The 72,089-nt window shown below is 43.6% G+C and overlaps 1 protein-coding gene across 2 annotated transcripts; it reads right to left on the bottom strand.

The window, feature by feature from the left end:
- Positions 1–36,314: 36,314 nt before the first annotated feature.
- Positions 36,315–71,669, bottom strand: LOC146813773 (natural cytotoxicity triggering receptor 3-like). Of its 2 annotated transcripts, XM_085609115.1 has the most exons (4): positions 71,392–71,669; positions 60,379–60,612; positions 41,557–41,907; positions 36,315–37,955 (listed from the first exon to the last, which is right to left on the bottom strand). In XM_085609115.1, exons 2-4 carry the CDS (start codon positions 60,446–60,448, stop codon positions 37,822–37,824), a joined length of 555 nt encoding a protein of 184 aa, XP_085465241.1. In that variant the 5' UTR covers positions 60,449–60,612; positions 71,392–71,669; the 3' UTR covers positions 36,315–37,821. The 2 variants fall into 2 exon arrangements, 1 of the variants encoding a protein (XP_085465241.1); XR_014962439.1 differs by lacking the exon at positions 41,557–41,907 and having other exon boundaries at positions 37,837–37,955; positions 71,392–71,613.
- Positions 71,670–72,089: the final 420 nt, after the last annotated feature.

Here is a 72,089-nt window from a genome sequence, read left to right as displayed (position 1 = left end):
ACAAAATGATATATGTTATCCAGATGCGTAGTCATTCCTGGTAACCTTGCTAAATACTCTGCGGCTCGTCTGATACGTAATGATGCCAGGACCATTTCGTCCTCTTTACCGACCACGGGGTCATATCTACAATTTACAAGGAGTTCCTTAAGCGTACGTTCATTTACGAACTTAGGTGTACGTGAATGTGCTGACTCTTGAAAAACAAGTTTATTTATTCTAGGTGGTGTGAAAGTACTGCTAGCACCTCCCGTGGCCCTATCTGGGGCGTCGGGTGTGAATGGGTTCGTCGAACGTGACACAGCAACTATGGGTGTCGATACCCCTGTAGAGTCGACTGCGGAGACAGATGCGGAAACAGATGTGCTTGCCGACGCTTGTGTCGGAACTTGCTGTTGCACGGGGACAGATACCTGATCCTGACGTTGAACCCCTCCGCCAGACGGTCTATGTGGTGTGGCGTTAGCATACTCGGGAGCTGCATCGTCTAGATATGAGGAAAGAAAAACATCTTCTGCGGTTCTGGGATGCCCCTTTGGATGTACCTTAATTGGAAATAATGGGGGTGGCAAGTCTTTTGGTATCTCCGGAGCAGCCTTAGGTAATCCTTCGGCTAGAAGGGGATACATACCATTCATAAGAGCATTTCTTTGTCTATTCACTTGTTCTGATTTCACTCGGATACCTTCCTCAATTAATAGATTTTCTTGAACTTTATTTGAACTTTCTTTACTCCTCTCTTCTTGTCTACGTGCTTTTTCTGTTCGTCTATGAGATTCTTTACGCCATAACTCGACAGCGTCTTTCTGTGACTGTCTGACCTTTCTTTTCCATAACTCTTCCTCCACTTTCATGATGCACTCTGCATCCCAGGTTCCCGCTATGGGCCACCTTTGACTTTCCGGTAATCCTTTGGTATAATCTACCCATAGATCAAGAAACAATATGGCATCTAAGCCATGCTTATGGTACATGAAATGTCCTGGAGTGTCTCTAGGAGGAATAGGAACTGCTTCTTCAAGCACCCCTTTTCTAGTAGTAATCTGTCTTAACTTCGAGAAGAGCGGCATATTGACAACTGACCTGATACTTACTCTTGAACTTACTTAATACGAGAAACACAATAATGAACAGTGAACAATGAACAATCATTCATACCACAATATGCAAGACATTTTCTGAATACTTTAAACGTTAAACATTAAACATTATAACAATGATCGACAATGATGACAGTCTGCTTAACTAATCACCACGCTGAATTCTTGACAATAACTGAATACTTCGGAATACTTGATATACTGCTAAACAGTACATATACACTGCTAAACAGTGCAGACCGGATTTGTGTACCCAAATCCGTCTTGACCGGCACAACCTATGTGCGCGTCAACACGCCTCCCCGGCGATGGTACTCACCGAGTAGCTCCTTGAAACGGAAGGCCTCAGAGAATGGACAGGACTCGATAACTGCGGACATCGGACCCTCTGGACGTCGGAATTTCGGAAAACCTGGTGGGCCTCTGTATACCTCGGATCTTGCTCTCTCAGCTAGGCTCTGGTCGGGATACTTCGCACTTCTCACCGCCTCGTCTGGGTTGATCGCAGCCTCAGTCGCCCCCGCTTGACCGGAGGGAGCTTACAGGAAATCCTGCTGGTACGCGTTTATGGTCCGTCCAGCTGTGGCAGGAGACCGGGCCTGCAACGCACCGCCGGCGCGTGAGATGAGAAAGTGTCCCTGTTCGGGCGCCATTATGTGGTAAATAAAATAAATATTACCGGACTGAATTTCATACGGAATCTTAAAATAAAGTAAATAGCTCAAAATAACAAGAGGCAGAATCCGTGGTATAAGAGGTTTTCTAATGGGCTTTATTCCATTCAAAATGGCCGACTCGAGTCGCGGCCCTCAGGTTCCGTCACCACGAGGGTTCAGGAAGTGAAGTACAATAATTTATTAACAGACAAGTATTTTTATAATAAGTTCATTACAATGAAACGAATGTAGAAGGCGTAACATTTGATAAGAAAAATGACGTGACAGTGACATAATCGAAACTAGGCGTAATAAGGAATAAAAGAAACATAATTGGTTTGCATTATCAGACATAGGTGGATCTATAAGATAATACTTGGCATAGATGCGCGCGCAGCAGTATGACGTGTAATTGACGTGCAACTAGGGGGTGAAGGGGACTTGACATTTAGCTCTACATGTGGAGACGAGAAGTCTGGGGTCAAGTCAACCTAATCCCAAATCATATCTAACATCCTATGTTTAAAGAACTATGTTATCCACAAGGAAGAGACTCTCGGACAGAATCTATTCTATACTGACTGTGTACGTGTACAAGCGTCTAAGTGTCTATATGAGATGCGAGGGGCAGAAAACTTTCCATGGCAACAGGGCTATGAATCACTTGCAGGAGGACGGAAAGGCTGAGTCCTTTGCTTGTGAGCCAAAGGAAATGTTTACCTAAATCACTGGACAGGAATGCATCGGCTGGAGAGCAAAATAGATAATTCGAAGGTGAAATACAACTTCTTGGCAGACAGGCGAAAACTGGCCGAGGCAGGCACCGTTAGCTGCACAGGGAGTAGGACAAAGTTCATGGATACAGATGCGAGCTCAAGCTGAAGCTGTCAGAGACAGAGAGCAGGGAAAGGCTTGAGGACAGAATCGGGCCTACTTGCCTGAACTGTAAAAATGAAGTATCTTAGCCATATAAAGTCGGTGGCCTTTCATACTTAGGAATCGAATATCCAGCCCATTGATGGCGGATCTGACAGAGAACATGTTGACGGTAGACACACATATGTTTGCGTCTTAGAAACTGGAACTGGAGGGAACATACATGTACTTGTAACATGTATATAGAACCGTTGGGGTCCAAGATAGGGGACATAACTGATCAGGAAAATCCACATTTCCACACTTCGGTGGACCAAACAAACTTATCACGAAGGCCCTAAATTGTAAAACCGAATTTGTCATTTATGTGTTGGAATGTCCATGTAAGTTAAAATATATTGGCAGCACCATCTTACAAGGACACAAACGTATTCTGCAACACATAAGGGCCATCAAAAATCATGATCAGGCATATCCGGTGGCCCGTCATTTCCATGAGCAGCATGACGGAGATCCAAAGGATCTTAAATATTTCCTTTTGGACTCCGTCCCTAAAAACAAACGGGGAGGTAATAGGGAAAAAACCCTTCGCATCCTGGAAATGAACTACATATTAAATCTAGATACCAAGCAACCAAATGGACTCAATAGCTCTGATGAACTCCATGCTAGTCTGTAAAATTAATCAATATGGTCCAACAGCATTGACACTAAATAAGTAACTTAAAATGCTCCTCGGATATATTCCGTGGAACATTTTTTGAATGAAATGACAAAACAATATTGTAAACAAAAGATGAAACAATATTTACAATAAGAGACCCCAGCAGCAAAAATATTTGAAACAATATGAAAGTGACTGACATCTTTTTAACCACTAGACCTGCTGAAAACTCCCTCCCATAGTGAACTGTTTTTAACCACTTTTTTAGATTAATATTAGGCACTTGGCACTTTTGTATCAGCACTTAGTTTTCGGACACTTATGGGTATTTTTTCATAAACACAATAACATCATCTAAGTTGATTTGATTAGTAAGCAAAGACAGTAGACATTAATTAGAACAAAGTCCCAGACCGAGGCGTATAAATTTAACAACGCCCAGGTTCAATAATATCCCTGTGGAATACCAGTAATGGTAACCCATTATATGGTAATGATTAAGAGCAAATCACTTATCAGGTTCAGCCAATACTCAGTAGAAATTTTAATTCAGTGAATAAAATGAGCATTTAAGGCGGATCGAACAAACTAGGATTTATCCGGAGATGTCAAATTTTGATGCATGTTTTTATTTATTTATTTATTTATAATACTAATTTTAGCATGCAGTGTGACGCATTTAATCACCACATACAAACTGGGCTTTTATGGATGTTTTAAGGATGTATTTTAAACATAAAATTGTGTTCTATTTGCATTTTAGTAAATATTTAGGTATTTATTTATTTATTTATTTATTTATATATTTGCAAATTTGCACACACTGCTTTGCACCTCATGTTTATGTTTATGATTAAAACGAAACCTAAAACCTCAATCTAAATAATGTCAAATTGTGATGATAACAAACAAACAATGTAGATTGATGTCTTTTACTAGCTATGAATCGTTGTTAAGGATGATGTTAAAACACAATTGTGTCACATAAAGTTATTGTGAAAAAAACGAATCAAAAAAGAGAAAAAAACCAAACTGAAAAGAAAAAAAGTGTATAGCCTATAAAAAGCTTTCCTATTGGCAAAAGCGCGTCATGTGATCAAGTCCCCAGGGAGGGACGAAACGCGTAATGGCTGCCGCTCCTGTTGTGTAAACTTTGCAAAATAAACTGAGCGGTATTTCAAAAGGATTCTGTGGTCCGTGCTCTTTGTCTCCAGCATCCAGTATCCAGAAGGAAGGAAATATGGTAGAAGAGTATTAAGGTGATATATATATATATATATATGTGTGTGCGTGTGTGTGTATTATGTTTGTTATATTTATTAGTGGTGTTAAAAATGTATTTTTTATCTTTTCATGTATAATTAATGTTTTAAACAGCAGGTTAAATAATTAAATATTTACATTAATATATGTTTCTTTTTGGTTATATTATATATGTTTTATTGCACTGGAAATAATTTGTGATTATTTTATTTATTTGCGGTTGTTGAGGTAGTTAGTTTTTTCTGTTAGAATAGCAACATTTTGGTCAACAATATTTTAGTTCTTGATATTTCAGTTATATTTATTATGATTAGGGCTCCCAGTTTTATGGTATTTATTTTTTTGCCATTTCCATCTGTATTTATCCATATTTATTTTTTGCTAATTTTATCTGAATGTACCCATATTTATTTTGGGTTTTGTGGGAAAATGAAACTGAAATTGGTATATTTCCACATTTATTTATCTGATAAATATGCACTCATGTTTGAATGTCTGGCAGGTTTCAGTGCTGTGAACACCTTCAGAAGAAAATCATTTGACTTATATGAAAATAGGCAAATTTTAGTATCATCCGTGTGCATATCTACTGCTGCTAAAGCCTCTTTACTAAAATGTTTTTCTTTTTTAACTCTCGTATCTATCAATCCACACATCTATTGGCCTGGCAGTCATGGCAGAAAGTATCTAGAATTACTCAAAAAGCAACCCAATTTCCGTTTTTATCCACATTTAAAAATAAATACAGACAAGAAAATTAATGCTTTCTGTCTGTATTTATCTGTAAAAATCAGTAAGAACGGGGAGCCTCAATTATGATTTATAGGGTGGCGATATTTACTTTTTCTCTATTTGTCTTCACAATATTTGGGTATTTTTGATGGTGGTACATTCGTAGTCTGTTGTAAAATGGGTGCCTCCCATTTAATACAGCTGTTGTGATGCAGCTAGGGCAAGAGGCACACGTGTGGGGGCTGCTCCTGTGAGACTTCTGTGCTGTGTGGCCACATAACTGCACACAGGTTTGCTGGTGCAGTGGGGACTTTGCACGGTTAGATATTGATCTGGGATAGACCTTATAATATTAGTGGGAATTCATCGGGAAAGTCAGTATGATCTACTGTTTTGTCTACAGTGACACTTTATTATACATGGGGGAAATCTGCCTTAGAGTGCAGTTTCGCTTCCCTTAGGCCTACAAAGTCCCATGAGGTATGAAACCGGGGTGGAAAAATGTGCACCCAGTTCATATTCGTAGAGCCCCATACCGTACATGTACATCTTATAGGTCATTCTGAATAATCTTATTTCTCTGGCTCAGCTCAGGATCATAGCCCGGGCCTTTTGTCACCTTGCTGGGCCAAGTTAAATACATTTCTACCCAGTGCAGGCTACAAAGACCAACGCAGAAAGATTAATTAACAGCACTCCCCTCAGCTCCTGAGGACGAAGGGGTAGGGATAAAAATCTACACCTGTTATTTTATTACCTGTCTCACTGTACCAGGGCTGGGGATAGTCCAGGCTGACTGAACAAAGGAGAAATTGAAGCAAGCAAATGAGAGGGCTCCTCTTTGAAGTTTTGGTGGGAAAGCCCTGGGAGTGATGTCAGCGAGGGATGGAGCTGTGACCCCAAGAGCAGATGTGACCTGTGACTCATGGATGACATCATCTTAGACTATCCCAGCATGATGTGCAGAAGGGTTGGGACAGGGGGTGGAGAGGTGATGTGGCACCCTAGGATTGGCATAGAGTACCTGGCTTCTAGAACCTTCCACCCCCTTTTAACAACTCTTTCACAAGGGAAAAGAAGGGTGGTTGGTGCTGTTTGTGCTTTTTGATGCTGGACCTTGGGACTGCAACAGCTGTGGATAACTGGAAGGACAAACCGTCTGATGCCAAAAATGAGTAAGGATTCTGCCCCAACTGACCCCAGGACGAGTGGGTCTCTCCAAGTGCCAGTGAGGCTGCTCCCCTTGTGCCCCTTAATGACCAGCTGGGGAAATATCTGGACTTCTGTGCCCAGAGACTAAGACCAGGAAGAAAAATTTGGCGCAGGGAGCCAGTGGATCCAGTGGATCCAGGTCCCTGCAAAGTTCTCCACCATAGAGGTGAGGAGGTCTGCTAAAACTACTCCTGGTGGCTAGAGCTTGCTACCAGGAGTAAAAAGTAAAAAAGAGTTGAGGATCGGCCCACGGTGGCCCGAGTTATGGCCTTTTTAAGGACAGTGAACTTTTACCTTCTTCCGAACGATAGAGCAAGTGGGACTCTGCCTCAATTTCTAAAAATACCCCCATGGAAGGCCAGGGCCATGGGCTGGTTAATAATAATAGGCCGTGGATAGGGCGCCCTCCCCTGAGCTCTCACAGCTCAGGGATCCCAACATCTCGGCCCCCGCAAGCAGAAACAACAGAGAAAGTGCCATCATCCCCTCCACCCCCCAAGTAGCAAACAAGGAGCCAGGGATCCAACCTCTGGGCCCCCTGAAAGAGAATGGAGAAGGGGAGCACTGCTGGGCTCCCCCAGCATGGTGGGTCTGTCCACCACTCCCCGTTGGGGGGGAGTGGGGCAGCCCCCACAGAAGAACACTCCCAGCCGGCAAGAGCTGGTTGGGGATAAGACCTGACGGCTCCTACGGCAACAGAGGAGATGCTGCCCACCCAGGGACCCTGCTGTAACAGCCAGGGGCAGGCTACCGGCTGCCCCCAACAAATTGAGGGAGGTGGGGTGGCTGGGTGGGATGTAAGCGGCTCTCACTGGCACAGCAGAAGAGGCGCTTATCAACTATCCACTGCTCCAGTGGTAGTGCCCATAATGCTCTGGAGGCCCTTACAATTTGCATAACTTTCTTCGCTGTGGCAGCCCCAAATCGGGCAGGTGTGCCACCAACGATTGAAAGAGAGATTTGGACGGAGGCTGCGGGAGTGCAGCAGCTTCCCCCCCCAAAAAAGTTTGAACACTGACCCTATGTTTCTGTGGTCCTCGAAATTTGGACCACTCTTGGACTTCTATCGTTATTCCAGCACTCCCAAAGTTGGAACTTTTGCTCTTCAGCTACAAGTTCAGGACCCTCTAGGGATTAGTTCCATGGATGCATTTTTATGTGGCCTAAAAGTGCATAAAAGGGAGACTAGCCCATTGAGTGCTGTGCCCTCCAGTGACTGTTTTTTATGGTTGTATTTTTATGTGGCCCAAAAGTATATAAAAAGCACCCATGTGCATGCTATGTTTGTGATAAAATACTTTATTATTATAATAATGTTGGGCCCGATTCACAGAACTAATTTACGACAAAATCCTAAACTTGCTACCATTTTGGTATTCACAGAAGGCACTTACTCATTTTGGTATTCACAGAAGGCACTTACTCATTTCGGTATTCACAGAAGTTAGGAGTCCTAAATTTAGGACTCCTAAATGCCTTCTGTGAATACCGAAAGACTTAAAGTTAGGATTTTTCTCAGTTTAGGAGTAGTAAAGTTTGGACTCCTAACTTTAGGACTCCTAAATGCCTTCTGTGAATACCGAAAGTCTTAAAGTTAGGATTTTTCTCAGTTTAGGACTAGTAAAGTGAGGACTCCTAACTTTAGGACTCCTAAATGCCTTCTGTGAATACCGTAAGTCTTAAAGTTAGGATTTTTCTCAGTTTAGGAGTAGTAAAGTTATCCTAACTTTACTACTCTTAAACTGAGAAAAATCCTAACTTATCCTAAGTTTACTACTCCTAAACTGAGAAAACTCCTAACTTTAAGACTTTCGGTATTCACAGAAGGCATTTAGGAGTTCTAAAGTTAGGACTCCTAACTTCTGTGAATACCGAAATGAGTAAGTGCCTTCTGTGAATACCAAAATGAGTAAGTGCCTTCTGTGAATACCAAAATGGTAGTAAGTTTAGAATGTTGTCTTAAGTTAGTTCTGTGAATCGGGCCCGTTGACAACAGGCGCTGCCTGCACTGGTAAGAGTGGTGGGGCGGTGGAGGTCGACGACGCACTAGGTAAAACTTAATAAAAAAATTCATAAAACCATTTACCTTGCATCCAAGGTAAGGGGTTTTGTTTATTTTTTTATTTAATATTTAATTTTACCTATCCTGTCGTCTGCCAACTGCTCCCCGCTCCACCGCTCTTACTTGGGCCAGCCGCACTTGGTTGACTGGTTATTGAGCAAGGTTGATTATGATTTATTGAAATGAATCATTGCCTTGTTTATTGCAATTAGGCACAAAATGATGGTGTTTTTAACATGTAGTTTGTGGTTTTTGTGATATGGTGAACCCTTGATAATGTCAATAGGCCTGTTGTATGTAAAGTGATACCCCCCTCACATTGTGATGTGTTGTCTGGTATTCTTGGGGGGGGGGGCACTGAGACTTTGAGCGTCAAAACACTTTAGGGACAAATGTGATTTCATAAAGTAATCCACTGTATTTTTTACCTGCCTTTTGTACATATTTGTAAATTAATGCATAGTATTTAGTAGTGTCTGTGTAATAAATGCACGTTTCCTTTTCTCAAGAAAAAGCACTGACTGGACAATCATTTATTGAGTGTTATTATCGCGTGCCAGCAAATCTTGATTACTAGCCCCCACCATCTTGGACCTCTGAGTCACCTTTCATGTTTTATCCACCAGTTGGGATAGAATGTCTCATGTTTAAACTTAATGGCAGTGACTGTTCAGTGATTTCCTAAACGCTTCAATATAGATGATTGTCCATGGGCCACAGCTGGAAACTGATTGTAAGCACCATATCAAATTCTGCCACACACTCAAGGGATGCAAAGAGGTTGAGGAAATGCAAGAAGGCTCCCTTCCCATCACTAGTTGTCCGTCGTAGGTCATCAAACATTCCTAAAGGGGTGACACAGTTCTGTTTCTGGCCTAAGATCTGACTTCATTAGAAGTACCTCAACTAGTGAGCATCTAAAAAGATGCTGTGGTACATCACAACTGTATATTGTGTAAGCATAATAGTACTTTGTACAGTACCACCAGTGACGTCTCACAAACTTCACATGCATCTGAACATATGTCTAGCCCAGGGCTGACTTTAGGGCAGTGCGACTGGCCGCACTGGGCGCTGACCTTTGGAGGGGACGCTGACCTCAGGGGAGGCAGGGGAGGCACTGTGTTTAGCAATAATTTATGATTGGAGAGAAATTAGGGGAACCTTTGCGCATTGATAGTGAGAGAATCTGAGGAGGTGGTCATGGGGTGTGGGGGCGCCAAAAGTGATTGTCGCACTGGGCCCCACCAGTGCTAAAGCCAGCCCTGGTCTGGCCAGCTCTCCCTGCCCCCCCAACACTTCAACTGTGATTACTCACATATCCTTTTGCCCCCCACTTCCACTCACATGCGGTGATTACATGTGACTACAACAAAGGCTCCCTGTTGACTCTGTGCTTTGGGCACTTTAGATTTTTAGCACACCTGTCTGCATCTGCAGGCCTCTCTGCCTGTGACTGACACCTAAAGTGAAAGGACAGAAGTACACAGATTGAAAACATATTGAGAAGTCATGAAAAACTTCAGAATTCCAGGATCCTGCTTTCTTATGTTTTCTCTAGAGACAGCGTGACCAAGGATCGAGACGAACTCTCTCCTTTTTGCACTGGTTTTCAAAAATACTTTTTTTAAATCAATATTTTACTATTGTTATAAATGTTCTAATGGGAATTAGATCCAGCAAATAAAATAATTCAAGCAATAAAATCTAATATCTGAAGAAAAATGGTCCTTCCTACTTTCGGATGATTGTAATGACTCCTGTTTTTCGAGAGTGGAAAATAAAGATGGTTCTTTATTTGGAGAAGAGAGTTCATAGGCAGTGCCTCAATTCTCTTTTTATAGCATGATTGTTAAAGGTGAGGCAAACTGTAATATGATCGTTAATTTTATGTTTAAACTATATGAGCGGTAAGAATTAATTTCAAGAGAATTTAGATGCATTATGAAAGTTTTAATTTAACTGCACAGTAAACACACCTTAAAAAGACAAAGTGTAAGAAATAAAAATATCTGCGCGGGAATAATTTCTTGAACAGTGTCCTTAAAAATTAAAAGGAATGAAAATTTCTGAGATTTTACTGAGTCTGTTCTAATGTCAGGATTCCCACATTTTCAAAGATCTTCCTATCATGCTTGTCTTTTTCTGATGAAATAATGGTAAATCTGTCGAAACTAGACCAGAGGCAGGAGTCAAAACTTCCTGGACCAGATCCTTCAATTATTCAGGAGCTGGGTGATGGAGGACCTTACGGGTGTTAGCGACGAGTGCGACAAGTGCATGAATTTGTTCTTGTATTGGTACCCGTTTCAGTGTCCCTTACGCATCATAGATAGGGCTCCCGGTTTTATGCAATTTATTTTTTTGAGATTATCGTCTGTATTTATCCATATTTATATTTTGCTAATTGTATCTGTATTTATCCACATATATTTGAGATTTTATGAAATAAATGAGGCTGAAGCTGGTATATTTCCACATTTAGTCATCCGATAAATAAGCCCTCATGCTTGAATGCCTGCCGGGTTTCAGTGATCGGAACACCTGCAGAAGATACATCAATGCACTTATATGAAAATATGAAAATTTCAGTATCAACCTTGTGCATATCTACTGCTGTTTAAGCCTCTTTGCTAAACTTCCTTTTTTTTTAACCCACTTACCTATTACTCCATACAGCTATTGGCCCAGCAGTCATGGCAAAGAGTATTTAGAATCACTCAAAAAGAAACCCAATTTATGTTTTTATTCGCATTTAAAAATAAATACAGGCAAGGAAATAAAAGGTATGTATCTGTAAAAATCGGTAAAAAGGGAAAATAGGACCCTTAATCATAGATTTTTTTAATTCACTTAGACCCAGTACACATAGTAAGACTTGTTCTGAATCAGCTGGAATGTTAGAACTGTACTTACATAACATGGTGTATATGTTTCTAATACACAGCTTTGCCGGCCTCGCTACCTCTTGTGCTTAGCAGGCAAAGGTATGTTGGCCAATCTTTGAAATGACACATACATTTTGTTGTGTTGCACCACAGAGCACTGCCTCCTGGCATTTCACATAAAGTTTTTTTCCGGTGGTGGGCATAGGTGGGAAGACCAGCCTCTGGCACTGAAGCTTCACTGTTGAACTTCTCACAGCCCGAGAGCCAGGACTCAGGTTTCTCAATCTTGAGGCAGAGTTAGCTGCCCTGCTTTAAGCTCCGCAGTTTGCCCGGGATAGACACTATCACCTCTTGGTCGTCAGACTCGCCGCTGCAGATCGCTGAATCCTTGGCACATAGTCGATAGCACAGACCTCACTGGTTCACCACATCAGTCTTGGGACACACATGAACAGGTTTGGCAGCCCCTACAGAACATCACAGTCAAGTTAGAAGGTTGCAGAGGAACATGAGACATATTTCGGTGCCATCTGATCTTCAAGTGGACTTAAATAAGGGATGAAACACTTCCCTAAATGTGTCTATGTGGTTGAGAGAACTCAGAAGAATGTTGTGGTCTGCTGTGTCAAAAGTCACTGACAAATCCAAGCGGAACAAGACTGCTGGTCTGTCTCCAGCCCGAATATGCTGACAGTGTCACATTAAATACCTCAGTGTCTGGACTTCATTGCTTGCAAAACCCTGAAGACCCTCCTGAAACAAGTCACTCTGAGGAACAATCCTACCACAGAAACAGCGTTGGAAGAAACTTATATATCTAATTTGTTTTTCAAAGGAAGGAACTACTGAATCTTTCCACCCACTCGGGCGAGACTTGTGTCACAAAGCCGGAAAGTATTCATCACCCTGAGATAACCAGAGTATGGACACTTGTGTCTTGTTTACAGGTTCTGTCTGAGTAGGAATTATCTGGGGAACAGAAAGCCTCATGCTTTAAACTTTCTCAACAATGTCAACAATGGCCTACCTCGAAAAGAGCATAATAACCTTCAGCTGCTCAATGCTAGCTCATTTTAAAGAACGAAGCTTATCCTGGAACTAAAGGTATCATCTGGCCGCAACATACATGTGCAGTAAGTCACAGAGATCTTGAGTCGGAACTGCTGCTTGTGTTTCTCCAGGGTTTCCAGATAACTCCTTGTGGGGGTGTTGATTACTTTTTATAGAGCCAGGTATCACTGATAACTCTTTATAAGCATCTGTGATCGCTTGTCTTAGGCACATAGATAACTCTTCATAAGCATCTGTGATGCTTGTCTTAGGCTCATAGATAACTCTTCATAAGCATCTGCGATCGCTTGTCTTAGGCTCATAGATAACACTTCATAAGCAGCTGCGATCGCTTGTCTTAGGCTCATAGATAACTCTTTATAAGCATCTGCGATCGCTTGTCTTAGGCTCATAGATAACTCTTCATAAGCATCTGCGATCACTTGTCTCAGGCTCATAGATAACTCTTTATAAGCATCTGCGATCGCTTGTCTCAGGCTCATAGATAACTCTTCATAAGCATCTGCGATCGCTTGTCTCAGGCTCATAGAGAACTCTTCATAAGCATCTGCGATCGCTTGTCTCAGGCTCATAGATAACTCTTCATAAGCATCTGCGATCACTTGTCTCAGGCTCATAGATAACTCTTCATAAGCATCTGTGGTGCTTGTCTCAGGCTCATAGATAACTCTTCATAAGCATCTGCGATCGCTTGTCTCAGGCTCATAGATAACTCTTTATAAGGATCTGTGATGCTTGTCTTAGGCTTATAGATAACTCTTCATAAGCATCTGTGGTGCTTGTCTCAGGCTCATAGATAACTCTTCATAAGCATCTGTGATGCTTGTCTCAGGCTCATAGATAACTCTTCATAAGCATCTGCGATCACTTGTCTCAGGCTCATAGATAACTCTTCATAAGCGTTTGCGATCGCTTGTCTCAGGCTCATAGATAACTCTTCATAAGCGTCTGCGATCGCTTGTCTCAGGCTCATAGATAACTCTTCATAAGCGTCTGCGATCACTTGTCTCAGGCTCATATAACTCTTCATAAGCGTCTGCGATCGCTTGTCTCAGGCTCATAGATAACTCTTCATAAGCGTCTGCGATCGCTTGTCTCAGGCTCATAGATAACTCTTCATAAGCGTCTGCGATCGCTTGTCTCAGGCTCATAGATAACTCTTCATAAGCGTCTGCGATCGCTTGTCTCAGGCTCATAGATAACTCTTCATAAGCATCTGCGATCGCTTGTCTCAGGCTCATAGATAACTCTTCATAAGCATCTGCGATCGCTTGTCTCAGGCTCATAGATAACTCTTCATAAGCATCTGCGATCGCTTGGCTCAGGCTGATAGATAACTCTTCATAAGCATCTGCGATCGCTTGTCTCAGGCTGATAGATAACTCTTCATAAGCATCTGCGATCGCTTGTCTCAGGGTCATAGATATCTCTTCATAAGCATCTGCGATCGCTTGTGTCAGGCTCATAGATAACTCTTCATAAGCATCTGCGATCGCTTGTCTCAGGCTGATAGATAACTCTTCATAAGCATCTGCGATCGCTTGTCTCAGGCTGATAGATAACTCTTCATAAGCATCTGCGATCGCTTGTCTCAGGCTCATAGATAACTCTTCATAAGCATCTGCGATCGCTTGGCTCAGGGTCATAGATATCTCTTCATAAGCATCTGCGATCGCTTGTGTCAGGCTCATAGATAACTCTTCATAAGCATCTGCGATCGCTTGTCTCAGGCTGATAGATAACTCTTCATAAGCATCTGCGATCGCTTGTCTCAGGCTCATAGATAACTCTTCATAAGCATCTGCGATCGCTTGGCTCAGGCTCATAGATAACTCTTCATAAGCATCTGCGATCGCTTGGCTCAGGCTCATAGATAACTCTTCATAAGCATCTGCGATCGCTTGGCTCAGGCTCATAGATAACTCTTCATAAGCATCTGCGATCGCTTGGCTCAGGGTCATAGATATCTCTTCATAAGCATCTGCGATCGCTTGTGTCAGGCTCATAGATAACTCTTCATAAGCATCTGCGATCGCTTGTCTCAGGCTGATAGATAACTCTTCATAAGCATCTGCGATCGCTTGTCTCAGGCTCATAGATAACTCTTCATAAGCATCTGCGATCGCTTGTCTCAGGCTCATAGATATCTCTTCATAAGCATCTGCGATCGCTTGTGTCAGGCTCATAGATAACTCTTCATAAGCATCTGCGATCGCTTGTCTCAGGCTCATAGATATCTCTTCATAAGCATCTGCGATCGCTTGTGTCAGGCTCATAGATAACTCTTCATAAGCATCTGCGATCGCTTGTCTCAGGCTCATAGATAACTCTTTATAAGGATCCTGAATAACCTCATACGGATCATGGTAAACTTTGCATAGGGACGTTGGTGGAATCTCAATGGATCTCACCGTGCATCATGAATAACTCTCAGTAGGGATCAAGGGGGTTGCTGTCACTACAGGGGCTCCATGGCAACAGGGTCTCTGGGACACACTGCACTCATTTATGGGTGTTTTTCTTATTCTTAAACCAGAGGGTCTCTGCTCGCGTTAGGGCTAATGGTGCCCTTGATAAGACTCTGATAATAATCAGAGCTAACTCTCAATAGGGAATGTGGATAACTTTATGGATGCAAAATCCTATTTAGCTACTAAACTAGGCAGAGCTTAGCAGTGATGCAAATTTGCCCAAATGCCTTGGGTATTGGACGTGCCATCATGATCCAGTGCACCCTTATAATGAGTTCCCAAGCCATAACACCCCCATTCCCGTTCAGAGCTCCTCCCCTGCTGCACCAGGGAAGCTTGGAGGATGATGTCATAGTGCAGAAGAGGGGCGAAGGGGGGGGGGGCAGCAAAGAAGGACTGTAAGGCAAGGGATGCTGGCAGGAGGCATTCTCATTAAGTCAGGGAGGGAAGGGTTGGGTGGAGAAACAATGTGGGAGGTGGGGGAGGAAGACTAAGGATAGGTCCAGGAAGGGGGAATATATACTGGAAAAGATGGAGGAAGATGAAAACGACAAAGTGAAGTCAGATGGAGACGGTGGAGTGTGGAAAAAAACAGAGACTAAGAAACCGACAGAAAAATGAGAATGAGAAATAGGGGGCAGATGAAGGAGACGAGCGAAAGAGCGAATGTATCCGTAGGACATTTTATCGGCTCCTATAATGTTTTTTTGAGCCAAACCCGGCCCCTAGCTCAGCCCTATCCACAGACTTTTCCCAGACAGGCGTCACTTGCTTCCCTGTTTCGATGGCTTTGTGAATCAAGCCCTCACAGGTGCCATAAGACAGACGTGTAGAACTCGACGTGCAAGTACATTAACAGCAGGTGCAAATTACATCTGCTTTGAAGCAAATAACGGAGAATAGCGTCCAGAAACGGCATGCGCGCTTGTTGTGTACTCTTTATTACTAATGCCCCTGACTGCAGGCTGCAGCCCGCCCAGTCCTAATACTTACTGCATACGCGTGCCTGCCTCATACATTCTTGAGTGGTAATGTTTCCTCACTTCGCACACACTATCACCTTAACGTCTACTCTAGCTTCGGCTTTCAGAGAACCCTTAACCAATCTAATACGGCCAAGTCGCCCCCCACCCCCTAGGCCTGCCACAGAAATGAACGCTAATGTCATCTGAGGGAGCCCTTCAAGGTTGCAGGAGGCGCCTTTCAGCCTTTCACTTTAACGAACGGTGACTCCATTTGCTTAACGTCCCTCTCATGTGTCTGGAACTGATACACAGAATTGATCCCCCCTCCCCCCCACCCCTTCTCCTGCGCGGCTAATTAAAGCCTCGCTGTCCCTCAAACCGGGCCCCGCTCTCAAGTGTCCAGTCGGGTCATCCTCACAGCGCGCGGGCGCTGTCTGTCCTAATCCACAGACCCCTCCACCCCCACCTCATTACTGAGAGTGGAAAATGGCTCTGGAAATGTTTCTTTCTACCCTTAATGCGCCTTTTAGTTAATTTGGAGGCGCAGGGAAGGGTGGGTCGGCCTCGCGGCGCGCGGCATCTCCGCGGCCTCTGCATGTCTTGAAAGCTCTCAGCGTCTGTCCTCGGCTCTCACATGCACGAGGACACATTAAGCAAAGGGGGCTCTTGAGGAACAGAAGAGGTCTTTTGTGAGTGTTTTGGGAGTGGGTGCCTGGTAACGAGGCCTGGTGCTTCTAAGCTCTCAAGTGCACTCATGCGATATTGCGTCTTAATGCGTTTCTTCCTGTTCCAAATTTAATGGGACTACTGTTCTCAAAGGGAAGGTTTTTTACAAAATATTTACAAAGGAAAAGTAAGTCCAGTGTTGGTGTTTTCTACGTATAGAAACCATTTCCACATGGATCTGCTTGATTGATTTTGTTCTGCCTCCTCTTAGAGCTGGTCCACAGAAGGCTGCATTGACTGGGGTGTCTGGGTTGCCTCTCATGCAGTGACGTCAATGCGGTGAAATAACTATGTCATGGTTGCATTTAAAGGCACAGGTGGGCAGTGAGGAGGCCTCCCTGGAGCCCCGTTTCAAGTTAGATATTTTGGGGGAGAGGGCTCCAGACTCGAAGATGGGTGTAATGATGGAGGGGGCGGGCAGGTGTCTTCGGGCTGCCCCTATGGGCATTCAGCATACACAAATGAGTGGCAGCAGTGAGGGAAAGGCAAAATCTGAGGTTCAAGATTGATAGCTCCTCAGTCAGAACTAAAGTCCGCGCTGCCTCTCCCTTGTCTACCTAGTCAAAGTCCAGATCGACAGCAGACAACCACAAACCTACACTGGTGGCAGTAATTCAAGCAAGATGTGTCTATGCCTGATCTAAAGTCAAAGACCAGGGAAGGCTGGGCCTCACCCAACAAGTAAAGGGACCTACCCACATCACAACACTTCCTGGACCCTGTTTTCACGACCTTCAACAACATCTGAGTCGAAGAGACTACACTATTCTTCTAGACAGACCATGCCCTCGTAAAGTTCACACCATTCTTCTAGACGGACCATGCCCTCGTAAAGTTCACATTATTCCCCTAGACAGACCATGCCCTCGTCAAGTTCAGCATCCCTGTCCCAGTTCAACGCACAAGCACCACCACCAGACCAGCCAGCCGAAACTGGAGCGCCATTACTGACAAGGACTGGAACGCCGCTCTCAACACTCACTGACCCGAACACAGCAACAACCTCCCTAAATCCCCCTAGAATTTCAGCAATTTGTTCACCTCCTGCAATGACTACCTGCCTCCCCAAACCAGCAATACAACAAGATCTAGACCCCAGGCCAGTTAGCACACAGAAGAACGCAAACTGAGGAAACACCACTGCAAACAATTGGAATTAAAAGAAATAAAGAGCCAGGACAATTGCAGGCAGGAGCAGGGCTTCACGTGGGCCGGGTCTCACTGGTGCTATGCACCAGCACTTCTCTAAAGGGGGCCTCGAAACAGGTCTCTGTCGGGCTCTGTTTTGTGCCCTGGCACAGGCCATCCATTTTTTCCCCGGACTGCAGTTAAAGTAGGCACATCGATGTGCACGTGCTCTAACTTCTCACTAGTGCTTATTTATTTTATACAACTAATAACCATTGACAAAGCCAATAGTCCTGACTTCTTGTAGGTATGATGTTACTTATATCATATCTGGATGCAATGACAGAAACAGCAAAACACAAGTCGGGCGGCACACTATGCTAGATTTTTAGCTTACATGTTTTAAGCCACGCCATTAATTACATTGGCCATGCCCCTTCATGAGACCCCCGACCCCAGTTTTTTCATCCCACTTAAAGCCCTGGGCAGGAGCATATTCAACTTTGCCCCGAGACGCTACCACCAAGTGATCTGGACCACCAAATGTGCCACTCTGGCTGACCACATCAATGCTAGTGCCAACAGAAGGAAATACATCTGAAAGTGTGAATTGTGAAATTGAAGAAAATTGTGAAGGATTTCACGTTAACAGCGGCCACCTCCAATTCGATCACCCCTTTGTGGTACCTCTGCAACAATCTCTCACAATTTTACCACAACCCAATCCGCACCATTTACAGCAGCTTCAACCTGCACCTGGACCTGAGAGACTTTGCCAAATGCCTCCTGATCATATCCAAAGAACCAACGCTAACCACACGGCCGTCATCACCCCAGAAGAAACTACTGCTACTATGAAGCCTATCCAATCAGTGGCCCCTTCGGACCCTTCCCACACCACGCCTACTCCTGAGGACTGCAACTCATCAGCCCCATGCTCACACCCATTACAAATGCATCTACCTCTTCTGTGTCCTTTTCTAGATACTTGGAAACATGCACCTGTCCTATTGCTGAAGAGAACCTTCATGGACCCTCCACTGCTCACCCACCTCAGACCGATCTCCCAGCTACCATTCCTGGCCAAGATCTTAGAGAAAATCATTAACAGACGCCTGACCGAATACCTCCATAACCACCAACTCCTCGACACCACTTAGTCAGTTTCAGACCTAACCACAGCAAGAAACTGCCCTCATCACCATCATAGATAACATCCACATGACTCTGGATGGAGGAGACACAGCAGCCCTCATCCTCCTAGACGTCTCCACAGCATTTGAGGCAGTCTCCCATACCATCCTAATCCAGCTTTTACATGATATAGGAATCCAAGGACACGCCCTTCGACGGTTTCCTTTCCGGTCAGTTAGCCTGACACCATAAAACTTGGACGTTGCGACGTCAGCTGCGGAGTTCCACAAGGAGCCTCTCATATCCCGTCCCTCTTCAGCGCAACGCATACTTGATCCCATTAGCCAGCATCATCAACTCTCACAACATCAACATCCTCTTTTACGCTGACTACAAGCAACTCAGTCTCTCCCCTGCGGACAAGACACCCAGTACACAGATCGAGTTCAATGCCTGCTTGACTGAAATCGTCTATTGGATGAAGACCAACTGTCTAAGGCTGAACACAGACAAGACCAAAATTGTGATTTTCAAGAAGAGCGCTTCACTGTGAGCTTCACCTGGTGGCCAACAAAGCTAGGACCAACACACACACACACACACACACACACAACTACACACACAAACACACACACACAACCACACACACAACCACACAACCACACACACAACCGAACACACAGCCACACAGAACCACACCCAACCACAACCTCACCCACAACTGCACCCACACACAACCACACACACAACCACACACACAACCACACACACAACCACATCCACACACACAACCAAACACAACCACACACACAACCAAGATCGCGTCCGCACAACGGACGTGTGTGTGAGGAGCTCCTGGATGACTCGTCTTTCCCTTTCGATTTGCGGAGTCGGACGCGCGGCGATATAGATGATAACAGCGGTTTTAGTTGGAGTGCGCTGGGATTATTCTATGTGGATATTTTCGCTGTTTACTGCTTTCCGGGCAGCTCTTTAAGTATATGGAACAGGCGCGCGCTTGTCTATGCTGACACACGGTAGCTGCTGAGGAGGAGTGGGATCGGATTGCAGCCTCACCTTAGCTGAGTTGTTAACGGCAGCCTGTGGAACCTGCAGCCCGCGGCCGGACTCATGGCTGGGTTTGGAAATCTACGCGAGTAACTGGGTGTGCAATTACTGTCGGTTTGCTGGTTCGGAGAGACAGAACAGTACATTTTGGCAAAGTCTCTGATATAAAGTTACTCTAGATAAATCTCCCGCAAAAAAATATAACTGGTCTTGGCTGCGAGCTGGCAGAGTACGGGAAAACGATTGGCAGAACCTTTTGGGCGAACTTTTTGCTATTTAATCAATTCTATATTAATCCTCTGCAACAAGCCTGTGTAAAAAAGTAACAAAATATAACAGCTGGAGAGTCTGAAATTTATTGCTTTTGTGTGCTCTGGGACACCACTGGAGGTTTGATATAGCACCTAAAGTTGCTCGAGGTAGGAAAACAAGAGCCACTGGGGAGGCTGCGGTAGGAACATGTGCAGCACTTGCAGCAAAAAGCTCCAAAGAATTGTTTGGCGTCGAGCATCAGGATAGTATTCCACAGGGTACGGGTTTTGTACAAGGGACACCTAAGATATCGCAGATTTTTCAAGCGGCTGTTTGCAAAAAAGCGGTGACTTCCTTGATTGCTTCTTCAAAATCTGATGCTCTTGACGCCCAACAAGGGGAGGGTGAACCGTCTGGTGTATTTCTTGAGGAGAGTTGTTTACCTTTGGAACATGCTGCACCACCCCAGGTCATTATTGACACTCTTAATGAACCGGCATTAATGGATGTGATCGGTATTATTAGTAATGATAGGAATGAACCTATTACTAGTAGTAAGGATAGTGAGTTTTATTCGCTTTCAGAGCACTCGGAAGAGTCTGATGTGGAAGGAAATTTCCAATCACACAAGGAGGGGCTTGGTGATATTACCCCTATAATTATGGAAGGCAACTACACTAAAAATCCTTCTTTGGGGGTATATCTATAGAAGCACAAACTGTACGGAAAAAAACTAAGGATGGAACGACCGGATTAGCGATGACAGAATTTCTGATTGGGAGCTCTCCAGTGGGGAGCCGCTGCTTGAAGGTCTGGACTTATCTGACCAAGCTAGTGGGGGCCCAGTAGAGGAGATACAAGGTCATGAGGAGCGATTTATAGATTAATCTCAGCGCATAGGTTGGAAACGCGGGCAGAAAATTTAAAAACACATACTGCATGTAGAAAGCTGCAAAATACAGTTAGACGGTTGGCAAAAAATTGCAACGATTTTATTGCCCGGATGGGTGAAGCAGAGACTCGCATTTCATTGCTAGAAGATCAGATGGTGGCTCACAAGGATGCTGTTGCAGACATAAAAGCCAATAAAGATGATATACATGACAAGTTGGTTGATTTAGAAAATCACCTGCGTCGTAATAATCTGCGTATTTTGGAGTGCCAGAAGGATTCGAGGGGCAAGATGCCCGAAAATTTGAGTTGAGGAAGCACTCCCTGAGCTGAAAGAATGGAACTGGTCGCAGGAAATACAGCGGGCGCACAGATTTCTGTTCCGACAACGGCCCGCAAGGAGTGGGCAAGTGTTGCAACAGCCAAGGGCTATTCTGATTTCCCTCAATAATTTTCTGGCTAGGCAGGCACTGTACGATTTGGCTAGACCAAATAAGAAGAGAACTGGCAAAGGGACGCAAGTCTTTGTGAGACCTGACTACTGTCATTGTACAGTGGAGAAGAGATGGCAGTTGCGGCAGCTGATCACTCCTTTCCAAGCAAAAGGCGTACAAGCTTTTCTATTACAACCAGCTACTTTAAAAATTGTAAACAAGGGGCAGACTCGTTTTTTCACTTCTGATGTTGTAGTCAAAGAATATCTTCTATCTTTGGTTTGAGGATAATTATATAGGTAATGGATTTTAAATTAAACGACCTGATTATTTTTTGATTATTTTCTGCCATCTTCAGTTTGTTTGCTTTTTGTTTTTTTCTTAGTCGTATATATATATATAATGATGCGGGAAAGGCGAGTACCAAGTGGGCTATTCACCAAGCATCACAAGGGCAATTGGCCCTAAAGCCCTATTGATGGGGGAGGGTCACGGTCAGGTTCTGTGGGATGGTGCCAGGGGGGTGTAGAGGGTCACTTGGGGAGTAAAGGGTTGGGTGGGAAGGTGTTAAAGGGTAAAAACTCAGTTCATAGCATGTGTTGTAGGAATTATAGATTTTATTTTTCGGGTATATTGATGGCCATGTGGCATCTACATAGTAATGGCAGATAGGAGGCTGCGCATTTGCTCATTTAATGTTTGTGGGCTGAACAATGTCCTCAAGAGGAAGTGTGTTACTGCTGAGCTGCGGTTAATTAACCCTGATATTCTTTGTCTGCAAGAGACACATGTCCCCTGGGATAACCGTAGGATACTATCTGAGCTGGGATTTAAATTGCTATCAACTTCCGAGCAATCTACTATGAATAGGGGGGTGGTGATTATGGTGCGTCATGGCATAATCAGTACGGGTAAAGAGAGGGTGGATAATTTTGGGAGGTGGGCCATCACTGAGTGTATTTTAGGTGGGATTAAGACTGTGCTATGCACAGTATATGGCTCAAATTTGGACGAGGCTGAGACTTTGGAGTTTTTAAATGTTGAGTTGGCTCTTTGGGGGACCCCACTATATTAGTTGGGGACTTGAATATACACGGGGAAGCACAGACATGGGAACCATATCTTGCTAATTATAAAGGGCGTAAGCCGAAAGTGTTTAGGGCTTTGCAACAGTTGTTACAGAACCATGGATTAGTTGATGGGTGGACGGAAGGGAATCATGGAGATGGTGATCTTGGGTATACATTTTATTCGTCCCCACACAATAAGTTTGTTCGGTTGGATTATATTTTTTTGCCTCGTTTTTTGACTGTGGGCTCAAAGATACAGGTGTGGCCCCGCATTTCATCAGATCATGGACCTGTGGTTATGGATCTTGTTAGCTTTACCCTTTCAAGGGAGCAGCGATCTTTCACATTTAACAAAAAACTTTTAAGTGATGAGGAATATATTCATCATATTCAAACCTGGGCTACATTGTTTCTAGAGAGTAATAAAGGATCGGCTACTCAACCAATGATTTGGGATTCCTTGAAAGCAGGGCTAAGGGGTGAAACATTTAGCTATGGTTGGGCTAAGCAGCAAAAACAACCAAACACACAACCACACACACAACCACACACACAGAACCACACACACACAACCACACACAAACAACCACAGACACACAACCACACACACACAACCACATACACACACACACAACCACACACAACCACACACACAACCACATCAAGCATTGGCATAGCCAATAGGTCTCGCCTTTGGGACCATATAAGTGTTTAGCCACGCAACATTTGATGTGGTTGCACCAAGGATATTGTGCTGCATAACTAAATACTTAGAAGGTCCCAAAAGCGAGACCGATTGGCTATGCCAATGCTTGTTTAGGTCAAAGCCTACCTAGCACTGTCTTGTTTGCTAAAGACATCTTGTGGACATTCAGAAAGCTTCCCTGGGAATGCATTCCACCCATTGCCTACCATTGCTTTTGTGGTTTGTGACTCATATTTTCTGACTTCTTATTTGCTACCTTTCTCTGTTTTAGGCTGTCCAGCTGCAGTTCGTCCTCCACCCCTCAAAGGAGCAAAGCCTTTTCACACTTCCTCTCATATTATTCTTCCAGTGCTCCTTTCTGTCTATAGGCCTGTACATCTTGTTCTTGTCGGGTTTGCTGTGCATTCATACCCTGAGGCCAAATGCAGTTTCTGTCTTCCAAGTGAGCTTTGTGTTTACTTTTCTTTCTCTGACCTCAAAGTGTGAGGATTTATGTGACAATCTTATTGGATACTGGGTATAGGAAAGGGTTTTTCAAGCACACAACAACATTTAAAAAACACAGTGTAAGTATTTCAGAATTTATCAGAATTAGGAAAGCAGAACCGAAGAACATTTGTTGTTAATTTTATAGAGTGTTGGAAATACTTTAATGTGATTAAAACAAATCAATACACTAGGAATGCCATTTCCACAAATTTTCGTTTGTGCGCTGTATAGTTTTCTTAGTAAAACTGTATGTCTGTGCAAATGTAGTAGTCATTTCAATTGGAGATGGGTTGTCTGTCATTGCAGTGTGCTACCACACCATGCATACTTCACTTTACGCCATTGTACTCTACACCACTCCACGCCACTGCACTCTACTCTGCTCCATTCCACTTTACACCACTACATGCCACTGCACTCTCCTCCACTCAGCACCTCTCCACTCTACTGCACTCTACTCTGCACCACTCCACTTCACACTATGCCATGCCACTCCACTCAGCGCCACTCAGCGCCACTGCGCTCTATGGCACTGCACTCAGTGCCACTGCACTCTATGCCACTGCACTCTATGCCACTTCACTCGATGCCTCTCTACTCTACTCGACACCACTCTACTCTGTGCCATTGCACTCTACGCCACGCTACACCACTTCACTCTTTGCCTCTGCACTCTTCACCACTGAACTCAACACCACTCTAGTTTAGGCCACTCCACTTTGCTTTGCGCAACTCCACTCTACACCACTCCACTCTACGTCACTCTTTAACACTGCAATCTACAGAACTGCACTCTATGCCAATACACTGTACGCCAATGCACTCTGATCTGTACAACTCCACTCGATGCTCCTACACCCTACACTCAATCCACTGTATGCAACCCTAATCTACTCTGCACCACTCACTGCACTCTATGTCACTGCACTCTACATCACTTGACTCTATGCCACTGTACTCTACGGCACTGCACTCAGCCCTGCACCATTCCACTCTACGCCACCCTACTCTAAACTACTCCACTCTATGCCACTGCACTCAATGCCATTGCACTTTACTCTGGACCACTGTATTCTACGTCACTAGTCTCTATACCACTCTACTCTATGCCACTGCACTCAACAGCAATGCACTCTATGCCACTCTGTACCACTGCGCTTTACACCACTCTACTCTGCAACACTGCAATCTTCACCCCTAAACTCTATGCCACTTTACTCTGCATCACTTTAGGCCACTGCACTCTATGCCACTTTACGCCACTCTTCCCTACTCTGCACCACTCCACAATGCACCACTGCACTCTAGAGTAGTGTACTGTACTATCCACTAATCTGATGTATGACACTGCATTGTACAATGCTGCTTTGTATGCTGCTGCATTCTGTGGCGCTGCACTCTATGCCACTGCACTGTACGCCACTGCACTCTATGCCACTATACTCTGCAACACTCTCTGCCAATGCACTCTATACCAATCCACTCTACTCTATGCCACTGCACTGGACGGCATTCTACGCAACTCAAATCTATGCCACTCCAATAAATAGCACTCTATGCCACTCCACTTTGCAACACTCTACTCCACTCTTTGCCACGCTGGTGTTCAACATAGCTAAAATGCATTGGCAAAGCCGATAGCTTGTGCACAGGTGAGACCTATTGGCTTTGCCAATGCTTGATTCCATTGCTTTTGTTGCCTCATTTGTCAGTGTTATGCTTGGTGTTGTAAATGTAGTGTTTGTGTTCTTGCGATGCTGTGGTCTGGCGTTGCTGTAGGAGTAGAGCATGGACTAGTGGCTACACCTATGATGTTGGAACCTCCCCACCTGGATTCAAATCTCAGCTCCAGCACTTGACTGAAAACCGTGTAATTGTGGGCAAATCACTTCATTCCCATGTGCATAGAAATGTATACATGTAAAATGTATCTGTATAATTCAAAGATGTAAATCCCCACTCAATGTGTACGAATTTGTATCATGGCCCACAGTTGTGTATCGGTATAAACATCAATACTTACTTATATTGCAGTTCTAGTGTAATGGTGTAGCTCTTGTGTACTAGTGTTGAATTGTAGCAGTGCTTGAGTAGTTCTATAGCTTTGCATTGTTCTACAATACAATGTAATTAGAGGGTTGAAGCTGTATTTCTTCTACTGGTGCTGAATTCCTGTCAGGGCCACTAGAACAAGCATTTACAAAGCAACGGTCTCGGCATTGTTAAAGTTAGAGCTATTGGCATTGCTCATGACATTATTTTTGTTTATGTTTTTGTTTTTAAAACATTTAAAGAAATGGCATTGTTATTTACAATGTCAATAGCTTAATCACTCTCAAATTAGTATGGACACTCTCTTGAACTAAAAATGTGCAGAAAGAGCACATTTTGGAACTGCCCAAGACCCGAATGTGTATTTGTCCGAAGACATATGGTTTGGATTTGGTAGCAAACATCTGATGCCAATATGCAGTCTGAGTTCAAAATGTACAACTGTCAGGCAGTGGCGGGCATTTGTGAAATCACTCGGCTTTTATGCGTCGGATTGAGCAGCCATGAATCCGATGACTACATCCGAATGCTTGATAATATGCCCCCTCTTTTTTTGGTAAAACGCGCGATAATGCTCTCTTTGCAGATTTTTCGTGTATACACAAACCTGCATATGCACAGACACGCACCCCAACGGTGCGCACACGTATGCATCACGGACACACTGCTCAAGCTCTACGAAATGTTGGGGGGGACTTCGGCGCTCCAGCTCTGGGGCCAGAGAGTATCTGAATTAGGAGGGAGGCGGGGGAGTTCATCGGACTGGGGGGAGGAGGGGGACGTGTGTAACAAATTAATTAAATATGTCCCCTTCGGTGCGCGCCTCCCTGTGAACCTGGTCCCTTGGTCGGGCTAAACCTTCCACCCCAAAGCCCCCTGAGTGGGCACGCCGTGGCCCTCGCTCGGGGAACTTCCCGGCCCGGTCGGATTAACCCCTGCCTGGGCAGGCCTGGGCTTGTGTTCGGGTTAGTCCTCCGACCCCTGAAGCCCCCTGCGTGAGCAGGCCTTGACTGCTTGGTCTAGATGAGCCCCCCCATGCCCCGGAGTGGACTGGCCTTCGTTATTACCAGGGTTTACAGCAACCTTTAGAGACAGAGGATGGACTGCACCAGCACAGTGTATACAAAGGTCTCCGCCAGATTCCACTGCAGACCTCTCTGTCTCTGTCAACAAACACACCCAGCCGTGAACTGCCCCACTTTCGGGGCCAGCCCATGGCCTTATACCGGGGCACAGGAAGTGCAGGTGAAACATGGATAGAAACTGAGCTGCCCAGGCCCCTACAACTTCCGCCGACCCTAGCGCTAACCCCCAGAACATGGACGCTGGCAAAAATTGTGTCACGTGAACGCTGGAAAAACACTATCTCAAAACGTTTGATGCTACCTGGTTGCTGGCAAAGATAACCACCAGGTCCATTGTCAACAAGCATTGGCATAGCCAATAGGTCTCGCCTTTGGGACCTTATAAGTGTTTAGTTATTCAGCACAATATCCTTGGTGCAACAACATTAACTGTTGCATGGCTAAGCACTTATAAGGTCCCATAGGCGAGAACTATTGGCTATGCCAATGCTTGTTTCCTTTGATCTATGACCAGCATTAAGCTGAACCATGAGCTTTCCATCCAAGATTGGGCTGGTCCTCGTTGCAGCCCTTCAGTATGCCGATCATACAATGCTGATGGACTGCACGCAGGTGGGTTTATCATATTTTTTAATCAATATCAAAAAGTATAAAGTCATCCGCAAATACTTGTGGTGAAAACTAATATAGTTGTATCTGGAGATGGGAAATCTAAAGGTGCCAGTTGTTACATAAATGGTTATCGGGTCCCACGATCAAACAAGTTCCGGTACCTGGGGCTGTGGTTTGAACACCCGGAGAAACACATAAAAATATCTTATGGGTTTGAAGAATAAAACATACTTGGCACATGCATTAAGTAAGAAATCTCTATTTAAACTTTCCATGTGAGCTTTAAGGAGGTGCTGAAAGGCAAAGTTAGGAAAGAGTTTTGTGGTCAATTTCTTTTAACTAAGCCTAAAAATCTGTTATCTCTAACTTCTTTTGTAGTATCAAAATTCACCTGTCGTAAATTAATTGGATTGCGTCTTATGGCCTTTGACTCTGAACTGTACCTCGACCTTTGCCAGCCCGATGCCCACACCTAGTGGGCAGCTCATGGAAAAGACTCATGCAGAAATCAACTGCGCCTCGGATGTGGGGTGCTAAAAAGAGTGTGTACGAAATCCCGACCCTGTTTTCCACAATGTCAAACTGATAAACACCATCTGTAGTTCTTTTATTGCTTTTTCTGGGCTGATGGGGGAAGGGGCCAATGGTGCCAACCATAATGAAAATCTCATAGACCAATATAACCCCTTTGGAATGGAAAACCCTCTGCTGACACCATCAAAGACTTCCAGAAACTGTCCACAAATGTTGGGTTTACAGGTAAGCACTAATGTAACCGCCTACATGCAACACGTTTTACCGTATTGCTGAACAAAACGAACTAAGGAAAGCTATAAACGCCTTTGACTTATTTAACAAAAGTAATTCCAAATTTAGTTAAAAAAAAATAATAATGAAGGTTGCCATTGGGTATACGCTTTTTAAAAAGTTACATATGTGCACACAATGAGAGTTTCACAAATTGTTTTCCTTTTAACATGACGGAGTCCTATTGAAGCGCAAGACAAAATTACACAGCAACTCCAGTATACTTGCTAAACTCACGTTAGGTGAACAAAAAGTGGAATCAATGTATTTTTGGGAAGCTTTTTACATTAAAGTTAATTTGAACTATGGCAGTCTGTAGTGAACTCCCATCGGATGTGCTTTCTGTTCACCCAACGGAACTTTAGCAAAGATTTCCGTATTGCTAATAAATGTAAAACACGGAGTGAAATTGCTTTGGAAGCAGATTGAGGACGTTTGTTACATTAGTTTTTTCATCACTATGGCAATCCTTACTACATTCCCGTTGGGTGTACGCGTTTGGATGCAAAAAATGCCAATTGTTTGGAAGTGAGAATGTAGCATCACATCCTGAACTGCCGACTGTGGAACAAGGGAACCGGGTTTGAATCGTGGCATGCTCTTAACGTGCCAACAACAACAACAAAAAAAAAGTCTCGGCATCGGCTCAATAGGCCGTAATTCTGGTCAAAGCACTTAAAATCCCTGTGCTTTAAAAACAAAAAAGAGAGAATGGGACCTTGTTTAATGCAACATGTGCTCAAGTACAGCACTCCAATTACTTTGGGCGAGTTTGCGCTTAATAAAACTGCAAGCGAGATTCTGTAATCAAGATACAGCACCCTGCAACACAAACTCCAATTATTGGCAAATGTGTTTTTAGACATAATTTAAGCATACCGCTTTTTTAAAATATGCGCTGCTATGGAGTATTGTAAAAATAGCTGGGGTTGGGCACACAATGAAACACAAGGCAAACATGAGCAGGAAACAAAGAACGGACACGCACCGATATGAGAGGAGGTGGAAGGGATGAATGCTTTAATTAACTGCTCAAACTCTGAACGTATCCGCACACAGATTCTGAACGGATACCGGAGACCAGCAAATCCTAAACATGGATACCAACGATTTACGGGGAATCAAAGGCCAATAGGGGTACAGAAAGGCCAAAATAATGCATGCAACGATGAGTGCCACAAAGGAGATTCACGATGCCTTTCCGCTGCCACGAGGAAGATCCTCTCATGACCCGACCCAGGGAGGGGCGGGGCTGTCCTGTCCTGTCCTGGAGAGAAGCTATAGGACGGATCCAACTCATGGGAAAAGGGGTAGTTTGCGATGAAATGAATGGAGTACAATGCACTTCAGCAAACAGGAGAGTTGCTTTGTAACTCTGGAAAAACATGTTAAACCACAGGATGTGCATTAAACTACAATTGTCCATCATGATTTTTGGGAAGAACGGAAGTAGCAGCCCCTGCTACAGAGTTAAAGCTATCTTCACTTGAAAAAGAAGCATCCTTGGCTTTCCTGGATATTGTGGTACAGTCCACTTGAACTTCATGTCTTGGTTTTAGACGGCTTCGGAAAGCACGGAGAGCTAGCTCTACCGTCCTTTTGGCCACTGAAAAAAGAAGTTTTTTTCCAGCGGGTTTTGAGCGACTATTTTTAGAGAAAGAATATATTGGAATTATAATAATGATCTTAATGCACTGGTCATATCAAATGCATTGATTGACGCACCAGCCGCTTTCATCGGTTGGCGCATACTTTGTATAAGCCTATCTGTGACCAGCGGGTAATGGGAACCACATGACGCGAGGCTTGTAATGTGGCTCAGTCAGACTGTAGGTCGCAGAGAGACCCACATCCTGCTAATGGGCTGAGGTGATTAGAGAGGGCCTGCTCCCAGTTATGTTACTCTCTATTACTGAACATTCTGTTTCCAGGTCACAGGAAATGAAGGCGGCAGTGGCATTTAGGCGAGCACGTACTGTTTCCGGTGAGAGACTAGTATCACTGATCAGTCCGATATCTGTCTTTAACAAGTCGGAGGGGTGGGGGGTCGGGAGTGCATGCGCGCGCAGGAAATGGCCTCGCGGCAAAAAAATAAATAAACAAGTGGGGGGGGAGTGCATGCGTATGACGAGAAGGGCGGGGGGGAGAAAGGAGGAGGGAATGAGGGGTAGTGCAAGCCGAGTAAGGCTTAAAGAGAGAACAATGGCAGATGGCGGCTGCACGCGTTCACCCGTGCACATGCACGCAAGCTTTAGGCCCGGAACGCTTGTGGGTAGGACTTTGAAAAGCCCCTTGCTAAAAGTCGAGCAACAGCGCATGCGCTGCTGTAGGCTCAACCTAACAAGCGTTGGCCGTGATCGCGATCAAAGCGGCCGTGCGGTCGCAAAAGTGAAAGTAAGCGCGGCGCGCGCGCCCGCGCACATGCACTGTACCTCTAGGCTGGCCTGGTAGCACTTTTTGGAGCCCACATACAAAATGTCTCTTCGAGCCAGCGCAAGCGCTGGGGCTCAGCGAGACCTAAAAACGGCAATTTCGGAGGAGGAAAAACTAACCAACATGACTGTTGGTAAACTAAAAGCAAAACTACAGAAGTGGAGCACCGGGACAATCTGCGTCCGTTTTGTCACTTAGCAGATGTTTGTTCGGTGCCAATGAACGTGTTGTTGGTCCAAGAGGTACTTGAAATGGCATTTATTATTTGACAGGGAAGATAAAGAAAGTCCCTTTCCTCCCGCAGAGCGCTCTCTCATGATTCAAAACTTTTGTCGCATGCCGCCTGGCCACGAAGCCACTTTGACGCCGCCACAGACGTATGCCTCGCTAAGCAAACGTATTTGCAAACTGAATTGTGCCAGGGGAAGTCGTCATTCACGAGCGTGTTCCACGGTATTCTAAGAGGTACTGAGGGGGTGCGTGTTCACACTCGTCAGCTAATGGCGTGCACACTTATGTTGTGCACTACGGCTGTTAACTCACAATGACTGAGGAATCAGTGATACGTCTTGCACCGAAGGGCCCAATCAGCACTCGCACAGCACGTGAGCGGTGTCAGAAATAACAGTGGCCACGCTACAGAAACTTTACGGAGGTGGAATAAAAAAGAAAAAACACACTATACATCGATTTCCATCATTTTTACTGCTTCTATGATAAGGAATGGGCAACCGTAATTGCACGTGGGAAAAACAGATGGGCAGGCTTCACAGTATTTTAACTATGGGCATGTAATGGAGAATGGAAAGAAACATTTCACAGGTTTACGTCTTTTTTGCACACGTTCAAACGTCTTGTAATACTCACCAAGGCGTTATTATTAGCACCGGTGACAAGAAATGAAGCAAATGAACTTTGCTCTTTATGCCACATGAGTTTTCTCCAACTTAAACATTTAACTCAGGACACAAATACCCAATGCATCCCTTTCTATTTTTGCTGTTTATATAAAACAACAGATGAGCAAATCCAATGTTCGACTTTGATTCCTAATGACGGGTATATGTTTAAAACAAAATGTATTTGTTGCACAGTTAGTTCTGTGAACAGCAGTGGCAGTGCGGCTTAAGTTGAATCATGGATCCCAATTTCATCGCTAGCAATTACGTACCTAACGTTTTGATTGGTAAGAGTTACCATTTTTATAACCGTTTGAAACTTCCTCTATTTTCTGTGTTGCAAAACTCATATGTTATGTGGACGGGGCTAACATTGTCAATTCTGTTCTCGAATAACAAGCAGCAAAAATGGACAGCATGCATTTCCCCTGTTGTTCGTTTGCTCCCCTGTAACATTTACCTCGAACACCCCCTAATGTTCTTTCCCTCTAGTCTCACGGATGAAAGACCGAGCGACACTCGTCAGACCGAAACTTCCAACACCAATGTCACAAAGACGAGACATGGTCTGGTGACCTGCCGACAGAGGGCGCTCCTCTCGCTTTCCAGGCCTTCCGTTGGATCTGCTGAGAAGAGCGCGCGATCAAACCGAGTTTCCTAGAAGCACCCGGACGGTCTCGCTCGGTTGCTCGGCCTACTCATACACTGTCAGCATTATTCGAATATCTGTTTATCCCTTTGACAATTTATCCCGACAAATATACATTATGAAGTGCCTTAAAGTGTATTCACTCAGTTTCACAGCGCATTGCCGACCTCCGAGTGCTCTTGGTGACCGTATAGGATTTTGTGATTGTTTTAAGTGATAATAAAATACACTATTCTTAAAGTTTTACAACATTTGCTGGATCGAATTTTGTAACTGACTGTTTGCAAAGAATTCCAACAGTTTTCCTCAACCCATGAAACTGTTTTAACACACCGAATGGTGTCATCTTCTGGCTAAATTGCCGACCGTGGAACCAGGCCTTTAAACCGCACCAGAAAATAGGCTGCGAATGTTTCAAAACCACACTAAACTACCCAATACATAGAAACATACGGAGACACCACCGCCTTTTTCCGAGGTCAAGCAGAAATGCCTCGGAGAAACGCAGCGGCGTTTTCGGATTCGGGGGCGTGTTTTTCTTTCTCTCCTCTTGCCATTGGCTGGAATGTTTACATTCCAGAGGAGAGAAAGAATCGAAAAAACACGCCCCCGAATCCAAAAAAGACGGGGCTTGTTTGGAGAGACAAAGCTCTTCTCCAATGGCTGACCAGTATTTCAGAGGCCAGCCAATGGAGAAGAGGTAAAAAAAAGGAGCTGGTTAAAGCCCCACTCCTAACATTAAATCTCGGAGCGAGACTGCGCAAGTGCAGCCTTCGAGCCGAGACCTAAAAACTTGCATCCTCAGTCCGGCTTTTCCTCTGTACCTATCAATTTGCTGCTCTTGCTGCAATATCCTCCATATGTTGCATTGTTTGCAGTTTGTAACAAAAAATGTTTCTACTTCAAACTGCTCAAAAGCCATGAAAACTGCAGCATCGGGAATATAACACCGCAGCTAACACTTTGCAAAATTTGACTGGCCACATTTATTTACAATATTGAGAGACTTAAACAGCGCCAGTTGATGGACTTTTGGAAGGGCTTTGGTCTGCATCAGGAAACAAGAAAATAATGTATTGATTCCCTCTTTGCAAAAATGTACATTTGTATCATAGACACTGTTCTATATGCAGATCTTTCTCTGATGGCCTAATTTATAGGCGGCGGGAACCGAAGATTCTCCATAAGTGTCTGCACACCTACATCATCCTGCTTCATTTAGAGTGCAGGTGATGGTGGTTTCCCAAAAGGCAGAGCCTTTGCTTGCTGTTCAGCAAGGACCACCCTGGTGGTGGACTCAATGCAAGGATGTTGTTGGAGGAGCCATCATCTCTGGGTTTTTTCCAGAGCCGACCTTTTCCAGTTCCGACTGGTGAACCCTGTCAGTCCCGGACGCGACTCATCCACAAAAGTTCTCACTCGTTGGTACAAATCTACTGGTGCATGGTGGGCGTGAAAGCTGATGTCTAAGGCCAGAGGGCAATCTGGCTGCACTGAGTACCATTCATGACAGGTGGAGCTGTTTACCAATGGTGTCCCCAGCCCAGAGTGCAACTAGACCCCCTATAGAATTGCCCAATTCTTTCCCTTCATCAGTTGACTCTCCAGGATGACCCGGCAGAGCAGTCCAAGTCTTACTCAAGGAGGCGGTGAGCGTTAGACGGTCATAAAACAGCAAAACACCACAGGATACCTTAAAAACCGATGGTCCAGTCAGTGCTTTACTTTATGAAAGAACTGCACTTTAATGCATGTAAAAAAAATAAGAGACATAAAATAGGAATACACCAAGCAAAGCATGACTCTCTAGCTCCTTCCCTGCCAGAGATTTGATCCCTTGCATTAACACAGCGCTTATGCTCCAAGAGCTAAATCTTCTTTTCACATTTGAGTCTATGGAGGTGTTTGCGATCCCCTTCCAGATTATCCAGGTGAACCCTATGTGAAGCAGCTATACAATTAGGCAGAGAGGCCTCCATAAATCCAAAGGGGATTACCCGGAATGAGGCAGAGTATGTATGTGTATCTAATGATCAATGCGAGTGAAGGAATGACTTCTTAATAGATAGGAATGGTAAGTGGCCACTGGGACTACACAACAAACCCTCAACGGCACGACACCATGAACAAATCAGAGAGGCGCATACATGGGTCTAGGGTCTCAAATCAAGGGGCAAGGAGAAGGAGCTAAGAACTGATGATTTGTGGGTGTCTCTTCTATAGTGAAAGTCAAAGGTGTGACCATGTACAATATGGCCGATGCCTGACAGACCCCTCAAGAAGGGCCAGCTTCACATTCCCTTCAGGTTCCTGACTCACGTGGTGTCCTGAATATGTTCTTGGGTTAGATACTCATATGTTATCAGTGCACAGCCAGTGCTTTGGTGTCTGTATATTAGCACTCGAGTGTGGCTGTACAGCAGGCCGGCATTGTCTAGGATGCCTGAGGTTACTGATCCAAGATGGAGCTGTCAACTACCCAGATGATACTTCCAGATACCTCTCCACCAGCATGAAGACCAGACCCAGCCTCAGGGGAGGTAGAGTTGGACCAATCCCCAACTGCTCTCTCTAGGATCCAACGTGCTCTGCTCATAGAGTGGTACCAGCACTGTTTTACTCACAGTCTGTCCTACTGACCCACCTGCAGCATGTATCAATAACCAACTTCTGAGATTTATGGGACATCTCTGCCAGTCCTCATCCACGTCGTCCCTTTGACAATTGGCCATGGTGACTTAATGTTTGATCTTCCATTGACATAGAATCATCACTGAACACAGGCACAGCTCACCGGAAGGAACAACAGAAACATCCTCAAGCACAACGTCAAATGAAATGAGGACCCACAGAGGAGGAGGAATGACAATCTGGGACCACAGATGAGGTGAGTGTAAAGACTGTGGCCACAGGAGTGGGTGACTAGGTTGTTATGCATGAGGTCCACGCTGCCGATAGGGCCAATGGAGGTGCAAGCCAACCCTCAGGGTCTTACAAGAGATGCAGAGGGGACAGGCATCACTGACACTTTTTTTAGAGGGTATCCAGGGTCAGAGAGAGATAAATGTATGGCTAAGAACACAGACACATCAGGCGGTGGCATCAGTGTCCAAGCAGAAGCAGAGCTTGGTGACTCAGATTGGCAGGGAGCTGAGTGTCAGAGTCAGCAAAGAAAGCTAAAAGACTAGGCAGGGCAACGGATGCATCAGGACTAGGAAGAAATATTGATCGGACTACAACTGTGCATTGGTGCGCACATCCGCACACAGACAAGCTTGCACTCAGGCACCGAACATGCAAATATGACTGATGTTGAAAGAGGCTATGCAACATCATAATGTTGGGAAGCAAGGCATGTTTCCTGGTTTACAGTAGTGGTCAGTTTGTTGGTGTCCGGGCCCTCTCATTTGCTGTGCTCACAAGCATTACATGGGCAGGTTGTCAGGGATTCTGAAGTCTAGTGTGTACAGGTATAGGAAACACTCTGACCTCAGTGATTAGAGAAAGTAGAAAATGAACAAAAGGCATGTCTGCTTAACCACCATCACCTCCTGTAGAACCTGGAGGTCTCAGCTAGTCTCTGGCTTTCGCATGACTACTGCAACCTTGGCCTCTCTTTTGAGGCACAGCTTCTACAGGGAATGCTGCAGATCAGCCATCATGCTCGTTCACCCTTGACCACTAAGGTGTATGCCCAATTTAGCAAAACAAGGCTCTGAGAATGAGATGTGTGTTGGAACTGCTTGTGTTTGAAGGACTCAGACTACGACATGTTTCAGACATTACTCTCCTCTTCAGGAGGTTTTATCATCCTGACCTAAGTCACACTTTCCTTAAAGCTTTTTCAAGCTGTGAACTTTCCAGCTCAATTAGGAACATCTCCCAGATAATTGCAGCAGCACACCTCTGTGAATACACATTTTATTAACAATATGATTTAAAATTGAGCAAGGAGAGCTATAGAAGAATTATTACACTACATCACATTTTAAAGTGAACTATGTAATGTGTGGCAGGGGATGCTAAATACCAGGTCCAGGGAAATGAGTGGCGTGATACCAAATGGAGGAGCCATAGGATGTGAAACAGGACATCAGCACAAGGATGCGCTTAGTACTCAGCGCCACCTTATTTATTTATGTCTTTCATGCATATTCCATACTACAGCTGGACCTGAAAGGTATTCTAGCGCCTTAAGCAGAGCAAAGAGTTAATTAACCATTAAAAAGCAAGCACATATTCATCAGAACAATGGACTAAGGCCAAGGCAGCACATACCAGTGCGTATTTCGTTCAGATCAAGAGGGAAGAGGTGGGAGTTAGCAATTTTCTGAAGGAAGGGATGTTCAGTTGAGTTTTGAGTGGGGAGCTGAGGGTGTCTCACAGGTTGATTGGAGCACCGGTGGAAAATTGGAACTTTATGGGTTGAGGAAAGGAGGTGAAAACTTTGCTGTGAAACTTTGTCTACTCAAAGTTGATTAACTTTATCTAAATATCTTCTTCAAAAGGAAAAGACAGTAAAACTCCACTTTAGCATGGATATATTTTGGTGGGAAAAGTATGAAGTAAAAGTTTTCTGAGTTATAATTTCTCCAAAATCGTTCTTGTCCTTTTAATGCCCTGGACAAAAGTACACAAGGGAGGCAGGAAGGGATGGCTCCTAAAAGAGAAGTGTTAATACCTGAAGGCATAAAGCTTGAGGCTCAGAAGGGCCTTCGGTGTTAAGAGGAGACAGACACAGGGGGCGGGGCCATTATTGCAGTACAGATCCATTCCATAAATGGAGCCTTTATAAAACCAGTGGGCAACAAGCCTGAAGGGAAATGGAATGGTCTCTGAAAAGGCCACCATAGTGATGATTGCAAGTGCCTGGAGTTGGGCACATGCCTTTGGAGCATCATTGGTTCTTGATGCAAGTTGCCCGAACCAGCTTCAGATGTCACATTTTTTTAAAAGATATGATTGGCTCAGATGAAATGTAAGGTTCAGTCGCACTACTGCCCTACTCGTAGCACCCACCTCATATATAAGAGTTACATCTTTACCATGAAAGAATGGATGCCTAGTGGGCAAACATTGGGATGAGTTCGACAGATGGGTGGATGGTGACAAGTATCTTTGAACGTGTTGATGGTTGCTTGGTTTGATGGAAAGGGTTCATGGATAAGGAGGTAGATGACAGAAAAGACCAAGAATTACCCCCCATGACAGACTATCAACAGAGCAAAACAATTTTATACAGGATCAGGAGTCCCATAGATAGAGCCACTGGACAGACGTCAAGGTAGCGCCCAGGTACCGTAGGAAATCTCTTGACGGAGCGGTCCTCACTGGTCCCACAGGCAAAGGCAATATGTAGAGCACAGGATTAAGGATGTTGTGCAGTCACCACGGCTTGGGCTGGTACCAACAGCATGGGGCAGTGGTTACTTATTTGCATAGTAGCGGTTGATAAGCAGAACAAAGACGATGAAGAGCAGAGGCACCCCAATTGTGCGGAACCAGAGGATGATTGCACTGTGGTTGATCTCATCAGAGCTGATCTCCTTGGATAATGTTCCTGGGGAAAAATGTGAAAAACATTGATTTGCTTAGCAGGGATATGAGTATCATGGATTTTTTTGTGCTCTTTTTTTGCTAACCAAGTAAACAAGCCAGAAGCAATTATCAATGGTCCCATGAAGAAGAAGTGCTAACTGAGATACAAAACGTTTGTTCTAAGCATGCAGGCTGAGTACAAGATCGGCAAGATGCACAGTGCACCAACGGATGTCAGGCTGCCTGCGCCACCCAATAAATTTTAAGTGTGTGGGACCAGGACTGCCAACTGAGGCAATTTCCCATAGAGAGGTGCTCTTACAAATCACACACTATAAAAATGCCATTGTAGAGGATTTATTTTGCCCAAGACATTGTTTTTTATCTACAAACACCAGGAGGCTATCATACTCCCAACAGGTCTATTTGAAAGACTATTTTTGGAGCAAAATGACACAAATGTATTTTAAAACAATATACCTATGCTAGGCTTCTACTCTAAAAAGTACAAATCAAAATTGGAATAATTTGCATAGATAGATCACCAGTGGAGGTCCCCTTCTGTACTCCTTTTCTATTGTTTAGAGAAACATTGGAGAGCTAGGGCTGGACTTAGAGTGGGATGGGTGTATGTGGCAAATCCTCAATTTCTGGAAGATCAATACAGAAGAGAATCCATGAGCTTACTTTTCTCTTTGTCTCCTGGAGAAAGTTTGCCAATGGACTCTATTCTGGATTAACACTTCTTGCTGAAATTGCTGGATTTTCTATTACCACCCAAATCTAAACAGGATGAATCAACATCGTTAGACAATTTTAATACCTAGATCCCTTGAGTTGAAGAGAATCACATCTGAGGGGACAGGCCTTTATTGCTAGGGATGGAGTGTACTGGTATGTACAAAATCATGCAGGGAGGTCTGGCTTCACTTCCATCTCTTGGCACCGTGTCCCTAATCTTGGTTCCATGGTGGGATTTCTTTGATGATCAAATGGAACACAAATTTGATGTCAGATCTTCTTGTGAGGGACTTGGAACCAATGTCTTAGAATACATTTCCCAGGATCAATTTGTTCCCTCAATTTTAGAGTAGCTAGTTATGCACCACTCTTCAAAGTGAACATTTTTAAATTTAATCGCAGCTCGCCCCCAACCTCCCAATTCTGGCCATGTGATAGTGAAAACAGCCTGATCGATTGGCTTTCGCTGTATATTGACTGACTGAATCTCGCACACCAGTCCACTTTCTATCTCAACTACTTACAAGAGATTACACCAATGTTAGCCTGGGAACAATGCCAGTGAGTAAGTAAGGGCTAAGTCAGAGAAAATGTTGGATAATGAGAGTGGGCATGGAACGGATAGATGGGATCAGAATGGTGTTCCTGGAGTGTCGTCAAATCCAAGGTTTCAGCATTCACTATTCTCTGGATGCTGGGCAGTGGCAGAGCAGAGGTTTTTATTTTTTGCATCTCTGTAGCTGTAGGTGTCAAATGCAGGTCGATGTATGCTACATTCGAGCCAGATTTTAAGGGCAACTACTGAGTATGTAAATGTTTTTAATTTATATTATTAGTGGATGCATTTACCACATGTGGAAATCCTAAAAATTGGGCTCTGATACGTTACTCCTGGATCGACTTTTGGCACCTCTGCTTCAAACTGTGACCCACAGAAAACCCAGAAGCTTATTCCATTGTTTTTGGAGATTTAACTGAGCTGAAGGGTTTATCAATTATCACTAATATGGTATAATCAATTCTGGATCAGCATTATCACCATCATATTCTCACATACCACTGATAATGCTCTCAATTATCACCTCCCATGGAATGGAGATTCAGCATTGTGATCCCTATGTGCCTGGTGTGATCAATTCACTTCAGTGTACAGTACTAATACAGGAGCACAAAGGTAACAAACAAAGACATCTAAAAAAAACTCTAGTGGTAACCAAGAACTATTAACTCTAAAGGCTCAATTTAATTTTTTTTTTACAATATTCCCAAAATGTTGATGGGCTCAGTTTTTGAGTTCTCTCTGAAGATTTGATGGTACTGACAAAATTGATATTTTCAACAGAAAAAAAGATAATATTGTACAAATCTATGTAGGCCCTCATTTATTTGTCACTTTAAGATTTCATGATATAAAAAAAATAGACATTTTATAATTCCGGTTGTTTACATTGCAAGAGGGGATTTGAAGAGAAAGGCCACCATTATTTGTTGTCTGTCACACCTTATAATTTCACACAAAATGGATGCAGTACTTATGCCCATGTTATTTTTCTTCTTTATCATTATTTCAGTATTTAAAATGTTCATATGGACTAGGGAAGGGACAGGGACATTAAATCCTTTTTGTAGTCAATGTTTAATTTATACTACATACCCAAAGTATCTTTTCAACTATTTTAAGATTTGAGTAGAAATGCACATTGGCCGCATTTATTTCTAATTAGGCCTCAATTGTTGCGTGCCTTAATTGTTCTGAGCTATTTTTTAACATAGCCACTTATCTAGCTGTTTTAGTCTGGTTTCTATTACCACTTATTCCACCACCATCAGAAAGCTCTTCATGTATCTGTGTGGCGCAGTTTGCCAGCTACCGCATTTGGCGCCTTAAAAATATCCCTCCATTCTTCTTTGGAAGTCACTGGGTTAATCTTTCAGCTTTGACTGAGTGGCAGTATGTTCTACTTGCGTCACAAGATGTTCTTCAGTTCCACAATGAGGCACTGATAGAGAGTCCCCATTGTAACTAAAAGGACTAGGTACAATGTGCAAGTCTGAAACAAGATGGCATCCAAGGTGAAAGGTCACCACATGCCCAATAGCAATGAATCTAGTCAAGTTCATAAAAAGTTAATGTTTCCTCTCAGATGGAAATCTACAGTTACCACAAGTACTCTTTCATTGAATGTATGGGATAGAGTAGGGCCCAGATTTAGTAACCGCTTGCGTCGTTGTTGCATCACGCACAGGAATGCAAGCCCTTAACTCAGATTTAAAATGCCACACAGACCCACCTTGCGTAGCTCTGCATGGAATAGCAAATCTACAATAACTCAAAGTAGAACAAGTCGCTGCCTTGCTTTACTCTGCAAATGGAACGGGCTCCATTTGTGGAGCGTGGGTGTTCCCACGCATCCAACCATAGTTTTTATCGCATTCCCCGATTTTCTAAGACTAGTAACCCTGGTGGTGCGTCATCCTCGTTGCTTTCCCTCTGTATACCTGCTGCATCTGCAGCACACATACAAAGAGGACTATGGTGCTGAGGATTGTTTTTGTGAATGAAGGTATCCCTTCCTTCACAAGACCAAACTCTGCCCGCAATGCAGGCATCTTTGCTCCGAGGTGCAAGGGTGCCTGCGTTGGCGCAAGACTGTTCTCTGAGCATCAGCGCAGAGGAAGAGCAGGAATGCACCATACGTGAGTGGATATGCCGCATTCCTACCCTCTCCATTTGACGCAGCGTTGCATCAAATCTTTGTAAACTTGTCCCACAGTGTCTTCATTCCTTCCCTCACTGAGGAGCAAGATTCGCCACATACACATTAGGGAGCCAATCTCGAGCCCAAGGCATGCCCCCCTGAGATCCTAGGAGCCCAACTCACCGTCTAGCACCCAGAGCAGAGTCCCGTTCCCCTGGCCTTGGCTGACATTGAAGATCTCCACCTCACAGACATACAGACCAGAGTCACTGGGGAGCACCCTCTGCAGCTGGATGCTGGCCTTCCTGTTGGTGTGGAATGCGGCCTTGTCAGCGGCAGCCACCCTGCCACTGTGGCGTCCTGTCTCATTGGACACCGTAGCCCAAGAGCTGGTGTTATTATCGTGGTACCAGGTATAGCGGCCAATGGTCGTGTTTGAGGCGCTTTCGTAGATGCACTCTAGAATTACTGCGCCCCCCTCTTGCGTGGAAGCTTTGCCCGGCTGGAACACGGTCAAACTCTGAGCACGCAGAACTGAGAAATTAAAAATATATATTTTTAGTGAGAAAAAAACAAATAATGTTATGTTAATATTTGGAGTTGTATGTATGCTTCTCAAGGGGACTTAAGAGAGTAATAAAATGATAGGAAGGAACATGATAAATATAATAAAATCCATTGGAAAAAACACAACTATCTCAAGGTTTCATTGTAGGCATCATCAATTCATACGCCCCTTAAACACAGAAAATGTACATCATGTAAATAAGTAGTGCAGGCTTAAGATCCACATATACAGACACACCCACAATCCACATGCACACACACATTCACTGAAACACACTCAAAATCCACATGCACACAGACACACAGATACACGCACACACAATCACGATCCATATGCACACACACATTCACTGAAACACACACACAATCCACATGCACACACACACAGACACATGCACACACAATCCACATGCCCACATACATTCACTGAAACACACATAATCCACATGCACACACACAATCCACATGCACACACACATTCACTGAAACACACTCAAAATCCACATGCACACAGACACACAGATACACGCACACACAATCCACATGCCCACATACATTCACTGAAACACACATAATCCACATGCACACACACAATCCACATGCCCACACACATTCACTGAAACACCCAAATTCACACAGATGCAGGCACACGCACATATTCACACACATGCATGCATGGAAAGCAGTAATGGCAGCTTCCTTCTCTCTGATACACACAGGCTCACAGGTGCAGCTACACAATCTTTCATATGCAAGCATGCATACCAACACGCACACACATGCACATGCATGCCTGCTAACACACAAACATGCACACTTCTGCGCACAGACCACACAGCATAGAAAGCAGTAGTGTCATCTTCTCTCTCTCACAAACACACAGAAAGCACACACAAAATGTAGTTTGGAACATAGTGGTACCCGCTTCTCTCTCTCTTTCGCACACATACACAAACACACACTCACACACTCTCTCATACACACACTCACACACAAATGCACGCAAACACACATACACAAAATAAAGCATGGAAAACAGTAGTGCCAGCTTCTCTCACATACAGGCTGACACGCGGGCACACACATTCATATGAAAGCATACACATACACCTTCACAAACATGCATGCAAACACACACACATTCACGATTGTGTACATACACACACACTCAGACACATACAGGCACACACACACAATGCACCATGGAAACAGTGAGCCAACATCTCTCCCTCTTGCATGACATACCCAAAGCAGCTAGCTCTGCACTTGGGCACACCCTTTAAAAAATGAAAAACAGTAATGCCTTCTTTTCTCACACACACATACCAGAAAAACAAACACCATACAGCATGAAAAGCAGTGGTGCAAGCTTCACTCACATACACATTCACATGTTTGTGTGCGCACACAATGTCAAGCGCATACACCCAATATACCATGCAAGGGAGCGGTAGACAGGGGTGTGGGGAACCCCCACTTTAGTAGCTTAAGTGGGGACTCTAACTGGGCCTGATATGCTGGTACACTGGGTCCACACAAACAATAATTAGTTGTTTATGGGCTTCTCATATCTGCGGACCAAATGCCGACAAATAGCAGTGCTGGGAAATACCATGAGAGAGGGTTGTGAGCTTTCAGCTGGCATGCACAGGTAAGGAAACACATAAAGAAAAAAATGGAATCGTGGAAAACAGAGAGGGGAACACAGTGAAAAACAATGAGCATGACAGAGAAAAATATGAAAGAACAAGTGAGGATAAGAGAAAGGGAAAGAAAGAAAGAAAGAAAGAAAGAAAGAAAGAAAGAAAGAAAGAAAGAAAGAAAGAAAGAAAGAAAGAAAGAAAGAAAGAAAGAAAGAAAGAAAGGCAAAAAAAGAACTGGAGGAAAATGGAAAGGTGACAGGAAGGTAGAAAACATGAAATGAAAGATGGAAGAAAGGTAGCATGAAAGGGTAAATGGCTGATGTGAGAGTGAACGGGCCGACTGGTGAAAAGTGTTAATAGTTGGAAGAATGCACAGATGAAATAGAGTGGATGGATGGTTAACAGTTAGATGCATGAACATACTGATGGGTGAAAAGATGGATGGACAGATGGATGGATGGGGGAATGGGTTAGTAAGTGTAAAGTGTGAAGGTATGGAAATATGGACTAACAGATGGAAGGAGGTGAAAGGGTTCATGCTTCGCGGCTCGGTCTGATTAGAGGTAAGTTATGGTTCAAGAGGGTTTTTTTTCACTTCTCTGGATAGTTCCTTGGTGATGGAAGCGTCACTCACACATACCAGATAGGTCCACGGCCTCGCGCTTTGTCCCTGCTTTGACACGTGTGTGAGTGATTTGGGGGAGATGCTGGCGGTAGCACCTTTGCCTTTATCATATGTTCAGGTGTGCGTCCTCGGGTGCTCATGGTCTGCGCTTTAGCCTTCATGCCACAGGTGCCGTCAGCCCCTTGATTTGTGCCTTCCTTGCTTGCCATGTTAATCTGTTAAGTGTTTCGTCTTTAAGTAATTTGATCTTCTATATATATGAAAAAAGCTTCATTATGACCTTGTTTATCGTGGTAATCCTCAGTATGTTTGGTGTAAGGTGGGTGGTGCGTAAAAGGTAATTTAGATTCAGGCCCTGCTGAATGCGCGGTTTTGCAACCGCGGCACGGAATTTTATAGAGTAGGAAACGGAAGAACAGCCCTAGAACCAGGGCCCCGGAAGTGACGATGGCGATGCATAGACATCTAAACTTTTCCGGACATGGGGGTGCCCTGACGGACATGCCGCCTTCTTTACAAAGTTGCCACAAGTTTTAAAAATCTGTCATAAATGTCACACGTTTCTAGTTGTTTACATGTTCATAAAAATACGTATTTTTTTAACATCTATTTTCACTGTTGCTACCTGCTCTAGAAACGTTATATCAATTTGTATTTCCAGTGTTATGGAACTGTTCTTGAGCACGCAACTCATGCGTTAAATAATTAGATAGTAGCTTTGATAATTAAATGAATATATATATATATAATATATATTTATTTGGAGATATATATGGATGTATATATATATATATATATATATATATATATATATATATATAGTTTATTTAATTATTTAACACATAGTTGTGTTCTCAAGAACATACACATGAGGGCCTCATAGTGCTTAGAAACTGCAGATGCACATTTATGAGAGGCATTTTGCCTCTCACAAATGTGCACCTGTGATTTTTTAGGTCTCGCCTGGCGAACGCAGCGCGAAGCACTCTCGCCAGCGAGATCTATTGTTGCTGACTTGCCTCGGAAGTGGGACAGGAGATGGGCACACGCAAGCTTTTGGCGGATTGGAGCCTGTGTACGCGCTTACAGCCACGCGGCGTGCACATCTCCTGTCCCCCTTCAGTCCTCGCAAGCCGCATGCAGTTTCACTTTCACTTTTTTCTTTTTTTAAACCTCACCCCATCGTTGGAGCGGCCCGCAATGGCAGGTCCACTCAGGAAATAAACATTGACACTGTGCCTTCATCGGCACAACCACTGGACGAATGGAGAATCCCCCACTCACCCGGTCTGCGGGGGGAATCCTCCTGAACGGCGGCTGGCTGCAGCGCGCTTCCGGAGCACTCCAGCTCCTCTATACTTCTGCCAGCACGACGCGGGGCTCTCTCCTTAGGCATGGGAGCCCCGCACTGTTATCTGCCGCTCTTCACCCGGGCCCCCTCCTGGGACCCGGGACTTCAGCTCCCGCACTTCCTCTCTGGTGCCGGGTCTCCCTCCTCACAACGGGAGCCCCGGAAGGGGACAGGCGCTGCCTGCACCGGCCGCAAGAGCCGCCGCTGGGGACACAAATTACAGGTACCGCGCATGCGCGGGCAGCCCTCGCCCTCCCAGGTCTCCTCCCCGGCCTGTAAGTGAAGATGCTTTCTGTTTTGTTTGTTATGGGATGTCTCCGATCCTTTCCATCGAGGAAATTACTTTGTTCGAAGCATATGAGCTGCAGATTACACACTTTTGCATAGATCGCCATCTGGTGTTGGGCCCGGATGTTTGCAGTTTGTTTTTCCTCTTGGAAAGTGTTTGGAAGTCACGAGGTCGGTGACTCCTCCCTTGGATCGTATTGCGCATGGGCTTCGGCTCCACCTTCAGATTGTTTTTTTCCGCCATCGGGCTCGGATGTAATCTTCGCGCTCCGGTTCCGAACATTTCCAGTTCGACGATCGAAGCGGAATCCTCACTCACATCGCGGTATTGTTTCGATCGCGATCTCTTCAATCACCTTCTCATCGACAAATCTTCGGTTCCAGTCGTCGACGGCGGCCTTCGGGCCTACCCAAGCTCCGGTCCCGGCTGATGCAAAGAACTCCATTCAAGAAGTGCCCTCGATGTGGGTCCAAATTCCCCCACACCGATCTTCATGAGGTGTGCAACCTCTGCCTCTCCCCTGAACACGAGGCTCGAGACTGTCCAGCCTGTAAGTCTTTCAGATCGAAAAAGACTATTCGGGACCGAAGAGCCAGACGAAACATGGCACACTCCTCGACCTCCGATCCAGTCGACATCTTCGGAGACGACCTCGAAGATCCGGGACAGCAGCGCACCGAAGAGGACCTCGTCAGTGCTTCCGAAGCCGACAACTCAGATGTAGAGGACATCACCCCAGCGCAGAGGGTCGTGAGTAATAATCCCCCACCCCCAACTCCCGCGCCGACACCCAAAAAGGCTTCGGTCACGCCTTCGCATCCGGGCCTAGGCAAGACCAGAGACACTGCTTCACACACCCCACCTTCGGGCCCGGTGAAGAAGCCAAATAAGCCTTCCGGCGGCTCGGGCTCGAGCCAGCCTTCCAGCGGTGCCGACAAACACACTTCGGCACCGAAAAAGAAACCAGCCTCTACCTCGACACCGAGCTCCGCACCGAAGTCCTCGGTGTCGAAACCCAGCGCTTCCGTACCGACGTCATCTTCGGTACCGACCAAACCCCATAAGGCCCTCGGCACCGACACTTCCACGCCGAAGCCCACCTCGGCACCGACCAAGAAAACAGAGGTTCCCAAGCCCAGTGCTAAGCACGGCACGGACAAGCCTAAAAAGTCATCGGCCCCGAAAACTTCGGCGCCGACGGAACAAACATTGTCACAGGAGCTGTTTACACCGGATCCCTTGCAAAAAACTGTTACCAAGGATTCATAAACTGGACATTTGGCACTTTCTTCCAAAAAGAGACATTTGGACAAACTGGCTCCGCCTCCACCTCCAAAGAGGAAGGACTCTGCTATCTCCCCTTTCAGAATGCCTTCCCTACATCCTCCACCTCCTCCACCCTCTCCACCTCCGCCCCCTCCGCCTTCTCCACCCCACCTCATCGCTCTCCGACCCAGTCTCCAGACGATGATGATCAGGGGGACCCATATCACGATCCAGGGGATGTGCCCCAAGACCCCACCCCTACAGGATCCCCAGACCCATGGGACAACTACAATAACCCAGATATTCCAGACGTCCCACAAGATGACCTTTACCCTTCCAGGCCATCTCCACCGGAAGACTCATTAGGTTTCCACCACCTACTTCAGAGGGCGGCACATTATCACGGGGTAGAGTTACACACTGACCCAGTGGAGGAGGATTTCCTCCTCGACACCTTTGATACCGCACATAGGTCTACCTCCATACTACCTATGCTCAAGGGGGTGGTAAAACATGCGCCAGAGGTTTTTAAGGACCCAGTCAGGGCCAGGGTCATTAACCCAGGCATAGAAAAAAAGTACAAAGCTGCCCCCACAGATCCTGCCTATATCAAAGGGCCAGCGCCACTAGATTCCCTAGTGGTTTCCACTGCACGGAAGACGTCAAATTCCCAGGCGTCAGGCGAAGCACCACCACCTGACAAAGAGTCAAAGCTACTGGACGCGTCAGGAAAGCACACTGCGTCACAGGCAGCAAATATATGGCGTATCGCCAACACCCAAGCGCTATTGGCCAGATACGATAGGGCGCATTATGGTGAATTAGAAACCATAATGCACCACCTCCCCGAAAGATACAAAAATAGGGCCAATTAATTAATTCAAGAGGGTAAGACCATAACTAACACCTCCATACGCTGTGCCTTAGATGCAGCAGACATAGCCTCCAGGGCCATTAATACTAGCGTCCTCCTCCGTCGCCATGCTTGGCTGAGAATATCAGGTTTCAAACCTGAGGCACAGGCCTCCATCCTAAATCATCCCTTTGACCAAGAACACCTATTCGGCCCAAAGGTAGATGAGGCCCTCGAAAAAATGAAGAAGGACACTGATACGGCGAAATCTATGGGAGCCCTGCAGTCACACCCTCCTAGGCGCTCCTTTCGCCGCTCTTCCTTTCGGAGTACGTCTAGAGGCTACTCCTCAGATAGTAAGTCCACTTCCTACAAATCCCCCACTCAGTCCACCTTCACAAGGGGTTATCAAAGAGGCGGCTATAGGGGCAATAACAATAAAGGCAGAGGCAAAACAAATACCGCCCGCTCTGCCACACCGCCTACCCAATGACTTCCCCCCGCTCCCTCCAGACCATCCCACTCCGGTCGGGGGCAGACTACAAAATTTCCTTCAGGTCTGGGAGACCATCACCTCAGACAAATGGGTGACCCAAATTATTCGTTCAGGGTACTGCCTAGAATTAACATCTACCCCCCCAAACATTCTACCCAGGCAACGCCCAATGTCACAAGAACATTCCACATTACTAAAACAGGAGGTAATCTCCCTCCTACAAAAACAGGAAATAGAAAAAGTTCCCGCAAATCAGCAAAATTTAGGGGTCTACTCCCTATATTTTCTAATACCAAAAAGGGACGAGACTCTACGCCCTATTCTAGATCTCCGGCCCCTAAACACATACATACATTCAGACCATTTTCACATGGTAACGCTTCAGCAGGTGCTTCCGCTCCTCTCCCAGAACGACTTCCTCACCACACTGGACTTGAAAGACGCATACTTTCACATTCCGGTACACCATCCTCACAGAAAGTACCTCAGATTTGTAGTGGACGGGCAACACTACCAGGTCAAGGTGCTCCCATTCGGGGTCACAACAGCACCAAGGGTATTTACCAAGTGCCTAGCGGTAGTGGTGGCACACCTCAGAAGACAGCACATTCACGTCTTCCCATATTTGGACGACTGGCTGATAAAAGCCACGTCCTACAACCAATGTGTACACCACACCGCCACTACAATCCAACTACTTCACCAACTAGGCTTCACGGTGAACCACCAAAAGTCCCAGCTAACACCATCCCACATAAAGCAATACCTCGGTGCCACCATAGACACCTCAAAAGCCATAGCCTACCCCAATCCGGCCAGGATTGCAAGCATTCAGGCTTTGCGTCAAAGATTCATACTTCAACACTCCCTTCCAGCAAGAGTGTTTATGCAACTGATAGGGATGATGGCCTCTTTCATTTTCATAGTGCCCCACGCAAGACTCCAGATGCGTCCACTCCAAGAGTGCTTAGCGCGCCAATGGAACCAGGCCCAAGGGCAACTGACAGATCTGGTGTTGGTAGACGGTCGCACCCATCGCTCTCTGCAGTGGTGGAACACCACAAACCTTTCCAAAGGTCGACCGTTCCTGGACCCGGTTCCACAAATAATACTAACAACAGACGCATCCCTCTCCGGCTGGGGAGCTCATTTATTACACCTCACAGTGCAGGGCACATGGACGCCGCAACAAAAGGTACTCCATATCAACCATCTGGAGTTACTAGCAATTTTCTAGCCCTAAAATCCTTTCACAGACAGATTTTAGGCAAGGCAGTCCTCATTCGCACAGACAACATGACGGCCATGTATTACATTCAAAAACAAGGTGGCACACACTCTCCACAGCTCTCTCAACTAGCACAGAGCATATGGAGATGGGCAATTCTACACAAAATCTTTCTCCTAGCCCAGCATGTACCAGGAGTCCAAAACACCGTGGCAGATCTGCTCAGCAGACAGACGCAGCAGATCCACGAGTGGGAACTTCACCCGCAGGTTCTCCACCCGTTCTTTCAAATGTGGGGGCATCCGCAGATAGACCTCTTCGCCACCCACGAAAACAAAAAATGCCCAAGCTTTGCCGCCAGATACCCACACCCATTGTCCAAAGGCAATGCGATATGGATGAACTGGTCAGACAAATTTGCGTACGCTTTTCCACCTCTCCCACTACTTCCATTAGTGGTGCGAAAGCTATAACAACATTCCCTCACACTGATCCTAGTAGCTCGAACATGGGCCAGACAACCGTGGTACATCACGCTGCTGGAACTCTCGGTAGTACCACACCAAAAGCTACACCTCTCACCATGCCTCCTAACCCAGAACCATGGAGAGATCAGGCACCCGGACCCAGCTCAGCTCAACCTTGCGATCTGGCTCCTGAAATCCTAGAATTCGGATACCTAAACCTTCCCCCTGACTGTATGAATGTCATCAGAGAAGCTAGACGCCCTACCACTAGAGCCTGCTACGCTGCCAAATGGAAAAGATTTGTTGTTTATTGCCATAACAACACAATCAATCCTCTAGACGTGTCTATACAACACATCATATGCTACTTACTCCATCTACAATGGTGTAACCTAGCATATACCTCCATTCGGCTACACCTCGCAGCAATTGCCGCTTACCTACAAAACAGGCAGCACCTATCACTTTTCAGAGTGCCTGCCATTAAAGCCTTCATGGAAGGCCTAAAACGAATAATTCCCCCAGAGTACCACCCTCACCTGTGTGGAACTTAAATATAGTTCTCACAAGGCTAACGGGGCCGCCCTTCGAACCTTTGCATAAATGCGAACTGCAATTTCTCACGTGGAAAACAGTTTTTCTTGTAGCCATCACTTCCCTTAGAAGGGTCAGTGAGATACAAGCACTTACCATACAAGAACCTTTTCTCCAAATGCACCAGAACAAGGTTGTTCTCCGTACCAACCCAAAATTCCTACCTAAAGTCATTTCCCCTTTTCATCTAAACAAATCGGTAGTATTACCGGTATTTTTCTCGCAACCTCAAACTGTTGCAGAAAGGGCTCTACACACGCTAGATGTCCAACGAGCCTTACGTTACTATATCCAAAGAACACAACCTTTCAGAAAGACCAAACAACTGTTTGTCTCTTTCTCTCCACCACACAAGGGCAACCCCATCTCAAAATCAGGGATAGCTCGGTGGATTGTAAAATGCATCCATAAAGCAAAACGAACGCTATCCGTGCCCCCTAAAGCCCATTCTACACGAAAGATAGGGGCTTCTATAGCTTTTATAGGGAACCTCCCATAAGATATCTGCAAAGCAGCTACTGGTCAACACCACACACTTTCACTAAACATTACTGTGTAGATGTGCAAACCAAGCAACAAGCTAGTGTGGGCCAGGCTGTACTAAAAACACTATTTCAAACTACTGCAACAGATACCGGTGGTCGCCGCTAGGGTTGGGAACTGCTATATAGTCTATGCAAAAGTGTGTAATCTGCAGCTCGTATGCCTCGAACGGAATATGCTACTTACCAGTGTGCATCTGTTCTTGGCATGTAGAGCTGCAGATCTACACACGCCCACCCGCCTCCCCGGCTACCTGTATCTGTTCCAGTCTATCTTATTTAGATACAACACACATGGGTTTCTTCACTGTTATTACAACGCTCCATCTTTCCCTGTTGGCGAAAAACAATCTGAGGATGGAGCCAAAGCCCATGCGCAATACGATCCAAGGGAGGAGTCACCGACCTCGTGACTTCCAAAGACTTTCCAAGAGGAAAAACAAACTGCAAACATCCGGGCCCAACACCAGATGGCGATCTATGCAAAAGTGTGTAGATCTGCAGCTCTACATGCCAAGAACAGATGTACACTGGTAAGTAGCATATTCCTTTCCCTTTGAGCACTATAGGAAAGATGGTGCATTTTTTTACTTTCTCCCTCGTGTGCTACTTTTTCTGTGTAAGTGCACATAGTAGAAAAGTGGAGCAACATCACTAAGAGCGAGGTAAACTGCTGGGTCAAGAGGGCTGCCCCTTGCCACCATGCTTTATGCTGGTTGGGCAAACAAAAATGGGAATGAAAGAACACCAAACATAAAAAAAAAAAATTAATTTAATTGCCCTGTTTCAAAGAATGCACTCTCGTTGGCCCTTTAGATGTGAAAACATGCACAGTGGTTACATAACCACTGAAACCACTTCTGGGTTAAGTAATTGATGGGGTCGGGATAAAATAACACAAAGCAGAGTAAAGGAGCAGTGTTTAAAGAATGGTGGGCAAGGGGCTTTGGTGACAGTTGACATCATGAAACATAACTCAGTATCTGCATGGGGTACAAATAATTCAAATGATATAAGCCACTGAGGCCAACCAGAGAAAATACATCACAATTTGAGCGACACGTACAGTAAGCCTTGGATGGGGGCCATCGAAAAGTTTGGGAGGCAAGGATGTTTTGTTATGGTCTCACAAGCAATTATAGCCATTATATACATCTGTTGAGCGCATTCAGTTCAAAATCAGCAACAGTCTGGTGAAACTATTCGAACTTGTGATGGAGCCGCACAAACGGCTGAATCACCAACTCAGATTATCAGAATCCCCTTTCCAAGGTTAATAAAAAAAGCGATTCATGCTATGTCCTAAATACGGATTCCAAATGAAAGCTATATGACCACCATTTAATTGTAGCAATATTTTCCTCCTTTACCAAACCGAAAGTCGCCACATTTTCTTTACACAAGAACAAAATTATATATGTATGAAGGTCTCACTTTAATTCCCAAAACATGTATTGCTTTGATGGAAGGCTTCACTCTTAATAACTAACCTCCACTGCAGGTCCTCTCTCCAGAAACCATTGAGGTAACAATGACTACTTGTGGCAGGCATAAAAACGAATGAAGAATATGTGGATCGATAACCCAGTGAATTGGTAACTAATCAAACAAGCATTTGCAATGCAATAGGCCTCGCAGTTGTTAGAGTTTGAGCCATTGGCATTGTAAATGGCAATGCCTTTTATTTATGTGTTGGTTTTTAAAACATAAATAAAAGGCATTGTCATTTACAATGCCAATAGGTTAAACTCTCGCAAATGCGAGACCTATTGCATTGTAAATGCTTGTTTGTAGTATTTTTAAATTAGGCTCTGAATGTGGCCAACAGATTAATTTTGGATCAAGTAAGCAGAATTTCTTCAATATTTTTTAGATGGCTTATGTTGATCAAAGGGATTTTGTGCACACATCTGACCTGTTTCAACACATAATTTCTCCCTTCCCATCAGAGCACCAACCTTAGCAGAACATTCCAAACTTTCATGATCTGCCACGACGTGATAGGTTAACATTGGATCGGTGATGGTGTGCCTCGACGTGTGCTGCCCGGCGGCTCATCTGATCACTGCCAAAGAACCTTGGAATTGCTTCTGGTACCTACTTTAGCTTCTCGAGCGTTTCATCATTATTCCTTGATGTCAGAAATGTAGACAATCATCAACAGTGCTCGTTTCTATGGACTTTCAACCTGATGATGATCATGGATCATTTGACCAATAATGCCGAAACGCAGTTGAGGTGAAGTTATGAACATTGACAATCTACCAGTAAATTAAAAAATATCTGTAACTAAACGTACATAAAATATTTGGTCTCACCACTGTAATACCATACATGCACGCTATGTATTTTCTTTATTTTGGCATCTCTTTCACCTGCAGAGCACATGGAGGAACACTCTTTAATTGTGATTAATCCTGTTACTGAAATCCCTGTTTTTATATTCTACACCAGTGAAAAATGCATCACTACAAATTTTTTATATATTGTACATTTATTACATCATAGCCCTATGGACGAAATGTGTTGGCTGGCTTTTTTTGCGGTATATATGTGGAGCAATCATTAGAAAAAGACAATAAAGGCGATAAATCTCCTTATTGACTTTGAAATGATCAATCATTCTTTTTTATCGTATATGTGGTGCACTTCTGTTGTTTATATTCATTTATTTTCGCTAGTTTAGGTTGGCATCTCTTGGCAGAGGGTGCTTAAAGGGAGTGCACACAGCAGAAGGTACACTTTGAGAATTGTAAACATACATTATGGGATTTTACAGTATAGGTGCGGCACACTTTTCAGGTCCTCTGACACCCTTCTTATAATACTAAATGTGTTGGTTTCTATGTACACCGAACTAAAACAACTGAAATGTATCTTAACCTGCAGTGACCCACAGCTAGTTTTCAGAAATGATTTTCTATTCCATTTCAGAAATTTGTTCCAGTGTACCAATGTTGAAGCAATGATATGTCATTTCGTACAAGAAGAAATGCTCCAACTGGACCCATGTTAAACTGTAATGTGTCATGTATCCAGTTTCTGTACTGGATCAATCTCTTTTACAAATTCCAGACATTTCACTGTGAGACAAACACCAAGATTCTATTAACACTGGTGGGGAAACACACTGTGTATACTGGTGCAGACAAACACCAACACACTCTGTATACTGGTGTGGATAAACACCGACACACTCTGTACGTTTGTGTTTTCCCCAAGGTGATTACCGTTTTTTAGGTCTCACAGACCTGCGTTGCAGCGCGCATGTGCTGCTCGCTCTGTGAGGCTTATTGTAATCGAAGAGATTTCAGAAGTGGAGTTGAAGCCCCACCCATCATTCTTATTGGCTAGCGTCATCATTTATGCTAAACGCTGGCTTCTGATTCAAAATGAGGCTTCTTTGTTACCGCCCTGTCTCCTTTTTTGGAAGGTCCGTCCGGACTGGATATTTTACTTGCGGCGTTACACGGTGGGCTTTATCTGGTGGGTGAGCACTATTTCCAAAATGGACACTGATGGGGACAATGGCGGTTGCAGCGCTATGCGCTCTAAATTGTATGTGTTTTATTACCTTAATGAGCGCGGCGCCCACTAGGGACACCGTGCTCACTTTATATATCTATATTCTGCATTTGTGTTGAGTGCGGCGTCCACTTCAGGGACACCGCGCTCTGTTTTTTTTTCTTCCATGTTATTTTAGCCGTCCTCCCAGTCTACGAGAAAATGCATCTCTTTGTTTGTTTAGCCATTTTTTAGTGCTGTCGTTGTATTTGTTCGATCGAAAAGAGTCTATGAAAGAGTACAGTTCAAGGGCTGAGCTGCATCGAGTGTGTGCGGCCCCGAGGGGAAGTAAGGTCGACAGACCAGTCTTCCCCTGGGGAATTCGCGCGAGACCGGGACAGGGGTTTAGTTAAGGTTGGGGGGTGGGGTCTTAGGTAAGGTTATAAGGGGGGCAGGAGGGGGAGTTCTTCCTCTTCCTGTCCCCAGCGACCTCAGGGAAGGGTCAAGGGAAGTTCTGTTGTCCACCCTCCCACCCTACTTTTTGAGGTGGAGGTAAAGGGTGTTATTGTATAAAGCGTGCCAGTTTAGGACAGGTTGAGGCATGATGTTGACGGTACTTGGGAGGGGGGGGAGTCCATGACGGGCATACTCACCCTTCCGGGGAGGGGGATACAGGTGCAAGGTGGGGGTGCGTCATGCAGGAGTGCGATGGCTGGAGATGATGGAGGAGGTTGGAAGAGAAGTGAGGAAGTGAATGGCATAAGTGAAGAGGTCGCTGGGTGATGTGGAAGTGAGTAATTGGAGTGTGGGAGTGAATGGAGGGATGAGAGACATGAGGTTGGGGATTGTTGGGGGTTTATTGATGTTGTGTCATATGTTGTTCAACCCTGTCCTAATAAATGGCCTTTTACGCTAACTAACAGCGTGGAGTGGTTATTGTGCGATAAGCCTTACTCAGTGGCTTGCTGATTTTGAAATGCAGAAACTTCAAAGCCGAGGGCCTGAGGGAGCGGAGGCTCAGTGTCCATAAGTGACGCATGCTCGCTCACCAACGATTCCATCTCCAGAGGATCCTCCTGTGGAATTAATAACCACATCTTCTGAGGTGAGCGGGTTTGTTGTGAAGACAGGGAGCTGATTGACAGTCATTTTTGTTTTTAAATAATTGTAAAATACTTTAAGGAGATGCTTTTAAAGTGCCTTAAGGTGGACAGTTTTGCATAAAGTGCTTGTTGAAAAGGTGAAGCTGCCCTCCTGAAAGGTTAGTAGATCAGAACCCTTGAACTCACAGGGTCTCCAGGAATTACGTCATACAGATATATAAATAGACTGCTCCATGAAAGGGCCGGGTGACGCCGTGGACTGCAGGGCAGCTGTGGTCGTGATTACTTGTCCGACCTGTTAACTAAGCTCTGTGGTGGGTAGATAAGCACTTCCCTCCTCCCCGGAAGCACTTTACCGAACAGGAAAACACAGAGATGAAACAGCGTCTTTCCCTCTGCAGTCGAGCCTGTCTCCAGGCCTTTCCACGGTACCGTGTGCTGTGTCTCTGAGCTGAAACGGGAGTATACTGGGGGCACAATCCAGTGCATAGTGGACCTCCCTCCAGCCACAAACAAGCACCAAGGTAGACACTGGAGCGGCCCAGGGCCAATAATGGCTGTTAAAGCCCTCGTCAAGAATGTGGAATGCTGTATTAAAACTCTTTTTGGGAACTTCCTATTTTTACTGAAATAATAATTAACATTGTAGGGCCCTGCTTTGGATTGAATCCCGGCAAAGGAGCAAGTGTCCTGGGTATGACGTACACATTCAAAGTCTGAAGCGTGTTTTTATAGAGCTCTGATCAGAAAAGAAAGCATTTCCATGGCGAGTTAGTGCAGGGCATAAGTTGCCCCTTCCCATCTGAGTAGGCTGCCACTTTTTGACCCTTATACCGGGAAGGTTGGTCAATGTGTTGATAATTGATGTTGACGTCGAGTGGGTCTGTACTCATGAGATCGAATGTGAGCATGACCGACTCAGCCTTCCATCCTTCCAAGGTTATTAAATTGGTAAAACTGTTCCCTACAGCACTGGGAAGGATAAAAAATACACTTGTAAGATCTATCGAAAGCCATGTAGTGTTACGTTCGCAAACTTATGTTTGTACGTCAGTTACAGATGAAGTAAAATACTGGTGTAGGTCTGTGAATTTCGCATGCACATGCCCCTGCTTCTGTTCCAACGTTTATGGATGCCCGTGAAGTCTGCAACTTTTAGGGGGCTAGTGCGCCCCTTTTTTCATCTGGACAACTGCTGCAATTCCCACCTTTACTTATTAACTCTCATCCTGTTCATGCGTCATTTAAGAACTGGCTGCTTGTGTATTCTACTCTTGCGTAACTTAGATATTCGTGGTTAGTCTTGCACGAAAAATGCAGATTTTTTTGACTTCGTGATTTGTGCTTACTTTAGTAAAGCCGAATTTTTTTTCACTTACCAATATTGTGCCTGGAAAAACAAGAATATGCAACGCAATAGGTCTCGCATCTACGAGAGTTTGAGCTATTGACATTGCAAATAACAATGCCTTTTATTTTTGTTTTTCGTTTCTAAAACAAAAGGCATTGTCATTTACAGCGCCGATAGCTTAAACTCGCATAAATGCGAGACCTATTGCATTGCAAATGCTTGTCTTTCCTTTTCACGGGCCACCTTGTCTCCCCCTAACCTCCCCACGGTGCCCAAAGGCATTTCATCACCTACAACTGCAGCACTGTTTAATTAAGCGCAAACACGGGCGTAAGTCCGCATGTCCTCTTTTTGGTATCAGGGTCGGTCATCAGACAGAGCGCACTGCCAGTCCCAGTGGGTCTGTGATGGAGGAGTCGGTTTCTGTGGAACACTCAGCAGATGCACAGGGAAGTTCAAATTTGAACAAACCATACAAGTGCAAGAGTTCCGTGGAAGAAAAGAAATGTATTATCCACCTGGAGAACATTTTCACATATTTTACTTTAAGGTACTTTATTATTCAAACCACAAAATGGTCACAGTGTCCAATGTCCTGGCCTGTTCGGCTGCTTGGAATAATATCTCATGATGCCGTTTACATGGAAAATAAAATGGATCGTAAAACTGGTTGTTTGGAAACATTTATTTATAGTATTAGAAATAAAAATGTGATCTATGTAAAAAATCGCTGTAAAAATAATTTTAAAAAGTTTGAGGGAATGTATTTGTGGAGTGATCGGTGCAACAAGCTATCATTGGTGTCATGGATCATTTACAATCTGTTTTAAAGTTGAACTTTGTTTCAGCCCACCAGAACATTTCCAGAGCCTTTTTCAGGATGCAGAACTTTGGTTTCACACTGGCTACTGCCTGTTTGAGGGACTTGTCTCTAAAATGCCGACAGCTATTTCTTTAAATCCAAAATGAATACTTTGAAATGATCAACTTTTTCAGGCTAATATTATTGCTCTGAGCTCATACCCGGTAATAAGGGGAGACCTATGTATAAAGATACGAAATTGCACATTTTATTGACGATCTTCCTGACACAGACGCTGGGTCCAGAAAAACTTTATCCGCGCTACGTTTACTATTAAGCAGCGGGCAATTGATCTGATGCAAGCAGCAAAATATAAGCATATGGACTTAGTGATTGGCACTTACACTGCACAGAGCCAAGGATATCTGGGACTAAATTTGCCCGGCCATGTAAAATAGAAAGTTTTAAGATTCACACTGTTATACATTCCGATCTGGGTGTTTGAAAAGAAATGGAACCCAGTTCTTAAAGGAAATACAGCCTGTTGTCTCTGTGGCTCTGCAGTCAAATCCCTTATACTTATTATATGTATCTACCCCAAACTGTTGTCTATAAGGAAGATATATTTATGCTCCTTGTTTGAAAATGCTAAAATAAGAACAACTGCGGATGCTGTTAGATCCTGTTTTAAGTTAAGAGAAGGCGGCGCAATAATAGTAATAATAGCATTTTGAGATCAGGCCTGTAAAGCATTATCTGCGCGATTACTAACCTTCGCCCGCGAACTTACAGGGAAGTCACGTAGCTTTATTTAATAGACAACTGGACTTCCCATTTGGGACAATTGTCGGTTGCACAAATTCAATGAACTGAAATGCGTTTTGCACACGTAGGCACATCAGCACTTTATCATATTAGTAAAATGAAATAGGCTGAGCTAAAGATGGTCATAAATGCAGAGGTCAAAGGTCGAACAATGTGGCCAGTGCTGCCAATGGCTGTAATTGGGAAAATATATGAATTAATTATATGTAAACAACTGTTGAAGTCAGAACAAAATCAGCATTTTATACTTAGAGATGTTTGCATTGATTTTGATCTTTGAAAGCTAGATTTTGAAGTTTTAATTGCAGAATATTTTATAAGATTTTTATTATGCTACACAAAAGATAAGCCAAAGCATTGTAGGCCCTACCGTTGCACAAGTGTATCGTACTAAATATCATCAGTGATCCCACATTCAACTTTTCATGGGCCCACTGCTTAGAAGCCACAACTATTCAATTTACACCACAACAATTAGAAAAGGAGCGTCCACTATATTGTTTTTTTTCTGACCCAAATTCAGGCAATCCAATATTAACAAATATAACAATGATGAACAAGAAGTGAGATTCAATTGTCAGGAGTCCCAAGAATGCATCCAGTATCTGACTTTTATTGACTTTGGATACTGGACCAATTCTTGAGACTCCTGACAATTGAATCTCACTTATTTTTCATCATTGTTATATTTGTTAATATTGGATTGCCTGAATTTGGGACAGAAACAAAGCAATATAGTGGACACTCCTTTTCAAATTGTTGTGGTATTTATTATGCTATATGTGATTATTTATATTTTTATTGTAGTCCTTGATTAATACAATAAACTTTATTACTACTCCATACCCGGTATTAAAGTTCACAACCCTTCCAGCTTCCATCCTATTGCAAGCAGGAAGGGTTGTGAATTTTAAGTTGGAACAATAAAAAAACATTCGTCAGGAGTGAGGTTCTCTTGCTGCAGGAGTATATGCAGCAAAATCTGATGCGGAATTTAATAAGGCCTGCTGCAGCTGGCAAAATGAGACGTCTAAACTGGTGTTGATGACTTTAGTGTATAATGGTCTAATTTTTTGAGGTCTCAACCTGCACCGTGCATTCTCTTGGGTGCACTTTAGCAATTCAGTTTGGAATGAACGTGACATAAAACTTTGCTCATGAACTAATTAGAATCTTCAGAGCTACAATGGGTAATAATATGGGCAGCATAGGTGTGTACTCATCTTTATATGATTTTACCAACTTATTGTGCAACTAAATGCTCTAAACCTGTGAAATCTTTTCTCTCCATCCCTTAATGGCAGACTGTGCAAAACTCAGTACCAAGCATAATGGAAAGAAAATATGTGTTGCGTAACATCACAAATGGCTGTAGAACTCTCTACTGTGGCCAAAAGTGTGCCTGTAACCAGGTGTTTTCAAACACAACAAAGAATAAACCCTTGAGGGTGCTTGTGTGGGAGGCCCAGGGTACTGATTGCTGAGATGCTTGCTCTTACCAGGGCTGCTGAACAGAAGTAGCAGTAAGGTTAGGTTCATGGCGTGTCCAGCTGTGGTCCAACACTGCATCCTCGCTTTGGTTTCAGAGATGTGGTCACCTTGTCTCGTCGGTGTGAGAGCACGACTTGGCGGAATGGGTTCTTGTGGTCAGAGAGCCTGGGTAAGGCCTGGGTCTCTGGAGTCTGCTGTCCACGCTCTCACAAAGCCACAAGCAGGAGGACGTCAGCAGCGGGCTAGTGAGAAGAAAGCAGAGAAGGCTTGAGAACGGCACGCATGTTCAGAGAAGATGGTGTCTTGTGGCTTTCATCTCTTCTGAAATATAGAAAAGGCATACCACATTTCTTTATCCACTTACCTTAAGCTGGTGTTTGTGTTTTTAAAGAAATAACCAACATGTTATGTGCGCAGCGTGCCTAAAGTGGTTGTATGTCAGAATGTTTCATACAAAAATATAACCCAATACAAATACTAAATATTGGAAAAAGAAACATTCACCAACAGACTGCTTAGATTATCCAACCTTGAAGGCCTATTCTGATGAACAAATTCTTGCACTAGAATCCCCTTGCCTTATACTCACTCAAAGACTCGTCCCCTCTCTGTTTTTACCTGTCTTTTATTGGTTTTGATTGGGTTTTTTCAGAGACCTATCTCTGTATGCACTTTTCGTACTCCCTTTATTCTCAGTTCCCCCCAGCTCCTCCTGTATGACTTTGTAACATGCTTTGCTTATTCCTGTTCCTTTATTCTCTGAACTATTTTTAGCTTAGTCTGTTTATGATTATGTATGCCATGCCATCATAGAGCTTCTCTCCCCTGGCAATTCTGATCACCCTATTGTTTGATCAATAGGTCTCTTCTCTTTTTCGCTCACCTGTAAAGCGCTCTGATATCATAATGTGTCTTGTTCGCTCTATATAAAACTTGTAAAATAAATAAATAAATATTCAGATGTTTTAACTCTAGCACACAAGCAAAGGTTGGGGCTTTTGGTCTATTTGGGGGCTTTCTCGATTTGATGTAGTTCATGTGCTTTGCAATTAAGGAAGCCTCATAGGCCACATTAACACAGACACGAAGACAGCGACATTCACAGACACAACACAGATATGCACACTGCACAGACACACATATACAACCACACACAGCTCACACACCCAACACAGACACACACACACATGTGCACAAACATACACATACACATACACACATGTTGCACTGTATCAAAGGGTTCACCCAAGCACTGTCATCCTAAGGATTTTGGGGGCTCTGGAAAAGAAATATTTTGGGTGCCCCTGTTTGGAACAACTTTGAATTGTATTACCCATTTTCGCTAATTCAAGCCCTTTGGTGAATAACTATACTGAATTATAAGATAAAGGTTAAAATTCACAAATACACAGATGTGAGCTAGAGAGCTTGAAAGGTGGGCACCCTGGGCAATTGCTCAATTTGCCCTTGCCTTAAAATGTCTCGGTCCCTAAGAATGGCAAGCCGCAAGACTCATAACAGGCTTTAGAAAATTTTACCACATCTCTCCACATCTGAAAGCACTTAATTGGCTGCCATAGGAAGCAAGAATCCAACTAAAGCTGGCATGTATCACACACAGAGCATTGCACTACAAAACACCACTGTACATGGCCCAGAAAATTACGATATCTGGAGGCAGCAGAATCTCTCGAAGCACCATAGATCTTTCACTGAAGCCCGCATTTTTCCATAAGAAGAGAACATATGATAGAGCATTCTCTGGAGCTGCACCAAGAATTTGGAATTCGCTCCCCGCGAACATTAGAAGAATCCCGACCACTTCAGTATTTAAAAAGGAAGCTAAGACCTTCCTTAGAAGCAAATTCCTCCCATAACTAACAGCAGACCAGACACTTCTAGGGGTTAATTTGAGACTAACAGACAATCTCTAGATCTTCTACAATCTGTTGTTCTAGTAGATTACATAAAAGCAGGATAACAGACCCTCCAATTTTATTGGAATGAAACTTTCTGATAGCTCATACCAGATCACTCTCCTAGATTTAGCTCTATTTCTTATAACCAGTCCTGTTTGCTACATACAGCCCCTGCACTAAATGATATGAGGTATTCTAAGGACAGGTATTTCTAAAAAGCCACATGGTGTAATATTTAGGACATGTACTATTGTAACACAAGTTAATCGCTAGTAATCGTTGGAACATGTATTATTTGTAAGTACTAATTGCTTGCCACTTAAAAATGAATACCTACGCTTGGTAGTTTGCTTAAAGGACTTCTCTAACGATATGTAGGAAGTTTAATGCTATTGAATTGTGAGGCGCTCGTTCACCCAATTTGGGTCATGCTCGTGCGTGCTATACAAAACACAGAATAAATAAATGGCGGCACATGCCCCTATTTTTTTAGGGATATGTGAACACACAAGTTATATTCAATGATAGAATAATGCAGAGCTAGAAGCTCTGCTAATTTCTCAAGGTGTACAGTCACTTGCCCATGTCCTCACACACTCTCTCTTGGTTATCCACACATGTATCAACAAACACTTGCACACACACAGACACACACAGAGTTCTATGAGCTGATTTGGCTCAAATAAACATAGGTTTCGACTGACTGACACAAACACATACATACACACACATAAACACACACACACTCTGGACTAGCCATTGACTTTATTGGAATATACATTCACTAACACTGTTGATGCACAACCTCAAACGTATTATCAGAGAGGAGCAACATTTCTGCTCAGTTGTTTAGGCATCCCTTGCTTTGGGCGATGCCAACGTAAATGCTGCCCAGTCTGTTGCTTGGGTGCAACTATTTGATAAAGCTTGGTGTTTCACCTACCCAAGTAAAAGGGAGGCTCACTGACACTCATGGCAAGGTAGCTAAAAATACCTCTTCAAGCCACATTCATGCAATCACTAGCAAGTGACACAGAAATGCATGTTAAAAGCAAAGACATTATTTTCCTCCACAGATTTCTTTAAAAAAAACAGGTAAATGCCTGTTAATTACATAGTAGAAAGATGGCAAATTATTTTTAACCAAGTGATTCCAGGTAATTATCCGTTAGCTACATAGAACTGTCACACAAATCTTAGACAATAAGAAGAAGTACAGACATTTGGCTAACACCTAAAAAGTGATGACAAGCAAATGTTTAATCATTGTGTTAATCGGTGTGTATTGATATACAGAATGACATGAGAAAAATCTCTAAGAACTACACATAAATGCAGGCAAATGGTCAATACATTCAGAGTTGTATGTACGCGCCTTTGTGAATTGGCCCAAAAACGTCTGATAGTCCTACTCTAGCACAACTTGTCATATTCATAAAACCTTTTGTCAGTCAGCCCCACTGTTTTATGTTTGAAAGACTTTGTGACACTGTTCCACATACTTCCCACATTTGAACTGTCTCAAGGCAAGAGATGTAAAGATCCAATCAAATGTCCAGCTGCCAGACTGATACCATCAGAGGACCATGTGCCATGCATTCCGCATAATAGAAGAACAACACCATAGTGAATCGATGGAAGTGATAATGGGAAAATGCACAATAAATACAAAGTGTTTGAAGCCAAAGCTAAAAAATTATGAAGTGATACCAGGAAATGCCCTTATTACTACACAGTGGTCACAGGGAAATGCAATTTTATCTGTTGGGTGAAAGACAAAATAAATGTATTTAAAAGCTCTAGGGAAATATTAGATAAAAAAATCTCGAATCATAGTATAATGACGTAGAAATAGCATACTATTTCAAAGGTTTGAAAATTAAAACTTAGTATTGTATGTACATCAAAACATGGTATACTGCAGCGTAAAGCAAACTAAATACCCTATCTATGCCACTTTTCGTTATAATATTACCACCTTTTTAAATCCCCTTTTGACAAGGTAATTACAGACAAATACAACATCATTAAAATGTAATTACGAATACTCCAAACCTAAAATATACTTTTAAATACATAAAAGTGCACACAAACACCAGATAATTACAAATCTCATATAATCAAGTACCAAATAATCAGAGTATTTACAGTTAATATTCCAATCATAACATATTTACAAATACTAATCAATATAAATAATATGGTACACCCTCTGTAAATTATAAGGATATTGCAAGTCACCAAGAAGTTACATAAGCATATAGAGGAACGAGGATGAAGGCCAAATTCCTTTATAAGGTTATTTAGCTCTGAGATGACTTGAAATATACTTACCATGTACAACAGGGGATACCTTATCCCATCCAATACTTATCACACCACCACCTTTCTCACAAACCTCTTAAAACCTTGGTGTGTAGCTCTTTCATCTGAAAGACAGGGCACGTTTGCAAACATGAAGAATGAAAATAAATCCTTTTGTGCAAAATTTAGCCACCTAAATATTTGTTGCTAAAAGATATTAGAAACAGTTCAATATAAGTCAGTTTTAAATGCCCGTGGCTCAGAAAGGGTGAACATGCAGAAAGATTCTAACTTTTCTATAATTATCGATGGAGTGCAGAAAAATAGATATGTTATTTCTGCTTTTAACTATCAACAGAAAAATAGAGCAGAAGGAAGAAAGCAACACTTTGTTTTCGTTGCTTTAAACAGATGCTTCAATTATGCTCTGTGACCTGACCTTCCTTTCACTTTGGCTGCTGGGTCTGGCAGAAGGGATTGTGATGTCAGAACTCGACTGTATTAACTTATTATAGTCGAGTTCTGATGTCTTTTCTTTATAATCGACAACTGTGTGTGTCACAAGTTGCAGAGTATAAAGAAATTAGACGCTTGCTTTTATACAGGGATTTCAGAAACCCATGTATTAGAATTATTATTGCTTGCAAATTATAAAACAAATCATTAAAATACACTATAGCGGTACAGTTATTATAGTCAAAAACGATATAATTATAAAGTAATTTCAAATATCCAATAAATAAAAAGCTATAATGCATAAAACAGGGTACCAGGCACATATTAAAAACAGACAAAATAGGGTATTCAATAAATACAGAGTGGTAACAAAGAAAATGACTGGGCACGTAGTAGAAATATTACAACTTCTGATAGTGACAGATCAATAGTAAGAGTATGCTGAAATGATAAAACACTGGTAGGGCAGCGCTCAAATAGTGCAAGTACAGGCACATTTCCAGTTACTACAGAGTGATACCAGGCAAATGTCTTGAAAATGCAGTAGAATAATAAGTAATTGACTGGGTGAGTGTCTGAAAAGTTTCAGTGCTCCGTCCATCATCTCCTTGTGTTTAATATTAAGTAAATACCAGATAATACATTGTGATAGCTAGTAAATGTTATTTAGCCGCAGAGTAATACTATTGCACATAAAATCAGAACGGTGCTCACCCAAATTCAATCATACACTAACTTTCCATGATTTCCCTTTGAGACGGACCTTGTCAATAGAAACCAGGCAAATGCCCAATGACAAAAAAAATCCATGTAGCTGGCGAGAATTCATAATAATTATTTTAAAATACAAGAGAAACAAGTGACACGCAAGATAATGTATATCTAAATATTACATTAAAATATGCCATTATTGGAAATTATTCCTAGAAAATACTACATTGCTACAAAGTTCACTAAATACACCAATATACTCTACACCATAAAGTGATCACAATAAAATGCTGCATAACTATAACACAATAACAAATAATAATGATAATTAAAAAACATCTAAAAACAAAAATCTAGTTTATGACAGAGTAATTACAGATGAATACTTTATAACTATCCTGTATTTAAAGCCTTTTTATGTGGTATATGCTTACACACACATAGAATCCAACTACGCCATAATAACAAAGAGCTAAGACTCATAAAGTAATTACAAATTTCCTAGAATCAAAAAGTAATTACATTTAAACCCTCTTCAGTCACAAAGTAATTAATAAGTTCACATAACTATAGTGTAGTTATAGACACATTTTAATATCCACAAATTAATTACTGCCAAGTACGAAATATCAACATATAATTTACTACAAATGTTCTACAATCATAACCTATAATCTATAACATAATTATTATTATTTCCGAAAAGTAAGCCATGCACAAACCATATGACTACAGTGTTATTACATGTAAATATTCTTTAATCATACAATAATTTCATATATCCTAAAGAACACAGAAACTGTATATGCAAAGCACTTGTAAATGTTCTGTAACTGTAAAATAGTTACAGACTAATGAAGAATTAGGGAGTACTCCTTGACAACTAGAGAGCAGTTACTGACTACAAGCATAAAACTGCACAGTAGTTTCAGAAAAATACCATTTAATTACAGGCACATATCATAACATGTCCTTAGCTAGACTTGAAGATCATCATCGTCATAAACATACTGTGTATTTGAAAGGGCAATCGCATCCCTTAGGGCAGAAATCTTCAAACTGGGGGCAGGCCCTCCTAGGGGGGCCTCAAGTGATCGGTGGGGGGGGGAGAGCCAGGCTCTGGGCAAAAGAAGCATTATGCTGATAGAAGTGATTTGTTTTAAGAGGAATAAAAATGGGCGGCAGTAAGCCCCTGTGTAATCTACCTTCACTAACATCTTTGTCATGTATAACCTAGCTGAGAGTATGTGTCAAAATGGAAGGGACTCCAAATATTCTTTAAAACCCCCACTACCACCCCCATTTCTAATAATCACACTGTGGATACTTTTAAATGTTTGTAAGGCCTACCTGACCGGTATAGTATATTTGGAAATCATGCATTTATTTACATTTTTTAAAGGGGTAAATTAACTTAACTGCTATGGTTAAATAAGTTAAGACATATTTCAACATTGACAATTTAATAAAATAGTTGTGAAAAAGTCTGAGGGGGGCCCGATCATTTTTATTTTTTTACTGGGAGGGGGCGGCATTAAAATCTTTGAAGACTGGCCTTAGGGCATGTGGCTGCTGTTTTTGGCTCCTCGGCTCATTGGTATTTAGAAGGGTGAAAGGCTGGGTGGACTCAAAAAGATTCAAACCTGTTATCTATGAGGTCAAAGATTGATTTCTAGAATGGTTAAATTTGTCCCTTGGGACACCAGGTCATGGTGGTTCAGCTCTCTCAATGTCACTCAGAGGTCTCGAGGCACATCTAGCAGGAGTTCCGAAACCTATCTCTCCTGACTTTACTCTTTTGATAGTACGAACAGTTACTTAGGAACTAAGGGTCTGCTCTACTAACATTATTCTTAGCTTACGCCAGTATTCCAACTGTCACATGGAAGAAAAGATATCTATATTCTAAAGATAGTCTTAATAGTACCTCCAGACTACCTTAAGCCAGGCCAAAGTAATTTATTAATCAGAGCCCTTCTGCCTGAATGGAGACATCTTATGACTGCCTTAAGACAGGGATAACGTTTCTTAATCAGGCCTTGAAACCAAGCCTTGTCTTTATCGGAGACAATAACTATCAAACCATATTCCTCTAGGATGATGCGGAGATGCATAATTCCACCAAGATCAGAATCTGAGTCATCAGGTACGACTGTTCTTGAACTCCATTGGATGTCATTGGTAATAACTGGCGGTGCGGGGACAATCATCCAGTTATTCAAGTATTGGTATGATGTTACCGGGAGATGGTTAAATGATAACGGGTCATCCTTGACTGCCAATAACATAAATGTAATAGTGGCAGAAAAAAATATATACTTGATAAGTCAGCACCAGAGAATGAATCCTTCTGGATCACAGACAAATCCTTATCTTTAAAAAGTTAAGACACGGGGAAGACACAATTGTGATTAAAAGGCAGTCAATCAATGCATCCTAAGCAGAAGGTCAAGACTAGACATGTTGGAATAGGAGGCTTCAATCTGCAGAGAACTCTTCGGCCTTCAAGTGTCACCTTTTTTTGCTGCATATTTGCTTATTAATTAATCACAATTTTGTTTTGCCAACCACAGTGCAGAAGCATACATGATCTTTCTTGCCTTGATTAAGGTATTTACTTTCTGATACGTATAGAAATTGGGGGCACAGGCTAAAGAATCTGTGCAAAAAATTGACAATTATATATCAATACGTGCATTAGACTAATGCTAAAAATTAGTCTCCAAACTCGTCTGCCGCCTACTTTGGCTACCTCTAGAACAGAGAGTGGGCTTCAAAACGCTGTGTATCACACATAAGATCCTTCTGGGCACTGGCCCAAGAATCTTGAGTGATCTATGTTCCTAGTACGCACCCACACGAGCGCTGCGCTCGGCAGCTCTGTTTCTGGCCAGGGTCCCGCGGATACAGAGGGCCAGAGCGGGTGGCTGATCCTGTAAACTGTTGGCTCCCGCCCTTTGGAAGTCCCTCCCTCTTCACATCCGCAGCAGCCCTGATCACCTGACCTTCAGAAGGCTGGTGAAGACCTGACTTTTCACCCACTGCTAATCTTCTCTCTCTTTGTCTCTGCACTCTGTGTTAAACTTTAGCACTGTGACGTCCCGATGCTGGGGCAGCCATGCACTTTACAAATACTTTAACATAACATAACATATTGTAGCAGGAAACATCCGGATGTAAAACTTAGAAATCATGGAAAAAAACATTATTCACATGCAGCCACATACGGCACATACTTGGGCACAACATACTAGACCCACATTCGTTCACTGCAGCTCAAAGACCAACCACTGCTCTATCACCCAGGGTCTACTCCTGGTACATCTCTTGGTAAAATCCTTCTGGGGTGATCCTTTCAGCAGTTGGCACAGGGTCCTGCCACAGGCATTAGTGCTACACATATGCACAGTTCACAGGAGCATACTGTAGCAGGACGCGATAGTCACATATAACATGGAATGACATAGAGACAAAATCTTACCATACCACTCAAGAAAGAAAAGATGGAGGGAGAGGGAACGAGACAAAGAGAGAAAGAATTGGAAAAAGAGAGCGAGATGGAAAGGGTGAGAGAGAAAGATGGAGTTGAACCTGGGAAGGAGTGACAGTGTGGGAAACTCAAAGTGGTAGAAAGAGCGGTGAAAGAAAGAGAGTGAAGAAAAGAGTCAGACAGAGGGAAGTGGACCTGAGAAGGAGTGACAGTATGAGAGACTGAAAGTGGAGGAAAGGGAGAGAAAAAGAAAGAGACTGAAGAAAAGAGTCATCCAGATGGAAGTGGCCTGGGGAAGGAGTGACCATATGGGAGACTCAAAGTGGGAGAAAGATACTGAAGTAAATAGTCATCCAGACGGAAGTGAACCTGAGCAATGTGACAGTATGGGAGAGTCAAAGTGGGAGAAAGAGAGAGAGAAAGAAAGAGAGGGAAGGGAAGAGACAGACAGATGGAAGTGACCTGGGAAGGAGTGACAGTATGGGAGACTCAAGAAAGGAGAAAGAGGGTGAAAGCAAAGAGCGGCATCAGAGAGTGACATCATATTGAGTAGTGCAAGGAGTAATGGAGACTAATAATTGTGAAAGCAGGGAGAGCAGATGAGGACAGAAAAAAGAGAGAATATAGGTCACAATTAGAGTTGGATATGAAAGGAATGGAAACAGAAAACGCGATTGAAGTACTGTTGGTTCACGCTTACCTCGCTTCAAAGAGAGTTGACCAAGGACTGCAGTGCTATCACAGACATTGTACAACAATAGTGCTTCAACTCTAGATATCTGTGAGACCATATAAAGGACCAAGAAAACGAAACATAAACAAAAAACAGGAAACAAAAGAATGAAAACTTGATGCATAACACAAAAAGAAGTGAGACATTAAAAAAAGGAAATACTAACTATAGAAAATGGCAAACCGGAAATAAGTGATGGTAATGAAAAGAGAGAAAACAGAAACGACTATTCAAAAAGAAGAGCTAAAAAAATAATACAGTGACCACAATGAAGGAAGATAAGTAGCAACGAGAAGAAAGCAAAGCAAAATACGGTTGAAATATGAGACAGAAAAAGAAATATAGAAAAGATGAACAATAGGAAAGGATTATTGGAGATAAAGAGAGAATGGAATAGAAACACAGACAGTGCTGTGAAATTAGGTCAAAGGTAATGAAACAATGATACAATAAACGATGATGGTGTAACAAATGGAGGTAAAAAGAGTGAAGAGAGAGAGCTGCAATGTGAATGAAAGCTAGGAAGTGGAGAAAACACAGACAACATGAGAGGAAACATAATTAGACCGAATTAGAATGAGAAGCAAGGAGCGCAAAGACGTAGAGAAGCATGAGAAATGAAGAGCATAAATAGGAGGAAAAGCAGATTGAAAGGGAGAAATAAAGAAGAAGGTTAAAAGAATAGGAAGAATGAGAAGGGAACAAGCATCAGACCTAAAAAGAAAGATTAAGAAAAATTATAAACACGCAATGGGAATTTGAGGGAAACAGAGCTATGTGGGAGAAAGATGTAAGAAGACAGTTAAATAAAATGAATAGACGAAGAAGAAAATGAGTGTCATGGATAAAAGCATAATTATCGAATCTCACAAAGGAGTGATGAAGCAAATAAGTACTTTCTGCACAGAAGATAAGAACCAGTGTGAGAAAAGGAAAGAGACATATAAAGCAGTGAAATAAGTAAAGCAAGTAATGCACAAAGGAGAATCGTAAAGATTGGGTATTGGGGAGATCTAGAGGTTAGAGACAGATAAACAGAGATAAAGGTGGCAACACCTTCTGTTAAACCCTTTGAGTCTGTATGGTCTACTGCACCCCGGCTTTGGGATCACTGTCTAACAGCTGCACACCCACAATCCCATGATCAACTTCCTGGGCTAAAACTGGACAATGTTTGTAAGGGAACCCTTCAACTGAGAAAAAGGACCCAGGGGAGATCAGACAAGAGGTAAGGCTAAAGATGGAGGAACAAGAAACTATAGGCAAGTAGTGTTCAAGAGCAGATGACGGAATGCGTGGACTCGATACCCCGGCTGGCCTCATCCGCCTTCATTGTGTATGTGACTATGAGCAAGGGGTTCACAGGCATCCAACTGGAGGACTCTTGGCATTACACAACATCACTCACCTGGTCCTCAATGTCTAACCTGCTGAAGAATGAAAAGACAATCACAAGGGCTTCTGAACATCTGTGCCAGTCTCATAACTGCACCAGCCAATCAGGATTCAGAGATGAGCAGCTCTTCACCTTATAAGGACAGGTTGCGACAGATTTGACTATCCGCGATAGTCTTTAAATTAAAAAAATGAATGGCAATTGACTAATACTCCCTCAACCTAGGGTGGTAAAGCTTTGTTTGGAGTCCTTTGGTATCATGGGTGTCCCACAGAGGAACGTCAAGTTCTAACACTTATAGAACAAAGAAAGCACATTTAATATACAAAGATGAGATCTCCCTCTCACAGCTACTGTCTGGCTGAGGTCACTTTGCGCTGCTATTGGTCGAGGTTGTCACAGAAGGCGTGCCTCATGTTGACTTCAGCTGAGCTTTTAGATTTTTTTTTTATTAGCTAGGTATGGTCTCTTCACTGGATAGGTAAAGACAAGTTCCATGACATCATTTCCTGCCTCATTGCCAGTCAGAGCAGCCAACCCTTCCTGTCCATGCTCAGCCACAGATGGTCCTCGCGGCCCATGGAGTGTCCTCATTGTCGCTCAGACCTCATGCGAAGACCTGGAAATGAATTGTCTGTGTCTGTTCGTCATTTTCAGTGTGATGTCAGGTGAGTCCTTTTTCTAGGAGTCTTTGGGGGGCAGCAGACCTA

This window comes from Triturus cristatus, chromosome 6 (genome assembly GCF_964204655.1).
Source record: "Triturus cristatus chromosome 6, aTriCri1.1, whole genome shotgun sequence".
NCBI lineage: Eukaryota > Metazoa > Chordata > Amphibia > Caudata > Salamandridae > Triturus > Triturus cristatus.
This window is presented reverse-complemented; position numbering and strand designations above follow the sequence as displayed.

Bases quoted from the DNA above. Each gene is read 5' to 3' on its own strand.
- LOC146813773 (XM_085609115.1), bottom strand. From the start codon at position 60,448: ATGCAGTGTTGGACCACAGCTGGACACGCCATGAACCTAACCTTACTG. The intron at 41,908-60,378 runs GTAAGAGCAAGC...TTAATTTCTCAG, and splicing joins ACTTCTGTTCAGCAGCCCTG to TTCTGCGTGCTCAGAGTTTG. The intron at 37,956-41,556 runs GTGAGTTGGGCT...ATTTTTCCCCAG, and splicing joins TCTGCTCTGGGTGCTAGACG to GAACATTATCCAAGGAGATC.